This window comes from Scyliorhinus torazame, unplaced genomic scaffold (genome assembly GCF_047496885.1).
Source record: "Scyliorhinus torazame isolate Kashiwa2021f unplaced genomic scaffold, sScyTor2.1 scaffold_331, whole genome shotgun sequence".
Lineage (NCBI taxonomy): Eukaryota > Metazoa > Chordata > Chondrichthyes > Carcharhiniformes > Scyliorhinidae > Scyliorhinus > Scyliorhinus torazame.
The window spans coordinates 2,471-74,559 of NW_027308058.1; the positions used below are offsets into that span (position 1 = coordinate 2,471).

The 72,089-nt window shown below is 48.4% G+C and overlaps 1 protein-coding gene across 1 annotated transcript; it reads left to right on the top strand.

The window, feature by feature from the left end:
- Positions 1 to 3,109: 3,109 nt before the first annotated feature.
- LOC140406166 (bromo adjacent homology domain-containing 1 protein-like) lies at positions 3,110 to 6,493 on the top strand. Its single transcript, XM_072494303.1, has 3 exons — positions 3,110 to 3,231; positions 4,401 to 4,492; positions 5,520 to 6,493. Exons 1-3 carry the CDS (start codon positions 3,160 to 3,162, stop codon positions 5,704 to 5,706), a joined length of 351 nt encoding a protein of 116 aa, XP_072350404.1. The 5' UTR covers positions 3,110 to 3,159; the 3' UTR covers positions 5,707 to 6,493.
- Positions 6,494 to 72,089: the final 65,596 nt, after the last annotated feature.

The window sequence follows — 72,089 nt, forward strand, 5'->3', positions numbered from 1 at the left end:
CTCCAGAGGCTGGCTACACACCCCCAGTAGATGTGATACTAATTCCCCCCGGCCCCGGGGCCTTCCCCGACTTATCCCCCTTATGCTTTCCATTACCTCCCTCAGCCCTACAGACTCCTCTAGCGCCTGCTTCTTCTCTTCATCCAGCTATGAATACTCCAACCCGCATAAGAGCTGCCCCATATCCCCCTCTTCGTCGTGTTAGGGCAGCACGGTAGCACAGTGGCTAGCATGGTTGCTTCACAGCGCCAAGGGTCCTAGGCTCGATTCCCGGCTTGGGTCACTGTCTGTCCGGAGTTTGCACGTTCTCCCCGTGTCTCTTTGGGTTTCCTCCCAGTGCTCCAGTTTCCTCCCACAGTCCAAAGATGTGCAGGTTAGGTGAATTGGCCATGCTAAATTACTCTTAGTGTTCAAAAAGATTAGGTGGGGTTACTGGGTTACCGGGATAGGGTGGAGGTGTGGGGCGGAAGTGGGGTGCTCTTTCCAAGGGCCGGGGCAGACTCGATGGGCTGAATGGCCTTCTGAACTGTAAATTCTATGTCTGTGCCCCCACCCCCCACCCCCATTACCCTTCCCTCCTTCTGCACTGTAAATTCGATGTCTGTGTCCTCCTCTCCCCCCGGTCCACCCCGTTCAGTTCCCTAAACGCTTATTTTATCTTTTCCGGCTCCGCCACCACCGCCCCCGTCCCTGTCTGTCCCCTCAAAATTTCCCTGAACGCGGCATGCTTCTGTAACTGATGTGCCAACATACGGCTTGCCTTCTCTCCACACTCATACTGCACCCCCATCGACCGCCGCAGCTGCCCCACCGCCCTCCTTGTCGTCAACCTATCGAACTGTCCCTGTAGCATTTTCCTTTTTGCCAATCAATCTGCGGTGGGGGCCCTCGAATACTCCCTGCCTACCTCTACTATCTTGCCCAATAATCGTTCATACGCTTCTCTCCTTTTCCTATCCTCATGTGCCTTGAATGAGCGAATCACCCCCCCGAACCACCGTGTTCAATGCCTCCCAGAATGTGGCCACCGGCACCTCCCCATTTTGGTTCAACTGGGGCTCGGCCTGTACACCCTCAGCTCCAGCACACAGTTGAAGTCTCCTCCCATAATCAACTGCCTTGGCCTTGTTGAACCCAGCACGCTATTTTGACAGTTCTGTTTCAATGTCCTGGTATTTTCGGAACTTGGTTACCCCATTCACAGTTCTGTTTCTCCCTGGCCCATTGCAGGATCTTTTCCTTTTCCACAAACTTATGGTGTCTTACGATCACCGTCCATGGCGGCTCCCCTGTTGTTGGCTTCTGCCTCCAAGACCTGTGCGCACGATCGACCTCTGGGGCCTTGTCCAGCACCCCCCTCCGCCACCAGCCCTGTCAACACTCGAGACATACCTCATGGCATTCGTGCCTTCCACTTCTTCAGGCAGGCCGATGATGCGCAGGTTCTGCCTTTTCGACCTGTTCTCTTGCTCTTCCATCTTTGCTCTTAATGTCTTGCAAAGGTTTCCCAGGAGCCCAACCTCCACCTACAATGTCACCACCCCGATCACTGTGGTTCGACATCACCCTCTCCATCTCCCAGATCTGCGACCCCTGTGCCTCCAAACACTTCTCGACTCTCTCCGTCGAGCCCTTCAGGGGTGCTACAGCCCCTTCGATCAGTCCTCCTGCATCGGCTTTTTTTGTTGGTGGAACTCTTTCCTGATTTTAAAAAGCCATCAACTGTTCCACCTGTACTGGCCTTCCTCCTCCGCCATCTTTCCAATAACTGCTGCGCCACAAGTTTCTTCTAGCTCCTTGGCCAGGTCTTTCACCTTCTTCTGCCGGGTCTGGGTGTGTGTGTGTGTGGGGGGGGGGGGGGGGGGGGGGGGGGGGAGGAGGAGGGAGGAGGAGGAGGAGGAGGAGGAGGAGGAGGAGGAGGAGGAGGAGGAGGAGGAGGAGGAGGAGGAGAGAGCTTCTCCTCTGACCTTCAACTGCACTTTCAACAGGAGCTGCCCTGTGTGCGACCACTCACTCCATGGGTGCCACCGGAAGTCGACTACTGAGCTTTGTTATTAAAATTATATACTGAAATTTATATACTATAAATGAATGATAATAGCAGTGCAAGTTATTATCCCAAGTTAAAGCACTGGGAATGGGACATGATTCATTTAACCTAAATTAAATGGGAGGGAATGGATAATGATTGAGGCAAACCTCCCAGTGTTCAAAGCGAGGGAATGGGCAGTGATTCAGGCTATAACGTTCAACGGGGCGGAATGGATAATGATTTAAAGTTAAATGCATTACAGATTTTCCTTGTTTTTATGATTTTTGACAATTCAACTCCTTGATCTTTGTAAAGCTGCAGATGGCAGTCGGCAGTTGCTCCAGGAAATTTCACTTCCTTCCTGTCCTGAGATGTGGGTGTGAGACCTCTGTCAGCATCTGTGTGATACCACTGCCCCTCTCTATCAACACCTGGGTGACCACCCCCAACAAATGTCGCCTTGCCGTGTAAACCTCATACTATTGCTGGTTTCTCTGGCAGATGTGTGCTGTATGGAATAATGCACAAAGCATCTTCAAGATTATAAATATTCTGCTTCCGTGATTGTATGGATGCTTTTTGCCTTGATTAGTGTGGCTTCTAATTGAGATGGATTGCGTTTTGGCTCTTTTTATTCATGCTCTGTATGTTGGCTTCACTGGAAAGACCACAATTCATGGTGTGTCTCTAGTTGCCCTGAGAAGGTGATGGTGGGCTGTTGCCTTGAATTGCTGCAGAGTAGAGGTTCAATGCAACTGAATGGCTTGCCAGGCCAATTAGAAAGACCGTTAAGAGTCGTGCACCTTGCTCTGGATCTCCTCACCTAAAGGACATATTCGTGAACCATTTTGGCCTCTGACAGTCGGATAGCTTCATGGTCACTTCTGCTGATAGTTTTACTGGATTCAAATTTCCGTGGTGGAATCTAAACGCTCATTCTTTAGATCAACTAATGCAACGCAAACCAGTGCATCAGTACACCCAGCCAAGCTGGTCGTAGAGAAGCCCAGTGATTCTCTGGAGGCAGCTGAAGCTGCCAGGAGCATTGTGCAAATTTGAGTGGTTATTGGGGCCTTCGCCTGAGCGCCCACTCATTAAAGTATTGCTTTCTTCCTGTAGGGGAACTCATGATGAGCCTTTACTGGTACTACAGGCCTGAGCACATCCAGGGAGGCAGAAATCCAAGCATTCACTGTGAGGTGAGAATCAGCAACCTTCCCTACAGAGTCTGTAGGCATTCACTTCTAAATCCTCTGTCTCTGCCTCTTGCTCTGTGCCTCTGCTGCCCTGTATTGGCCTCTTGCCTTGCTCCCATCTCTTCCTGCCCTCTGCCTCTTGCTATATTAGACTCTCCCCAGTACCTGTTTCGTGTGTGTGTGTGTGTGTGTTGTAGATATACTCTGTTCAGCATTGTCTTGGCTTTCAGTCTTCATTGGTGCTGCTTACTTTCAAGCTATTGCGACTATATTTGATGTGTAATGAAACCTTGACGTAGAAGGCGAGAGGTTGTATCTTTAGCTTTTGGTGAGGTGATGGAAAAGGAAGACTTTGCACTCAAGTGCCTTTTATCACATCCTGAAGTACTTCACATCTAATGAATTATGCAACATTGTGGGCTAAGACAGCAACCATTTTTAAATATAGCAGGATCCCAGAAATGGCATGCAATGATAGATATGTTGGTCTAATCTCGATGCTAATATCCATGGGCGCTGAGAAAAAACCCAAGCATGGAGACAGAGCAGGTCAATGCCCAACCTGGAGGATGGCACCTAATAATACAGCACTCATGGAGTGGAACTTGGAACTTCTGATTTGGTGAAAACGGGAAATGAGTGCCACCCAACTGAGCAAGATGTTCCCTTTCCTGCAGCTTACAGTGTCAAGTGGCTCCTTTGGGCACATTACAACCTTGTTTCACCAATAGATTTTACGGTCTGGTGATCTGAAGAATAACATTATTGAAACTGGAGGCTGCCTATTGGGGAGAATTTCTCCGATCAATCATCGCAAGCAATTCAGGATGAAGCCAGGCACAGATACGATTTAAAGCAGGATAGCTACTTGTATCTGATGGCCATCCATAAAGAGTTCTGTATCTAAGAAGACCCTGACTTTACAGGGTCTTTCTAAGTACAGAATAACAACTGGTCTTTTTCCCCCTCCTACCTCCCTGCAGAATGTGGCATTTTAATCCATGGAACATGAGCAGCTTGTTTCGATCCAAGTGACCATGGTGAGCATACCGAAGGGTACCTTGGCATTATGGCGATGTGCTGCTGGAATGGACTGGAGCACAAGTGGCTGAATAGGCCAGTATAGTGCAGGTTTTTTTTTTTTAAAGCCTGTCTCTCGTCTTCTCCCACAGAATGAGATCTTTGCTTCTCGGCATCAGGATGAGAACAGTGTGGCCTGCATTGAGGAGAAATGCTATGTGCTGACCTTCTCTGAATACTGCCGGTGAGTGACTCCAGGTTTTCTAGTGCTTTGGCAGGGAGGGCGTGGTGGGAAAGAGCATAGCAATGGGACACTTTCATCGAAATGTTCTCTCTTGATGGGAAGTCTAAAACCAAAGGCCATAAATATAAAATCACCACTAATAAATCCAAAAGGAAATTCAGGAGAAAACTCAGTGGTTAGAGACATTCCCTAGCACATAGAATAGTTGAGATGAATGGCATAGATTTATTGAAGGGGATGTTAAATAAATACATGAGGAATAAGAGAAAAGACTGAATACGAAAGGCGGCAGGAAATCTATTGCAGGGAGTTGGTTAGTAATCTAGAGATGTGCAGAGGGGATCTAGGACTGATAGGAGATCAGGAGGACAGTTCCCTTTTTCTTTTCAATCAGTTTCCAGGTACAAGTTTACTTGAGAACTGAAGTAGGCTATTCTGCTCATTCTGCTTGCTCCAACATTCAGTTATATCATGGCTGAATTGTATCACAATTCCATATTACTGGGCAATCCTTACCGAACAAACTATCAATCTCAGTCTTAGAAGAAAAAGTGCTTCCTGATTAATATTGTCTCCTTGTTCTTGATTTCTTCAGAGGAGAAGGTTTCTCCACATCTACCCAATTATTATCGTAAGCACTTTGATCAGATCACCCCGTAATCTTCTAAAACCAAGTTTATGCAATCTATCCTCATAATATAACCCTCTAGGCAAGTCCGTGTACAATTTTGGTTAGTCTGCCCCCCCACCTACTCCAAAGTCTCTTACCTGTGTTTTGGTGTCCAAAACGGATGCAGTATTCAAGTTGGGTTGTGACCAAGGCCCTGGACTGCTGAAACTTAACTTCTTCCTCCTTTGTATTCCAACTCCAACATTGAATGGAAATGGTTTCCGTTTTTCTGATTGCAGTGCACAGTATTAGCCTGACAGTCGGGCAATGTGGGTGGGTTCTGGTGTATATAACCCTATCTGACAACCCACTTCTACCTCTGTTTTCATTCATGTTTCCTCCCATCCTCTTCTGCAGGTTCTGTGCCTTGGCAAAGTGGCGAGAGGAGGGGGCCCCTGACCACCGACCAGTGGTCCCTCCCTCTGAAGAATACTCCACTCCTCCCCATCGCAAGGTCCCGGAAAACACCGACCCGGATCTGGTCTTTATTTGCAGGCACGTGTATGACTTCCGCCATGGTCGAACTCTGAAAAATCCGCAATAGGTTATAGCACTTCCCGAATTCCAAGGGAACTCAGGCTTAGAAAACAAACCTCTGTAATAACAGGAAAATGCATATGATGGATTTCGATGGATTTTTGACTGGAGATATGATTCCACATAACCTTCCTGGTGGACAACAAACACTCTTCCCCTTTGCCTTATGTACATAAATTAGAGAAATTTTTAAGACCTGTTCAATCACGCTGACTGTATACCAAAGGACAGTGACCGACCCGAAAACCTGCTCCTGGAAAACAGCGCTGGTTTCTGCACTAATCAATTCGACGATGTCATCAGAACACTCGAGTCACTTTTCTCATGCTCGTCCTCCATCACCACTAACAACGGGAGCTGCTTCCCAAGCGATTGCCGACCCATTTTGTGATTTTAAAAAAATTATAAATTACAAAAAAAATTGCACTTGTATTCCAAACTGATTTATTTCTCAAATGACCCTTACCCAATTTCCATGTTGGCAGGCAATGAATGCCAGCACTTAAATGTTTACGTCTGAATTGGGATAACATTCCAAATTCTTTCTCTCTTCCCTCTTTTTAATTATTATTATTACAAAGAAAATTGTTGGAATTAAATTTCAGAAAAATTGTATTGAGTTTTGAGGAAGAAAAATTAATATATGATTTGTTTGATAGCTATGTTTGAAGAGACTTTAAAAAAAAAAAAAAAATGTTCACTGATGTCCTGATGTTTTCACTTGAAAGTTTCTAATAATGTTTGAAGTGTTAGGCCTTTTGGCCACATAGAATTAAAGATGTTTCTGCCATCACCATTGGGATTTACTTTTGCTGCCATTTCTCCCATCATTTAGCAAGCCCACTCCAGGATTCTGTTTGCAGCTTGCTAGAAAAGCCCAATATTGGTCATCCTTGAATCTAAAATGGAGATTGACAACTGTCAGCAGGTTCACACCAGCAAAGCATCAGCTCGGCATTGCTAATGAGTAATTGGATGTTAGAGACCCTGGAATCGACCTGCATTTCTATAGCACCTTTCACTGTTCCGAAACACATTGCAGCTAACAAAGTAATTTAAAATTTCAGAGGAAGCACGGCAACCAAATTGAGCACAGTGAGCTCCCACAAACTGCAGTCAGGTAATAACTAGATAATCTGCTCGCTCTTAATTACTAATTTCAGTTGAGGGATAAGTATGACGAGGACTTGCAGCCTCCTTGCATACTTTGATGCCCACTTGAGAGGGCAGCTGGCCTCTGTTTAATATCTCAGCTGAAATACAGCAGCCCCAGCAATGCAGCTCCCCCTCAACATTACTCTGGATTGTCAACCTGGATTGTGTCTGGAGTGAGGTTTGAACTTGACCTGGTGACCCTGATCCACAACCGCCATTTGGGCATTCTTGAAATAACATGGAAAATGCTGGAAGTATCCCAGCCTGTCTAAATTCAAAATGGAAGAAAGGAGGTTAATGTTTGTTGAACTTCAAGACCAGTAAATACCTTTTGTAAAAGTGAGCAAAATAAAGTGAATCCATCACTTTGGATAGGCAGAAAGTTTTGAAGACGATTATATTGATGTTTCACTGGAATTTTGCTGGCATCTGTGGAATTACAGAGTTCCTTCGTCCATGAGATTAAAAGTGACCATGATGAATGGAAAGGAAAAGGTTGAATAAACTGAATGGAAAGACGTGTAATGGAACTTTTCACGGGAATCTGACACTAACCTTCACCAAATTGATCTTCAGTCTGTTAATCAGCTCCCCCAGTAGACTTCCTGATTTATTTATTATTTATTTAAAAAATAAATTAGAGTACCCAATTATTTTTTTTCCAATTAAGGGGCTATTTAGCGTGACAAATTCACCTAACCTTCACATCTTTTTGGGGTGTGGGGATGAGACCTCCGCAGACACAGAATGTGGAAACTTAATCATAGAATTTACAGTGCAGAAGGCGGCCATTCGATCTATCGAGTCTGCACCAGCCCTTGGAAAGCGCACCCTACTTAAGCCCCCGCCTCCATCCTATCCCAGTAACCCCACCTAACCTTTGGACACTAAGGGGCAATTTAGCAAAGCCAATCCACCTAACCTGCACACCATTGGACTGTGGGAGGAAACTGGAGCACCAGGAGGAAACCCATGGAGACACTGGGAGAATGTCCAAACTCTACACAGTCACCCGAGGCCGGAATTCAACCAGGGACCCTGGAGCTGTGAGGCAGCACTGCTAACCACCATGCCGCCATTTAGTTGTGCCTTTAACAGATCAAGAAAAGCATTGCCAAGGTGGAAGTGACTACACAATCTTCCTCGGAAACAAAGAATGAAATGTGAAGCTTCATCTGTGTGCTCAGAACCTGATGTTAATGTGGAGTACATATCTCCAATTCTAAATGCTCTCAAAATGACAGCATTGCAGCTTGTTTTGGAATTAAAAACACACACACACTTAATGACTGGTGTGGAATTATTCTTTTAATGATTCAACAAACGTAGCCTGGGAAGAAGCTGCCTTAAAGGGTTTAAAACATTTATGAAAACAGTGGTGACTGGGGTTTGGTGAAAGTAGAATTTGGTGCAGAGGTGGAAGGAGGTGCTAAGTAATTTAAACATGGGCAAAAGGTAACTCGCGTATGACCAATCTAATTGATTAGATATAACAATATATAATACATGCACAGGAACCAAGAGTAGGCCATTCAGCCCGTCACACTAAATGTGTGTGTGGGGAGATGATGGGACAGCTGAGATCCATTGTCTGCAATTCCTGTGTCATGTGGGAACTTCAACTGTGTCCTGGATAGCCACTTGGGCAGAGAGTGCATCCAATTACTTAAACAGTGACTCTGGGTTTCTGGAAGACCAGGTCGAGCCCCGCAGAGCATGTAGGATGCTGAGAATTTCATTTCCTAGAGTGCAAGTTGCAGAAGATGGTAACCCCATAGTCACAGTTCTGAGGTATAGTAACTGAATGGCCATCCAATTGGTTGCAAGAACCTGGGAGTACAGGAATCTTCCAGGAGAGTGGCACACAAACAAGCTTCCAATGCTGAATAATTGAGGGTGATGACACTGGAGGTGTGCAGTTTAGAATATATCTACAACCTCTCTGACTGCATGTGGGGGGAGAGAGGAGAATGGGGTCATCACAAGTGTGTAAATACAGTTCATATGAGGGATTCAATAGTTAGGGATGGACAGGCGTTTCTGCATCTGACAATGTGAGTCCTGTATGCTCTGTTGGCTTCTCACTGACGAGGTAAAGAATGTCACTGAATGGGTGCAGAACACTTTTTTGAGGTGGAAGATTAAAGCCAGAAGTTGTCCATTTTCAAACTGATGTAGGAAGGAAAAAGGTGTAATCCTGCAATCTTAAACTGCAGGAGCTTGGTGGAAAATGAAAACGCAAGACCTCCAGTGCTATGTGTTAATTCCGAGTTGAGTAAATTGAGATAATGAAAGGCTGGAGAAATGATGCAGACTTTAGATTCCAGGGACATTGGAACCTGTTCTATGGCACAGGAATGATCTGTTCAAGGTGGATGGGTTACATCACAAAAGGTTTGGGCCAATGACATCATTGGAAAGTTAACCAGTGGCTATGTGGGGGACTGTATAAATTAACTTGGGATAGAAATCGGCACCCGGAAGAAGCATTTGAGAGAAGAAACAAGGTGCACAGAGGGCTATGAGAGACGATGTTAGAACAAAGAACAGTTCAAAAATAGGGGGAGTAGATGGCGCCGGGGGAGGGAGAGGATTGCAAGGCAGACCAAGATGGGTTTGAAGTGCATGCACAGAAATTCCTGGAGCATAGAAATAAGGTGCGTTCTGCAGGCAAAAAAATCATGTAGGATTATGATGAAGTAGCAAAATCCCATTCTAAGGGAAGGAATGGGTACTTTTGGCTGCAAGGTAGTCAAGAAAAGTAATGAAGGAAAAATAGTGACAGTATTGATCAAAGAAACTTGTGGCACAGTAGCTAGCACTGCTGCCTCACAGGGCTGAGGACCTGAGTTTGATCCCAGCCCTGGATCACTGTCCGTGTGGAGTTTGCACATTCTCCCCGTATCTGCGTGGGTCTCACCCCTACAACCCAAAAAGATGTGCAGGGTAGATGGATTGGCCATGCTAAATTGCCCCTTAATTAGGGTGAACAAAATTATTGGGTACGTAAATTTAAAATAAAAAGAAATTTGTAGCACGAGAGGGGATGACGTCTATGAATTAACAATAGAGGAACCATTACAATGTTGGGTGGGGACAACATTGCCACCGAATAGTGTTAAAGGAGCAAGGGAGAAGCAGATTTGTCAGGAAATTGCAGAAAAATGCACAAATACAGAATAATAATGTAAAACTTCAATTAGCCAACTGTGTTAAAGGGAAGGTGGGGGGGATAATTTTCTTGGTGATTGTGTTTTCTGCCATTGAGGAAGGTAGCAGAACTGGATCAAATTTTGGAGTATGAAGTGGAGCAAATAAAGCATTTTACTGTTGAGTCTTTTGGGAAATTGATCACAATCAGTAGATTTGAAGTAGTTATGGAAAAGGACGAAGACAAAATCAAATGTGAAAATACTCAACTGGAGTTGAAAGTGGATCTGGCCCAGGTGGATTTGGAAAGAAAGATTGCTTATTCACTATGCCATTTGCCAATGAGAATCCTTCGAAGAGCGTATAGATCGGATACAGCAGGCACAATCCAATAGGAGGAAGGATTACATAAAATCGGGACTAAAATGCAACACAAAAAGGAAGTTTATTATAAATGCCAATTTACTAATTCTGTAGAGAACCAAGCTGAACAGAGAAGTGAGGGACAAAGTGATGAGTCTAGATTAGCTGATGGCCGAAATAAGTGAACCCAAAGTTTTGTATAAACATAAATAGTAAAAGGGAATCTAAGGAAGGATGTAGCTGAATCGTGACCAAGAAAATCATTCAATGAAGGCAGAGATTATTTGAAAGACTACATTGCATCTTTCTTTACTATCTCTTCCTTTATTGTGGCAATGTCAAAATTCTCTTCTTCAGTGGAGATTTTTTTAAAAATGAGGTATCTCAAAAGTTGACTGCTTAAATCAGAAACTTCATCCACTCCAGCTGGGTGCATAGTAATTTACTGAAGGAAGTAAGGGTGGAAGTTGCAGAGGCTCTGCTCTTAATCTGTAAACTCTATATATGGGAGTGCTGCCAGAAGACTGGATAATTGCAAATTTACATCCCTTTCTCAAAAGGTGAGAGGGGCAGGTCAAGTCAGTTTAAGATTGATGAGGACATTTATAGATAATCTTTATTGTCACAAGTAGGCTTACAATAAACAGTGCAATGAAGTTACTGTGAAAAGCCCCAGTCGTCACACTCCGGCGCCTGTTTGGGTACACGGAGAATTCAGAATGTCCAATTCACCTAACAAGCACGTCTTGTGGGAGGAAACCCACCCAGACACGGGGAGAACGTGCAGACTCTGTACAGTGACCCAAGGTGGGAATCGAACCTGGGACCCTGGTGCTGTGAAGCAACAGTGCTAACCACTGTGCTACCGTGCTATCAATCCAGAACAAAATGAATTGGAAATTGAAAAAAATGGGTTAATAAAGAAGGCCAATTGTATCAGACTAGCTTGATTGAGTTCTTTGAAGTAATCAAGAGCGATTGACTACGTTGCTTATATGCGTTTTCAAAAGGGATTTGATCAGTTACCACATCACAAATGTGTTGGAAGAGTTGAAGACCATGGGATTAAAGGGGAAGTGGCTACTTGGACACAGAATTGACAAAGGGGACAGAAGGCAAGGAATAGGGTTAAAAATTAAAAAGCAGAACCTTCAGTCCCAGTTGAAGTGTCGACCTGTACACTCTGCAAAAAATGTTTGCATAACACGTTCAACAAAGTAAAATGTCAAGGTGCTTTACAGGAGCATTGGAAGTAAATTGACACTGAGCTACATGAGCTATCAGGACAGGTGCCAAATTCTTGGTCATGGAGGTTCGTTTTAAGGAGCATCTTGAAGAAGGAGTGAGGTGGAGAGGTTTAAGGAAGAAATTTGCGCTGAAGGCACATGAAGGCACAGCTACCAGTGTTGAGGTGAAAGGAGCGGTGATGCACAAGTGACCAAACTCATTAGTAAACTACAGACTGTATTTTTGATTTGACGTACACCGATTTTGAGATTTGTGCACTGAATTGTGCACCTAATTTCCCAGCATGCTGCTACTATTGCAGTAGTGAGTTCATGATCTGCACAGAAAGATTTCAGACCCAGAATCGGTGGTGGGGAGGAAGAGGATACGTTGGGTGAGGGGTAGACCTGATAGGAACATAGGAAAGAGGAGCAGGTTTAGGCCATTTGACCTCGAGCCTGTTCTGCTATTCAACTAGATCATAGTTGGTCTACGTCAACACAGTTTTCCCACACTAGCCCCATACCTCACAATGTCTTTAATATCTACAAATCTACCGATCTCTGTCTTGAATATACTCTATGACTGAGCCTCCACAACTCTCTGGGGTAGAGACTTCCAAAGATTCACCAACCTCTGAGTAAAGAAATTCCTCCTAAGCTCAGGCCTAACCCTGTTTCTAGACACACCAGCCAGAGGAAACATCATGCTGCACCTATCATGTTGAGCCCCGTCAAAATGTTGTATGTTTTAATGAGATCATCTCTCATTTTTAAACTAGCGAATACAGGCCCAGTTTCCTCAATCTCTTTGTAGGACATTACTGCCATTCCTGAAGTCAGTCTTTGTGACATTTGCTGTACGGCAAGTAATATCCTTTCTTGGGTAAGGAGACCAAGACTGTTCACAATACTCCAGGTGCAGTCTCACCAAAGCTCTATACAATTGCAGTAAGACATCTTTACTCTTGTACTCAAATCCTCTTGCAATAAAGACCAACAAACCATTTTCCTTCCCAATCGTTTGTTGCATCTGAATGTTTTCTTTTATTTACTCCGGAAGTAGGACACCAGGTCCCTCTTTGGCATCAATACTTGCCAATTTCTCTTTTTCCAATTGAGGGGCAATTTCGTGTGGCCAATCCACCTACCCTGCACATCTTTGGCTTGTGGTGGCTAAACACAGGGAGAATGTGCAAATTCCACACGGACGGTGACCCAGAGCCGGGATCGAACCTGGGACCTGGGCGCCATGAGGCAGCATTGCTCACCACTGCGCCACTGTGCTGCCTCTGAGAGAGTGGATGTTTAAGGTGGTGGATGAGTTGTTGAAAGAGCAAAAGGCTTTATCCTGGATGGTACTGAGTGTAGTGCAAGGATCTGGTATATTTACGGTTTCTGACTACAGTGATGTGAGATCACATGACCCACACCTGGCATTAGTCTAGCGTTGGACAGAGCTGTGTATAGAAGCAACCATAGAGATAGCTCCGAGCTTGAACTCTTTACAATATATATGTACATAGTTCTTGTAGTTGATAAATTCATTTAGACTACAAATACTTCATTAAGACCTACCAAATGATACCAACACCCTGCAACATCGAGCTTCTTGAATGTTGCATGGCTGCACCCACCAGATGTCGTAACAATTGCATCACATGTCTGACTTTGGGTCTTACATTCTTTCATATTCTCCAGCTACAAATTGGGATTGGTAGTCTTCCCTCCCTCTATTGAGGTTTGGTATAGGTTTTGAACCACCTACTCTTATTCAATTTTGCCACACCCTGCTGCTGCAGTTTGGAATTTAGTTCTGAAAGTATATTGGTAAATACATTCTATTCCATGTCGATCTTCTGGTTAAGCAGTGACTTGATGTTGATTTGTGACAAGCACAGTGGCAGGCACAGCTAATTGGCTTAGTGGCGGGCACAGCTAATTGGCACAGCTTGCAGACAGCCCTGTAATCATGCTAGGTTTTGATTTTGTTTTCTCCTTCGCTTGATTTCAACATCTACTGTGTCGCATTACTGAAACTCAGTTTAGCGTTGTCAACTCTGGACATAAACCTGGAGGTTTTGTCACATGACTTACTGCTTCTGGCAGCCTCACACTCCACATCCATTCTCCCACTGCCCTGCCTTCCCACACTGATTGGAAAGCAAACACTCTCCATTATCCAGTTGGATGATTCTTGACTGTCAATCAACCTTTTCCTCCCCACCCTCCAAATCCAATATTTTTATAACTATCAACAGAAATGTTTTGAAGAACTTACCTTTCCCCCTATGCTTTCCTGGATAGCATTCTGCAATTCCTGGAGACTCCAGGAAATTTCTATGTTACAGGAGCAAGCTCGGGATGAATACGAATCCTTGTTATGGCCGATAAATGTATGAAGCATTTAAAGATATCTAATGGATGTTTGGCACACCACAAGCTTGGTGGAATTATGTACGCAGTAATTTTTAAAAATGTTGATGAAGGTCAGAAACCAGAACTTGGGTTCCATTTTGAATAATGTAAAATGGCCACATTATTTTTTAAAAAAATTTTTGAGTACCCAATTCATTTTTTCCAATTAAGGGGCAATTTAGCATGGCCGATCCACCTACCCTGCACATCTTTGGCTTGTGGGGGCGAAACCCACGCAAACACGGGGAGAATGTGCAAACTCCACACGGACAGTGACCCAGAGCCGGGATCGAACCTGGGACCTCGGCGCTAACCATAATGACCATTTATTTAGGTCAGTGGCTAATGCTTGGGACAAGGACTGATGAATTCAGAAACAGATCCTGAGAGCGAAAATGGAGAGCAAATAAAATAGGTGTCCACCATAGCTCAGTTGGTAGTGCTGTGACCCCTCTGCATCAGAAGGTTGTGAGTTCATGTCTCCATAGAGAGACTTGAGCACATGATTTAGGCTGGCGCTTCCAGAGTGCTGCATTACTTGAGATGCAGTCTTTTGGATGATACATTAAACTGAAGCCTCATCTGCCCTGTCCGTTGGATGTAACACCTCAGAGCACTGATTACGAAAATAATGGGCGAATTCTTTGCAGTGTGCCTAGTCATCAACACATTGGCGTTTGAGGGACCTTGCTATACGCAAACTGGTTGTCACATTCCGAACACTACCTACGTCAGAAGTACTTTATCTACTGTAAAGCACTTTGGGACATCCTGAAATCATGCTATTTGTATAAACACAATTTCATTTCATGAAGATCGAGACACAGTGCTCTTTAAATAGTCATCACACATATTTAAGTGACGTCCCTCCCGGGCTTGAACATGAAAATCCAGGCTGACGCTCTCGCACAGAAGAGGGCATTTCGCTGTCGGAGGTGTCATCTTTCGGATGAGACTGGGAACCGAGACCCTGTCCGGCTGCTCAGATGGATGGAAAAAAAAAATCCCACGGCACTATTTCGTCGAAGAGAAGGAGCGCAACCCCCGTTGTCCTGGCCAATATATATTCCTCAATCAACATTGCAGATTTTGTCGACGTTATCACATTGTTGTTTGTGGGAGTTTGGTGAGAACAAATCGGTTGCCACAGTGCCTATATTACACCAGTGAATTCAATAACACTTCAGTAACTACTTCATTTGCATGTAAAGTGCTTTGAGATGTCTGGTGGTCTTGAACGCGATACAAATGCAAGTCTTCTGTCATGCATAAGACAAGTGGCAGAAGCAATGTGCTAGGCTCTGCTGCCACCTGCAGGGTAGTTTCTGAAGGAACCTCTGACAACAATCAACTGAAAGCTATCTCCACGGTAGAATTTGATTATTTCTGTATCTTCTTTCCTTCCCTGTAATTTAATGAAGTTACAGTGAAAAGGGTGCAGATCAGTATTAGGTGCTTTATTTGCAACTATTTCCTGCTGCGTATTTATTTTTTTAAATTTAGAATACCCAATTAATTTTTTCCAATTAAGGGGCAATTTAGCGTGGCCAATCCACATAGCCTGCACGTCTTAGGGTTGTAGGGGCGAAACCCACGCAAACACGGGGAGAATGTGAAAACTCCACACGGACAGTGACCCAGAGCCGGGATCGAACCTGGGACCTCGGCGCCGTGAGGCAGCAGGGCTAACCCACCGCGCCACCGTGCTGCCCTCACTGCCATCACTGACTGCAGATTTCCAATCTCTCTGGAAGGTGTATATTTGTTACTCCAGAGTAGGTTCCCTCACAAGGCCCTGGTTTCACAGGTTCTGGTCCTTCATTGGACATAGGATTCAAAGATTCTACCTGGTCCCTCACTAGACTCTGGATTCACAGGCTCTGGTCCACCAGTGGACTCTGGATTTAAAGGTTCTACCTGGTCCCACATTGATCTCTGGATTCACAGGTTACCCTGTTCCTCACAGGACTCTGGATTCACAGTTTCCTCTGGTCCCTCACTGGGCTCTGGATTCACAAGTTCTGGTCTCACAAAAGGCTCTGGATTCACAGGTTCTGGTCCTTCACTGTAATCAGGATTCACAGGTTGTTTTCTCTCATGGGTTCTGGATTCAAAGGCCCCTCTGGGCCCCAATTGGGCTCTGATTTCACAGGATTTTGACCGTCACTGGGCTCTGGAATCACAGGTTCCCTCTGGTCCCTCGGTGGGTGCTGGATTCACAGGTTCTGGTCCTTTACTGGAATTTGGATTCACAAGTTCCCTCTGTTCCCGCACAGGAATCTGGAATCATAAGGACATTCAGTTCCCTCACTGGACTCTGGATTCACAGGTTCCCACTGGACTCTCGCTGGACTCTGGATTCACAGGTTCCCTCTGGACCTTCACTGGACTCTGGATTTGCAAGTTGCCTTTGGTCCCGCAGTGGACTCTGGATTGATAAGGCTCTGGATTCACAGATTCAGGTTCTTCACTGGACCCTGGGTTCATAAGTTTCCTCTGCCCCCAATTCACAGGATCCCCCTGACCCCTCACGGGGTTCTGGATTCGCAGGTTCCTTCTGAGAAAATTCAAAGATTTTATAGCAGAGCACTTAGAAAACATTGAGAGGATCGGACAGAATCGGCATGGATTTATGAAGAGGAAATCATGCTTGCCAAATCTACTGGAATTCTTTGAGGATGTAACTAATAAACTTGATGAGGGGGAGCCAGGGATGTGGTGTATTTGGACTTTCAGAAGGCTTTTAACAGTCCCGCATAAAAGATTAGCATATAAAATGAAAGCACATGGGATTAGGGTGTATTGAGATAGAAAACTGGTCAGCAGACAGGAAACAAAGAGTAGGAATTAACGGGTCTTTTTCAAATTGGCAGGCAGTAACTAGAGAGTGCCACAGGGATCGGGGCTAGGACCCCAGCTATTCACAATATATATTAATGATTTAGATGAGGGAACAAAATGTCATCCCTCCAAATTTGCAGATGACACCAAATTGGGTGGGGAAGGTGAGCTGTGAGGAGGATGCAGAGATCCTTCAGTGTGATTTGGACAAGTTGAGTGAGTGGGCAAATGAATGGCAGATGCAGTATAATTTGGAGAAATGCGAGGTTATCCACTTTGGTAGCAAAAACAAGAAGACAGAATATTATCTGAACGGCCATAAATTAGGAGAGGAGAATGTGCAACAAGTCCTCCGTGTCCTCACACACCAGTCACTGCTGTCACTTGCTGCAATTATACAGGCCTTGGTGAGGCCACACCTGGAATATTGTGTTCGGTTTTGGTCTCCTTATCTGAAGGAGGATGTTCTAGCAATAGAGGGAGTGCAGCAAAGGTTTACCAGACTGATTCCTGGGATGGGAGTACTGATGTACAAGGAGAGATTGAATCGGTTAGGATTGTATTTGCTGGAGTTCAGAAGAATGAGGGGCGGATCTCATAGAAACCGATAAAATTCTGACAGGGCTGGACAGGGTAGATGCAGGAAGGATGTTCCCAATGGTGGGTGAGTCCAGAATCAGGGGTCACAGTCTGAGGATACAGGGTAGACCATTTAGGACAGAGATGAGGAGAAGTTTCTTCACCTAGAGAGTGGTGAGCCTGTGGAAATTGTTTCCACAGGAAGTAGTTGAGTCCAAAACACTGTACAGTTTCAAGAAACAGTTAGATATCGCACTTAGGGTGAAGGGGATCAAAGGATATGGGGGAAAGCGGGATTAGGCTATTGAGTTGGATGATCAGCCATGATCTTAATGAATGGCGGACTGGGCTTGAAGGCCTCTGGATTCAGTTTCCCTTGGGTCCCTCTCTGGAAAATGGATTCACAGGTTCAGGTTACTCTCTGAGCTCTGGATTCACAGGTTCAGGTTACTCTCTGAGCTCTGGATTCACAGGTTCAGGTTACTCTCTGAGCTCTGGATTCACAGGTTCAGGTTACTCTCTGAGCTCTGGATTCACAGGTTCAGGTTACTCTCTGAGCTCTGGATTCACAGGTTCAGGTGACTCACTGGGCTCTGGATTCACAGGTTCAGGTTACTCACTGGACTCTTGATTCACAGGTTCAGGTTGCTCTCTGGGCTCTGGATTCACAGGTTCAGGTTACTCTCTGGGCTCTGGATTCACAGGTTCAGGTTACTCTCTGGTCTCTGGATTCACGGGTTCAGGTTACTCTCTGGGTTCTGGATTCACAGGTTCAGGTTACTCACTGGGTTCTGGATTCACAGGTTCAGGTTACTCTCTGGAATCTGGATCACGGGTTCAGGTTACTCACTGGGCTCTGGATTCAGAGGTTCAGGTTACTCACTGGGTTCTGGATTCACAGGTTCAGGTCATTCTCTGGACTCTGGATTCACGGGTTCAGGTGACGCACTGGGCTCTGGATTCACAGGTTCAGGTTACTTTCTGGACTCTGGATTCACAGGTTCAGGTTACTCATTGGGCTCTGGATTCAAAGGTTCAGGTTAATCTCTGGGCTCTGGATTCACAGGTTCCGGGTACTCACTGGGTTCAGGATTCACAGGTTCAGGTTACTCTCTGGACACTGGATTCACAGGTTCAGGTTACTCTCTGGACTCTGGATTCACAGGTTCAGGTTACTCTCTGGAATCTGGATTCACGGGTTCGGGTTACTCACTGGGCTCTGGATTCACAGGTTCAGGTTACTCACTGGGCTCTAGATTCACAGGTTCAGGTGACTCACTGGACTCTGGATTCACAGGTCCAGGTAACTCACTGGACTCTGGATTCACAGGTTCAGGTTACTCACTGGGTTCTGGGTTCACAGGTTCAGGTTATTCTCTGGACTCTGGATTCACAGGTTCAGGTTACTCTCTGGACTCTGGATTCACAGGTTCAGGTTACTCATTGTGCTCTGGATTCACAGGTTCAGGTTACTCTCTGGACTCTGGATTCACAGATTCAGGTTACTCACTGGAATCTGGATTCACAGGTTCGGGTTACTCACTGGGCTCTAGATTCACAGGTTCAGGTTACTCATTGTGCTCTGGATTCACAGGTTCAGGTTACTCACTGGACTCTGGATTCACAGGTTCAGGTTACTCTCTGGAATCTGGATTCACGGGTTCGGGTTACTCACTGGGCTCTAGATTCACAGGCTCAGGTTACTCACTGGGCTCTAGATTCACAGGTTCAGGTTACTCACTGGGCTCGTAATTCACAGGTTCAGGTTACTCACTGGGCTCTGGATTCACAGGTTCAGGTTACTCTCTGGGCTCTGGATTCTCAGGTTCAGGTTACTCACTGGGCTCTGGAGTCACAGGTTCAGGTTACTCACTGGTCTCTGGATTTACAGGTTCAAGTTACTCACTGGGCTCTGGATTCTCAGGTTGAGGTTACTCACTGGGCTCTGGAGTCACAGGTTCAGTTTACTCACTGGGCTCTGGATTCCCAGATTCATGTTACTCATTGGTCTCTGGATTCACAGGTTCAGGTTACTCACTGGGCTCTGGATTCACAGGTTCAAGTTACTCTCTGGGCTCTGGGTTCACAGGTTCATTTTCCTTTCTGGGCTCTGGATTCACAGGTTCAGGTTACTTACTGGAATCTGGAATCACAGGTTCAGTTAACTCTCTGGATTGACAGGTTCAGGTTACTCACTGGGCTCTGGATTCACAGGTTCAGGTTACTCACTGGTCTATGGATTCACAGGTTCAGGTTACTCTCTGGACTCTGGATTCACGGGTTCAGGTTACTCACTGGGCTCTGGATTCACAGATTCAGGCTGCTCACTGGGCTGTAGATTCACAGGTACAGGTTACTCACTGGACTCTGGATTCACAGGTTCAGGTTACTCACTGGGCTCTGGATTCACAGGTTCAGGTTACTCACTGGACTCTTGATTCACAGGTTCAGGTTACTCTATGGACTCTGGATTCACAGGTTCAGGTTACCCTCGGGGCTCTGGAGTCACAGGTTCAGGTTACTCACTGGGCTTTGGAGTCACAGTTTCAGGTTACTCACTGGGCTCTGAATTCACAGGTTCAGGTTACTCACTGGGCTCTGGATTCACAGGTTCAGGTTACTCACTGGGCTCTGGATTCACAGGTTCAGGTTACTCACTGGGCTCTGTATTCACAGGTTCAGGTTACTCACTGGGCTCTGTATTCACAGGTTCAGGTTACTCTCTGGGCTCTGGATTCGCAGGTTCAGGTTATTCTCTGGGCTCTGGATTCACAGGTTCAGGATACTCTCTGGGCTCTGGGTTCACAGGTTCAGGTTCCTTTCTGGGCTCTGGATTCACACTTTCACGTTACTCTCTGGGCTCTCGATTCACAGGTTCAGGTTACTCTCTAGGCTCTGGATTCACAGGTTCAGGTTACTCACTGGGCTCTGGATTCACAGGTTCAGGTTACTCACTGGGATCTGGATTCACAGGTTCAGGTTACTCTCTGGGCTCTGGATTCACAGGTTCAGGTTACTCTCTGGACTCTGGATTCACAGGTTCAGGTTTCTCTCGGGGTTCTGGATTCACAGGTTCAGGTTACTCTCTGGACTCTGGATTCACAGGTTCAGGTTACTCACTGAACTCTGGATTCACAGTTACAGGTTACTCTCTGGACTCTGGATTCAAAGGTTCAGGTTACTCACTGGACTCTGGATTCACAGGTTCAGGTTACTCACTGGACTCTTGATTCGCAGGTTCAGGTTACTCTCTGGACTCTGGATTCACAGGTTCAGGTTACTCTCTGGACTCTGGATTCACAGGTTCAGGTTCCTCACTGGGTTCTGGATTCACAGGTTCAGGTTACTCTCTGTACTCTCGATTCACAGGTTCAGGTTACTCTCGGGGCTCTGGATTCACAGGTTCAGGTTACTCACTGGGCTTTGGAGTCACAGTTTCAGGTTACTCACTGGGCTCTGGATTAACAGGTTCAGGTTACTCACTGGGCTCTGGATTCACAGGTTCAGGTTACTCACTGGGATCTAGATTCACAGGTACATGTTACTCACTGGGATCTGGATTCACAGGTTCAGGTTACTCACTGGGCTCAGGATTCACAGGTTCAGGTTACTCACTGGACTCTTGGTTCGCAGGTTCAGGTTACTCTCTGGACTCTGGTTTCACAGGTTCAGGTTACTCGTTGAGCTCTGGATTCACAGCTTCAGGTTACTCACTGGGCTCTGGATTCACAGGTTCAGGTTACTCACTGGGCTCTCGATTCACAGGTTCAGGTTACTCAATGGGCTCTGGAGTCACAGCTTCAGGTTACTCACTGGGCTCTGGATTCACAGGTTCAAGTTACTCACTGGGCTCTGGATTCACAGGTTCAGGTTACTCACTGGGCTCTGGATTCACAGGTTCAGGTTACTCACTGGCCTCTGAATTCACAGATTCAGGATACGCTCTGGGCTCTGGATTCACAGGTTCAGGTTACTCACTGGGCTCTGAATTCACAGATTCAGGTTACTCACTGGGCTCTGAATTCACAGGTTCAGGTTACTCTCTGGACTCTGGATTCACAGGTTCAGGTTACTCATTGAGCTCTGGATTCACAGCTTCAGGTTACTCTCTGGGCTCTGGATTCACAGGTTCAGTTTACTCAGTGGGCTCTTGAGTCACCGGTTCAGGTTACTCACTGGGTTCAGGATTCACAGGTTCAGTTGACTCACTGGGCTCTGGATTCACAGGTTCAGGTTTCTTTCTGGGCTCTGGGTTCACAGGTTCAGGTTACTCACTGGAATCTGGATTCACAGGTTCAGTTTACTCACTGGGCTCTGGAGTCACAGGTTCAGATTACTCACTGGGTTCAGGATTCACAGGTTCAAATTACTCACTGGGCTCTGGATTCACGGGTTCAGGTTACTCACTGGACTCTGGATTCACAGCTTCAGGTTACTCTCTGGGCTCTGGATTCACGGGTTCAGGTTACTCACTGGACTCTGGATTCACAGCTTCAGGTTACTCTCTGGGCTCTGGATTCACAGGTTCAGGTTACGCACTGGATTCTGGATTCACAGGTTCAGGTTACTCACTGGACTCTGGATTCACGGGGCCAGGTTACTCACTGGGTTCTGGATTCACGGGTTCAGGTTGCTCTCTGGACTCTGGATTCACAGGTTCAGGTTACTCTCTGGGCTCTGGATTCACAGTTTCAGGTTACTCTCTGGACTCTGGATTCACAGTTTCAGGTTACTCTCTGGGCTACGGATTCACAGGTTCAGGTTACTCTCTGGGCTCTGGATTCACAGGTTCAGGTTACTCAATGGACTCTGGATTCACAGGTTCAGGTTACTCACTGGGTTCTGGATTCACAGGTTCAGGTTACTCACTGGTTTCTGGATTCACAGGTTCAGGTTACTCATTGGGCTCTGGATTCATGGGTTCAGGTTACTCTCTGGGCTCTGGATTCACAGGTTCAGGTTACTCTCTGAGCTCTGGATTCACAGGTTCCGGTTACTCTCGGGGCTCTGGATTCACAGTTTAAGGTTACTCACTGGGTTCTGGATTCTCAGGTTCAGATTACTCACTGGTCTTTGGAATCACAGGTTCAGGTTACTCACTGGGCTCTGGATTCACAGGTTCAGGTTACTCACTGGGCTCTAGATTCACAGGTACAGGTTACTCACTGGGATCTGGATTCACAGGTTCAGGTTACTCACTGGGCTCTGGATTCACAGGTTCAGGTTACTCACTGGACTCTTGATTCGCAGGTTCAGGTTACTCTCTGGACGCTGGATTCACAGGTTCAGGTTACTCTCTGGACTCTGGATTCACAGGTTCAGGTTACTCACTGGGTTCTGGATTCACAGGCTCAGGTTACTCTCTGGACTCTGGATTCACAGGTTCAGGTTACTCTCGGGGCTCTGGATTCACAGGTTCAGGTTACTCACTGGGCTTTGGAGTCACAGTTTCAGGTTACTCACTGGGCTCTGGATTCACAGGTTCAGGTGACTCACTGGGCTCTGGATTCACAGGTTCAGGTTACTCACTGGACTCTTGATTCACAGGTTCAGGTTGCTCTCTGGGCTCTGGATTCACAGGTTCAGGTTACTCTCTGGGCTCTGGATTCACAGGTTCAGGTTACTCTCTGGTCTCTGGATTCACGGGTTCAGGTTACTCTCTGGGTTCTGGATTCACAGGTTCAGGTTACTCACTGGGTTCTGGATTCACAGGTTCAGGTTACTCTCTGGAATCTGGATCACGGGTTCAGGTTACTCACTGGGCTCTGGATTCAGAGGTTCAGGTTACTCACTGGGTTCTGGATTCACAGGTTCAGGTCATTCTCTGGACTCTGGATTCACGGGTTCAGGTGACGCACTGGGCTCTGGATTCACAGGTTCAGGTTACTTTCTGGACTCTGGATTCACAGGTTCAGGTTACTCATTGGGCTCTGGATTCAAAGGTTCAGGTTAATCTCTGGGCTCTGGATTCACAGGTTCCGGGTACTCACTGGGTTCAGGATTCACAGGTTCAGGTTACTCTCTGGACACTGGATTCACAGGTTCAGGTTACTCTCTGGACTCTGGATTCACAGGTTCAGGTTACTCTCTGGAATCTGGATTCACGGGTTCGGGTTACTCACTGGGCTCTGGATTCACAGGTTCAGGTTACTCACTGGGCTCTAGATTCACAGGTTCAGGTGACTCACTGGACTCTGGATTCACAGGTCCAGGTAACTCACTGGACTCTGGATTCACAGGTTCAGGTTACTCACTGGGTTCTGGGTTCACAGGTTCAGGTTATTCTCTGGACTCTGGATTCACAGGTTCAGGTTACTCTCTGGACTCTGGATTCACAGGTTCAGGTTACTCATTGTGCTCTGGATTCACAGGTTCAGGTTACTCTCTGGACTCTGGATTCACAGATTCAGGTTACTCACTGGAATCTGGATTCACAGGTTCGGGTTACTCACTGGGCTCTAGATTCACAGGTTCAGGTTACTCATTGTGCTCTGGATTCACAGGTTCAGGTTACTCACTGGACTCTGGATTCACAGGTTCAGGTTACTCTCTGGAATCTGGATTCACGGGTTCGGGTTACTCACTGGGCTCTAGATTCACAGGCTCAGGTTACTCACTGGGCTCTAGATTCACAGGTTCAGGTTACTCACTGGGCTCGTAATTCACAGGTTCAGGTTACTCACTGGGCTCTGGATTCACAGGTTCAGGTTACTCTCTGGGCTCTGGATTCTCAGGTTCAGGTTACTCACTGGGCTCTGGAGTCACAGGTTCAGGTTACTCACTGGTCTCTGGATTTACAGGTTCAAGTTACTCACTGGGCTCTGGATTCTCAGGTTGAGGTTACTCACTGGGCTCTGGAGTCACAGGTTCAGTTTACTCACTGGGCTCTGGATTCCCAGATTCATGTTACTCATTGGTCTCTGGATTCACAGGTTCAGGTTACTCACTGGGCTCTGGATTCACAGGTTCAAGTTACTCTCTGGGCTCTGGGTTCACAGGTTCATTTTCCTTTCTGGGCTCTGGATTCACAGGTTCAGGTTACTTACTGGAATCTGGAATCACAGGTTCAGTTAACTCTCTGGATTGACAGGTTCAGGTTACTCACTGGGCTCTGGATTCACAGGTTCAGGTTACTCACTGGTCTATGGATTCACAGGTTCAGGTTACTCTCTGGACTCTGGATTCACGGGTTCAGGTTACTCACTGGGCTCTGGATTCACAGATTCAGGCTGCTCACTGGGCTGTAGATTCACAGGTACAGGTTACTCACTGGACTCTGGATTCACAGGTTCAGGTTACTCACTGGGCTCTGGATTCACAGGTTCAGGTTACTCACTGGACTCTTGATTCACAGGTTCAGGTTACTCTATGGACTCTGGATTCACAGGTTCAGGTTACCCTCGGGGCTCTGGAGTCACAGGTTCAGGTTACTCACTGGGCTTTGGAGTCACAGTTTCAGGTTACTCACTGGGCTCTGAATTCACAGGTTCAGGTTACTCACTGGGCTCTGGATTCACAGGTTCAGGTTACTCACTGGGCTCTGGATTCACAGGTTCAGGTTACTCACTGGGCTCTGTATTCACAGGTTCAGGTTACTCACTGGGCTCTGTATTCACAGGTTCAGGTTACTCTCTGGGCTCTGGATTCGCAGGTTCAGGTTATTCTCTGGGCTCTGGATTCACAGGTTCAGGATACTCTCTGGGCTCTGGGTTCACAGGTTCAGGTTCCTTTCTGGGCTCTGGATTCACACTTTCACGTTACTCTCTGGGCTCTCGATTCACAGGTTCAGGTTACTCTCTAGGCTCTGGATTCACAGGTTCAGGTTACTCACTGGGATCTGGATTCACAGGTTCAGGTTACTCTCTGGGCTCTGGATTCACAGGTTCAGGTTACTCTCTGGACTCTGGATTCACAGGTTCAGGTTTCTCTCGGGGTTCTGGATTCACAGGTTCAGGTTACTCTCTGGACTCTGGATTCACAGGTTCAGGTTACTCACTGAACTCTGGATTCACAGTTACAGGTTACTCTCTGGACTCTGGATTCAAAGGTTCAGGTTACTCACTGGACTCTGGATTCACAGGTTCAGGTTACTCACTGGACTCTTGATTCGCAGGTTCAGGTTACTCTCTGGACTCTGGATTCACAGGTTCAGGTTACTCTCTGGACTCTGGATTCACAGGTTCAGGTTCCTCACTGGGTTCTGGATTCACAGGTTCAGGTTACTCTCTGTACTCTCGATTCACAGGTTCAGGTTACTCTCGGGGCTCTGGATTCACAGGTTCAGGTTACTCACTGGGCTTTGGAGTCACAGTTTCAGGTTACTCACTGGGCTCTGGATTAACAGGTTCAGGTTACTCACTGGGCTCTGGATTCACAGGTTCAGGTTACTCACTGGGATCTAGATTCACAGGTACATGTTACTCACTGGGATCTGGATTCACAGGTTCAGGTTACTCACTGGGCTCAGGATTCACAGGTTCAGGTTACTCACTGGACTCTTGGTTCGCAGGTTCAGGTTACTCTCTGGACTCTGGTTTCACAGGTTCAGGTTACTCGTTGAGCTCTGGATTCACAGCTTCAGGTTACTCACTGGGCTCTGGATTCACAGGTTCAGGTTACTCACTGGGCTCTCGATTCACAGGTTCAGGTTACTCAATGGGCTCTGGAGTCACAGCTTCAGGTTACTCACTGGGCTCTGGATTCACAGGTTCAAGTTACTCACTGGGCTCTGGATTCACAGGTTCAGGTTACTCACTGGGCTCTGGATTCACAGGTTCAGGTTACTCACTGGCCTCTGAATTCACAGATTCAGGATACGCTCTGGGCTCTGGATTCACAGGTTCAGGTTACTCACTGGGCTCTGAATTCACAGATTCAGGTTACTCACTGGGCTCTGAATTCACAGGTTCAGGTTACTCTCTGGACTCTGGATTCACAGGTTCAGGTTACTCATTGAGCTCTGGATTCACAGCTTCAGGTTACTCTCTGGGCTCTGGATTCACAGGTTCAGTTTACTCAGTGGGCTCTTGAGTCACCGGTTCAGGTTACTCACTGGGTTCAGGATTCACAGGTTCAGTTGACTCACTGGGCTCTGGATTCACAGGTTCAGGTTTCTTTCTGGGCTCTGGGTTCACAGGTTCAGGTTACTCACTGGAATCTGGATTCACAGGTTCAGTTTACTCACTGGGCTCTGGAGTCACAGGTTCAGATTACTCACTGGGTTCAGGATTCACAGGTTCAAATTACTCACTGGGCTCTGGATTCACGGGTTCAGGTTACTCACTGGACTCTGGATTCACAGCTTCAGGTTACTCTCTGGGCTCTGGATTCACGGGTTCAGGTTACTCACTGGACTCTGGATTCACAGCTTCAGGTTACTCTCTGGGCTCTGGATTCACAGGTTCAGGTTACGCACTGGATTCTGGATTCACAGGTTCAGGTTACTCACTGGACTCTGGATTCACGGGGCCAGGTTACTCACTGGGTTCTGGATTCACGGGTTCAGGTTGCTCTCTGGACTCTGGATTCACAGGTTCAGGTTACTCTCTGGGCTCTGGATTCACAGTTTCAGGTTACTCTCTGGACTCTGGATTCACAGTTTCAGGTTACTCTCTGGGCTACGGATTCACAGGTTCAGGTTACTCTCTGGGCTCTGGATTCACAGGTTCAGGTTACTCAATGGACTCTGGATTCACAGGTTCAGGTTACTCACTGGGTTCTGGATTCACAGGTTCAGGTTACTCACTGGTTTCTGGATTCACAGGTTCAGGTTACTCATTGGGCTCTGGATTCATGGGTTCAGGTTACTCTCTGGGCTCTGGATTCACAGGTTCAGGTTACTCTCTGAGCTCTGGATTCACAGGTTCCGGTTACTCTCGGGGCTCTGGATTCACAGTTTAAGGTTACTCACTGGGTTCTGGATTCTCAGGTTCAGATTACTCACTGGTCTTTGGAATCACAGGTTCAGGTTACTCACTGGGCTCTGGATTCACAGGTTCAGGTTACTCACTGGGCTCTAGATTCACAGGTACAGGTTACTCACTGGGATCTGGATTCACAGGTTCAGGTTACTCACTGGGCTCTGGATTCACAGGTTCAGGTTACTCACTGGACTCTTGATTCGCAGGTTCAGGTTACTCTCTGGACGCTGGATTCACAGGTTCAGGTTACTCTCTGGACTCTGGATTCACAGGTTCAGGTTACTCACTGGGTTCTGGATTCACAGGCTCAGGTTACTCTCTGGACTCTGGATTCACAGGTTCAGGTTACTCTCGGGGCTCTGGATTCACAGGTTCAGGTTACTCACTGGGCTTTGGAGTCACAGTTTCAGGTTACTCACTGGGCTCTGGATTCACAGGTTCAGGTTACTCACTCGGTTCTGGATTCACAGGTTCAGGTTACTCTCTGGACTCTGGATTCACAGGTTCAGGTTACTCTCTGGACTCTGGATTCACAGGTTCAGGTTACTCATTGAGCTCTAGATTCACAGCTTCAGGTTACTCACTGGCTCTGGATTCACAGCTTCAGGTTACTCACTGGGCTCTTGATTCACAGGTTCAGGTTACTCACTGGGCTCTGGAGTCACAGGTTCAGGTTACTCACTGGGCTCTGGATTCACAGGTTCAAGTTACTCACTGGGCTCTGGATTCACAGTTTTAGGTTACTCACTGGGCTCTGGATTCACAGGTTCAGGTTACACACTGGGCTCTGAATTCACAGGTTCAGGTTACTCACTGGGCTCTGGATTCACAGGTTCAGGTTACTCACTGGGCTCTGAATTCACAGGTTCAGGTTACTCACTGGGCTCTGAATTCACAGGTTCAGGTTACTCACTGGGCTCTGGATTCACAGGTTCAGGTTACTCTCTGGACTCTGGATTCACAGGTTCAGGTTACTCATTGAGCTCTGGATTGACAGCTTCAGATTACTCACTGGGCTCTGGATTCACAGTTTCAGGTTACTCACTGGGCTCTGGATTCTCATGTTCAGGTTACTCACTGGGCTCTGGAGTCACAGGTTCAGGTTACTCACTGGTCTCTGGATTTACAGGTTCAAGTTACTCACTGGGCTCTGGATTCTCAGGTTCAGGTTAATCACTGGGCTCTGGAGTCACAGGTACAGTTTACTCACTGGGCTCTGGATTCCCAGGTTCATGTTACTCACTGGGCTCTGGATTCACATGTTCAGGTTACTCTCTGGACTCTGAATTCACAGATTCAGGTTACTCATTGAGCTCTGGATTCACAGCTTCAGGTTACTCACTGGGCTCTGGATTCACAGTTTCAGCTTACTCACTGGGCTCTGGAGTCACAGGTTCAGGTTACTCACTGGTCTCTGGATTTACAGGTTCAAGTTACTCACTGGGCTCTGGATTCACAGGTTCAGGTTACTCACTGGGCTCTGGATTCTCAGGTTCAGGTTACTCATTGGGCTCTGGAGTCACAGGTTCAGGTTACTCACTGGTCTCTGGATTTACAGGTTCAAGTTACTCACTGGGCTCTGGATCCTCAGGTTCAGGTTACTCACTGGGCTCTGGAGTCACAGGTACAGTTTACTCACTCGGCTCTGGATTCCCAGGTTCATGTTACTCATTGGTCTCTGGATTCACACGTTCAGGTTACTCTCTGGGCTCTGGGTTCACAGGTTTAGGTCACTCTCGGGGCTCTGGATTCACAGGTTCAGGTTACTCTCTGGACTCTGGATTCACAGGTTCACGTTACTCAATGGACTCTGGATTCACAGGTTCAGGTTACTCACTGAGTTCTGGATTCACAGGTTCAGGTTACTCACTGGGCTCTGGATTCTCAGGTTCAGGTTACTCACTGGGCTCTGGAGTCACAGGTTCAGGTTACTCACTGGTCTCTGGATTTACAGGTTCAAGTTACTCACTGGGCTCTGGATTCTCAGGTTCAGGTTACTCACTGGGCTCTGGAGTCACAGGTACAGTTTACTCACTGGGCTCTGGATTCCCAGGTTCATGTTACTCACTGGGCTCTGGATTCACAGGTTCAGGTTACTCTCTGGACTCTGGATTCACAGGTTCAGGTTACTCATTGAGCTCTGGATTCACTGCTTCAGGTTACTCACTGGGCTCTGGATTCACAGTTTCAGGTTACTCACTGGGCTCTGGAGTCACAGGTTCAGGTTACTCACTGGTCTCTGGATTTACAGGTTCAAGTTACTCACTGGGCTCTGGATTCACAGGTTCAGGTTACTCACTGGGCTCTGGAGTCACAGGTTCAGGTTACTCACTGGGCTCTGGATTTACAGGTTCAGGTTACTCACTGGAATCTGGATTCACAGGTTCAGGTTACTCACTGGGCTCTGGATTCTCAGGTTCAGGTTACTCACTGGGCTCTGGAGCCACAGGTTCAAGTTACTCACTGGTCTCTGGATTTACAGGTTCAAGTTACTCACTGGGCTCTGCATTCTCAGGTTCAGGTTACTCACTGGGCTCTGGAGTCACAGGTACTGTTTACTCACTCGGCTCTGGATTCCCAGGTTCATGTTACTCATTGGTCTCTGGATTCACACGTTCAGGTTACTCACTGGGCTCTGGGTTCACAGGTTCAGGTTACTCTCTGGGCTCTGGGTTCACAGGTTCATTTTCCTTTCTGGGCTCTGGATTCACAGGTTCAGGTTACTCACTGGAATCTGGATTCACAGGTTCAGGTTACTCTCTGGGCTCTGGATTCACAGGTTCAGGTTACTCTCTGGGCTCTGGATTCACAGGTTCAGGTTACTCACTGGGCTCTGGATTCACAGGTTCAGGTTACTCTCTGGGCTCTAGATTCACAGGTACAGGTTACTCACTGGGATCTGGATTCACAGGTGCAGGTTACTCACTGGGCTCTGGATTCACAGGTTCAGGTTACTCACTGGACTCTTGATTCGCAGGTTCAGGTTACTCTCTGGACGCTGGATTCACAGGTTCAGGTTACTCTCTGGACTCAGGATTCACAGGTTCAGGTTACTCTCTGGGTTCTGGATTCACAGGCTCAGGTTACTCTCTGGACTCTGGATTCACAGGTTCAGGTTACTCTCGGGGCTCTGTATTCACAGGTTCAGGTTACTCACTGGGCTTTGGAGTCACAGTTTCAGCTTACTCACTGGGCTCTGGATTCACAGGTTCAGGTTACTCACTCGGTTCTGGATTCACAGGTTCAGGTTACTCTCTGGACTCTGGATTCACAGGTTCAGGTTACTCTCTAGACTCTGGATTCACAGGTTCAGGTTACTCATTGTGCTCTGGATTCACAGGTTCAAGTTACTCACTGGGCTCTGGATTGACAGTTTCAGGTTACTCACTGGGCTCTGGATTCACAGGTTCAGGTGACTCACTGGGCTCTGAACTCACAGGCTCAGGTTACTCACTGGGCTCTGGATTCACAGGTTCAAGTTACTCACTGGGCTCTGAATTCACAGGTTCAGGTTACTCACTGGGCTCTGGATTCACAGGTTCAGGTTACTCTCTGGACTCTGGATTCACAGGTTCAGGTTACTCATTGAGCTCTGGATTCACAGCTTCAGGTTACTCTCTGGGCTCTGGATTCACAGGTTCAGTTTACTCACTGGGCTCTTGAGTCACCGGTTCAGGTTACTCACTGGGTTCAGGATTCACAGGTTCAGTTTACTCACTGAGCTCTGGATTCACAAGTTCAGGTTTCTTTCTGGGCTCTGTGTTCACAGGTTCAGGTTACTCACTGGAATCTGGATTCACAGGTTCAGGTTACTCTCTGGGCTCTGGATTCACAGGTTCAGTTTACTCACTGGGCTCTGGAGTCACAGGTTCAGGTTACTCACTGGGTTCAGGATTCACAGGTTCAAATTACTCACTGGGCTCTGGATTCACGGGTTCAGGTTACTCACTGGACTCTGGATTCACAGCTTCAGGTTACTCTCTGGGCTCTGGATTCACAGGTTCCGGGTACTCACTGGGTTCTGGATTCACAGGTTCAGGTTACTCTCTGGACACTGGATTCACAGGTTCAGGTTACTCTCTGGACTCTGGATTCACAGGTTCAGGTTACTCTCTGGAATCTGGATTCACGGGTTCGGGTTACTCACTGGGCTCTGGATTCACAGGTTCAGGTTACTCACTGGGCTCTAGATTCACAGGTTCAGGTGACTCACTGGACTCTGGATTCACAGGTTCAGGTTACTCACTGGGTTCTGGGTTCACAGGTTCAGGTTATTCTCTGGACTCTGGATTCACAGGTTCAGGTTACTCATTGTGCTCTGGATTCACAGGTTCAGGTTACTCTCTGGACTCTGGATTCACAGATTCAGGTTACTCACTGGAATCTGGATTCACAGGTTCGGGTTACTCACTGGGCTCTAGATTCACAGGTTCAGGTTACTCATTGTGCTCTGGATTCACAGGTTCAGGTTACTCTCTGGACTCTGGATTCACAGGTTCAGGTTACTCTCTGGAATCTGGATTCACGGGTTCGGGTTACTCACTGGGCTCTAGATTCACAGGTTCAGGTTACTCACTGGGCTCTAGATTCACAGGTTCAGGTTACTCACTGGGCTCGTAATTCACAGGTTCAGGTTACTCACTGGGCTCTGGATTCACAGGTTCAGGTTACTCTCTGGGCTCTGGATTCTCAGGTTCAGGTTACTCACTGGGCTCTGGAGTCACAGGTTCAGGTTACTCACTGGTCTCTGGATTTACAGGTTCAAGTTACTCACTGGGCTCTGGATTCTCAGGTTGAGGTTACTCACTGGGCTCTGGAGTCACAGGTTCAGTTTACTCACTGGGCTCTGGATTCCCAGGTTCATGTTACTCATTGGTCTCTGGATTCACAGGTTCAGGTTACTCACTGGGCTCTGGATTCACAGGTTCAAGTTACTCTCTGGGCTCTGGGTTCACAGGTTCATTTTCCTTTCTGGGCTCTGGATTCACAGGTTCAGGTTACTTACTGGAATCTGGAATCACAGGTTCAGTTAACTCTCTGGGCTCTGGATTGACAGGTTCAGGTTACTCACTGGGCTCTGGATTCACAGGTTCAGGTTACTCACTGGTCTATGGATTCACAGGTTCAGGTTACTCTCTGGACTCTGGATTCACGGGTTCAGGTTACTCACTGGGCTCTGGATTCACAGATTCAGGCTGCTCACTGGGCTGTAGATTCACAGGTACAGGTTACTCACTGGACTCTGGATTCACAGGTTCAGGTTACTCACTGGGCTCTGGATTCACAGGTTCAGGTTACTCACTGGACTCTTGATTCACAGGTTCAGGTTACTCTATGGACTCTGGATTCACAGGTTCAGGTTACCCTCGGGGCTCTGGAGTCACAGGTTCAGGTTACTCACTGGGCTTTGGAGTCACAGTTTCAGGTTACTCACTGGGCTCTGAATTCACAGGTTCAGGTTACTCACTGGGCTCTGGATTCACAGGTTCAGGTTACTCACTGGGCTCTGGATTCACAGGTTCAGGTTACTCACTGGGCTCTGTATTCACAGGTTCAGGTTACTCACTGGGCTCTGTATTCACAGGTTCAGGTTACTCTCTGGGCTCTGGATTCGCAGGTTCAGGTTATTCTCTGGGCTCTGGATTCACAGGTTCAGGATACTTTCTGGGCTCTGGGTTCACAGGTTCAGGTTCCTTTCTGGGCTCTGGATTCACACTTTCACGTTACTCTCTGGGCTCTCGATTCACAGGTTCAGGTTACTCTCTAGGCTCTGGATTCACAGGTTCAGGTTACTCACTGGGATCTGGATTCACAGGTTCAGGTTACTCTCTGGGCTCTGGATTCACAGGTTCAGGTTACTCTCTGGACTCTGGATTCACAGGTTCAGGTTTCTCTCGGGGTTCTGGATTCACAGGTTCAGGTTACTCTCTGGACTCTGGATTCACAGGTTCAGGTTACTCACTGAACTCTGGATTCACAGTTACAGGTTACTCTCTGGACTCTGGATTCACAGGTTCAGGTTACTCACTGGACTCTGGATTCACAGGTTCAGGTTACTCACTGGACTCTTGATTCGCAGGTTCAGGTTACTCTCTGGACTCTGGATTCACAGGTTCAGGTTACTCTCTGGACTCTGGATTCACAGGTTCAGGTTCCTCACTGGGTTCTGGATTCACAGGTTCAGGTTACTCTCTGTACTCTCGATTCACAGGTTCAGGTTACTCTCGGGGCTCTGGATTCACAGGTTCAGGTTACTCACTGGGCTTTGGAGTCACAGTTTCAGGTTACTCACTGGGCTCTGGATTAACAGGTTCAGGTTACTCACTGGGCTCTGGATTCACAGGTTCAGGTTACTCACTGGGCTCTAGATTCACAGGTACATGTTACTCACTGGGATCTGGATTCACAGGTTCAGGTTACTCACTGGGCTCAGGATTCACAGGTTCAGGTTACTCACTGGACTCTTGGTTCGCAGGTTCAGGTTACTCTCCGGACTCTGGTTTCACAGGTTCAGGTTACTCGTTGAGCTCTGGATTCACAGCTTCAGGTTACTCACTGGGCTCTGGATTCACAGGTTCAGGTTACTCACTGGGCTCTCGATTCACAGGTTCAGGTTACTCAATGGGCTCTGGAGTCACAGCTTCAGGTTACTCACTGGGCTCTGGATTCACAGGTTCAAGTTACTCACTGGGCTCTGGATTCACAGGTTCAGGTTACTCACTGGGCTCTGGATTCACAGGTTCAGGTTACTCACTGGCCTCTGAATTCACAGATTCAGGATACGCTCTGGGCTCTGGATTCACAGGTTCAGGTTACTCACTGGGCTCTGAATTCACAGGTTCAGGTTACTCACTGGGCTCTGAATTCACAGGTTCAGGTTACTCTCTGGACTCTGGATTCACAGGTTCAGGTTACTCATTGAGCTCTGGATTCACAGCTTCAGGTTACTCTCTGGGCTCTGGATTCACAGGTTCAGTTTACTCACTGGGCTCTTGAGTCACCGGTTCAGGTTACTCACTGGGTTCAGGATTCACAGGTTCAGTTGACTCACTGGGCTCTGGATTCACAGGTTCAGGTTTCTTTCTGGGCTCTGGGTTCACAGGTTCAGGTTACTCACTGGAATCTGGATTCACAGGTTCAGTTTACTCACTGGGCTCTGGAGTCACAGGTTCAGATTACTCACTGGGTTCAGGATTCACAGGTTCAAATTACTCACTGGGCTCTGGATTCACGGGTTCAGGTTACTCACTGGACTCTGGATTCACAGCTTCAGGTTACTCTCTGGGCTCTGGATTCACGGGTTCAGGTTACTCACTGGACTCTGGATTCACAGCTTCAGGTTACTCTCTGGGCTCTGGATTCACAGGTTCAGGTTACGCACTGGATTCTGGATTCACAGGTTCAGGTTACTCACTGGACTCTGGATTCACGGGGCCAGGTTACTCACTGGGTTCTGGATTCACGGGTTCAGGTTGCTCTCTGGACTCTGGATTCACAGGTTCAGGTTACTCTCTGGGCTCTGGATTCACAGTTTCAGGTTACTCTCTGGACTCTGGATTCACAGTTTCAGGTTACTCTCTGGGCTACGGATTCACAGGTTCAGGTTACTCTCTGGGCTCTGGATTCACAGGTTCAGGTTACTCAATGGACTCTGGATTCACAGGTTCAGGTTACTCACTGGGTTCTGGATTCACAGGTTCAAGTTACTCACTGGTTTCTGGATTCACAGGTTCAGGTTACTCATTGGGCTCTGGATTCATGGGTTCAGGTTACTCTCTGGGCTCTGGATTCACAGGTTCAGGTTACTCTCTGAGCTCTGGATTCACAGGTTCCGGTTACTCTCGGGGCTCTGGATTCACAGTTTAAGGTTACTCACTGGGTTCTGGATTCTCAGGTTCAGATTACTCACTGGTCTTTGGAATCACAGGTTCAGGTTACTCACTGGGCTCTGGATTCACAGGTTCAGGTTACTCACTGGGCTCTAGATTCACAGGTACAGGTTACTCACTGGGATCTGGATTCACAGGTTCAGGTTACTCACTGGGCTCTGGATTCACAGGTTCAGGTTACTCACTGGACTCTTGATTCGCAGGTTCAGGTTACTCTCTGGACGCTGGATTCACAGGTTCAGGTTACTCTCTGGACTCTGGATTCACAGGTTCAGGTTACTCACTGGGTTCTGGATTCACAGGCTCAGGTTACTCTCTGGACTCTGGATTCACAGGTTCAGGTTACTCTCGGGGCTCTGGATTCACAGGTTCAGGTTACTCACTGGGCTTTGGAGTCACAGTTTCAGGTTACTCACTGGGCTCTGGATTCACAGATTCAGGTTACTCACTCGGTTCTGGATTCACAGGTTCAGGTTACTCTCTGGACTCTGGATTCACAGGTTCAGGTTACTCACTGGACTCTGGATTCACAGGTTCAGGTTACTCATTGAGCTCTGGATTCACAGCTTCAGGTTACTCACTGGCTCTGGATTCACAGCTTCAGGTTACTCACTGGGCTCTTGATTCACAGGTTCAGGTTACTCACTGGGCTCTGGAGTCACAGGTTCAGGTTACTCACTGGGCTCTGGATTCACAGGTTCAAGTTACTCACTGGGCTCTGGATTCACAGTTTTAGGTTACTCACTGGGCTCTGGATTCACAGGTTCAGGTTACACACTGGGCTCTGAATTCACAGGTTCAGGTTACTCACTGGGCTCTGGATTCACAGGTTCAGGTTACTCACTGGGCTCTGAATTCACAGGTTCAGGTTACTCACTGGGCTCTGAATTCACAGGTTCAGGTTACTCACTGGGCTCTGGATTCACAGGTTCAGGTTACTCTCTGGACTCTGGATTCACAGGTTCAGGTTACTCATTGAGCTCTGGATTGACAGCTTCAGTTTACTCACTGGGCTCTGGATTCACAGTTTCAGGTTACTCACTGGGCTCTGGATTCTCATGTTCAGGTTACTCACTGGGCTCTGGAGTCACAGGTTCAGGTTACTCACTGGTCTCTGGATTTACAGGTTCAAGTTACTCACTGGGCTCTGGATTCTCAGGTTCAGGTTAATCACTGGGCTCTGGAGTCACAGGTACAGTTTACTCACTGGGCTCTGGATTCCCAGGTTCATGTTACTCACTGGGCTCTGGATTCACATGTTCAGGTTACTCTCTGGACTCTGAATTCACAGATTCAGGTTACTCATTGAGCTCTGGATTCACAGCTTCAGGTTACTCACTGGGCTCTGGATTCACAGTTTCAGCTTACTCACTGGGCTCTGGAGTCACAGGTTCAGGTTACTCACTGGTCTCTGGATTTACAGGTTCAAGTTACTCACTGGGCTCTGGATTCTCAGGTTCAGGTTACTCACTGGGCTCTGGAGTCACAGGTACAGTTTACTCACTCGGCTCTGGATTCCCAGGTTCATGTTACTCATTGGTCTCTGGATTCACACGTTCAGGTTACTCTCTGGGCTCTGGGTTCACAGGTTTAGGTCACTCTCGGGGCTCTGGATTCACAGGTTCAGGTTACTCTCTGGACTCTGGATTCACAGGTTCACGTTACTCAATGGACTCTGGATTCACAGGTTCAGGTTACTCACTGAGTTCTGGATTCACAGGTTCAGGTTACTCACTGGGCTCTGGATTCTCAGGTTCAGGTTACTCACTGGGCTCTGGAGTCACAGGTTCAGGTTACTCACTGGTCTCTGGATTTACAGGTTCAAGTTACTCACTGGGCTCTGGATTCTCAGGTTCAGGTTACTCGCTGGGCTCTGGAGTCACAGGTACAGTTTACTCACTGGGCTCTGGATTCCCAGGTTCATGTTACTCACTGGGCTCTGGATTCACAGGTTCAGGTTACTCTCTGGACTCTGGATTCACAGGTTCAGGTTACTCATTGAGCTCTGGATTCACTGCTTCAGGTTACTCACTGGGCTCTGGATTCACAGTTTCAGGTTACTCACTGGGCTCTGGAGTCACAGGTTCAGGTTACTCACTGGTCTCTGGATTTACAGGTTCAAGTTACTCACTGGGCTCTGGATTCACATGTTCAGGTTACTCACTGGGCTCTGGAGTCACAGGTTCAGGTTACTCACTGGGCTCTGGATTTACAGGTTCAGGTTACTCACTGGAATCTGGATTCACAGGTTCAGGTTACTCACTGGGCTCTGGATTCTCAGGTTCAGGTTACTCACTGGGCTCTGGAGCCACAGGTTCAAGTTACTCACTGGTCTCTGGATTTACAGGTTCAAGTTACTCACTGGGCTCTGCATTCTCAGGTTCAGGTTACTCACTGGGCTCTGGAGTCACAGGTACTGTTTACTCACTCGGCTCTGGATTCCCAGGTTCATGTTACTCATTGGTCTCTGGATTCACACGTTCAGGTTACTCACTGGGTTCTGGGTTCACAGGTTCAGGTTACTCTCTGGGCTCTGGGTTCACAGGTTCATTTTCCTTTCTGGGCTCTGGATTCACAGGTTCAGGTAACTCACTGGAATCTGGATTCACAGGTTCAGGTTACTCTCTGGGCTCTGGATTCACAGGTTCAGGTTACTCTCTGGGCTCTGGATTCACAGGTTCAGGTTACTCACTGGGCACTGGATTCACAGGTTCAGGTTACTCTCTGGGCTCTAGATTCACAGGTACAGGTTACTCACTGGGATCTGGATTCACAGGTGCAGGTTACTCACTGGGCTCTGGATTCACAGGTTCAGGTTACTCACTGGACTCTTGATTCGCAGGTTCAGGTTACTCTCTGGACGCTGGATTCACAGGTTCAGGTTACTCTCTGGACTCAGGATTCACAGGTTCAGGTTACTCTCTGGGTTCTGGATTCACAGGCTCAGGTTACTCTCTGGACTCTGGATTCACAGGTTCAGGTTACTCTCGGGGCTCTGTATTCACAGGTTCAGGTTACTCACTCGGTTCTGGATTCACAGGTTCAGGTTACTCACTGGGCTCTGGATTCACAGGTTCAGGTTACTCACTCGGTTCTGGATTCACAGGTTCAGGTTACTCTCTGGACTCTGGATTCACAGGTTCAGGTTACTCTCTAGACTCTGGATTCACAGGTTCAGGTTACTCATTGTGCTCTGGATTCACAGGTTCAAGTTACTCACTGGGCTCTGGATTGACAGTTTCAGGTTACTCACTGGGCTCTGGATTCACAGGTTCAGGTGACTCACTGGGCTCTGAACTCACAGGCTCAGGTTACTCACTGGGCTCTGGATTCACAGGTTCAAGATACTCACTGGGCTCTGAATTCACAGGTTCAGGTTACTCACTGGGCTCTGGATTCACAGGTTCAGGTTACTCTCTGGACTCTGGATTCACAGGTTCAGGTTACTCATTGAGCTCTGGATTCACAGCTTCAGGTTACTCTCTGGGCTCTGGATTCACAGGTTCAGTTTACTCACTGGGCTATTGAGTCACCGGTTCAGGTTACTCACTGGGTTCAGGATTCACAGGTTCAGTTTACTCACTGAGCTCTGGATTCACAAGTTCAGGTTTCTTTCTGGGCTCTGGGTTCACAGGTTCAGGTTACTCACTGGAATCTGGATTCACAGGTTCAGGTTACTCTCTGGGCTCTGGATTCACAGGTTCAGTTTACTCACTGGGCTCTGGAGTCACAGGTTCAGGTTACTCACTGGGTTCAGGATTCACAGGTTCAAATTACTCACTGGGCTCTGGATTCACAGGTTCAGGTTACTCACTGGACTCTGGATTCACACGGCCAGGTTACTCACTGGGTTCTGGATTCACGGGTTCAGGTTGCTCTCTGGACTCTGGATTCACAGGTTCAGGTTACTCTATGGGCTCTGTATTCACAGGTTCAGGTTACTCTCTGAGCTCAGGATTCACAGGTTCAGGTTACTCTCTGGGCTCTGGATTCACAGGTTCAGGTTACTCTCTGGACTCTGGATTCACAGTTTCAGGTTACTCTCTGGGCTCTGGATTCACAGGTTCAGGTTACTCTCTGGGCTCTGGATTCACAGGTTCAGGTTACTCAATGGACTCTGGATTCACAGGTTCAGGTTACTCACTGGGCTCTGGAGTCACAGGTACAGTTTACTCACTGGGCTCTGGATTCCCAGGTTCATGTTACTCACTGGGCTCTGGATTCACAGGTTCAGGTTACTCTCTGGACTCTGGATTCACAGGTTCAGGTTACTCATTGAGCTCTGGATTCACAGCTTCAGGTTACTCACTGGGCTCTGGATTCACAGTTTCAGGTTACTCACTGGGCTCTGGAGTCACAGGTTCAGGTTACTCACTGGTCTCTGGATTTATAGGTTCAAGTTACTCACTGGGCTCTGGATGCACAGGTTCAGATTACTCACTGGGCTCTGGAGTCACAGGTTCAGGTTACTCACTGGTCTCTGGATTTACAGGTTTAAGTTACTCACTGGGCTCTGGATTCTCAGGTTCAGGTTACTCACTGGGCTCTGGAGTCACAGGTACAGTTTACTCACTCGGCTCTGGATTCCCAGGTTCATGTTACACATTGGTCTCTGGATTCACACGTTCAGGTTACTCACTGGGCTCTGGGTTCACAGGTTCAGGTTACTCTCTGGGCTCTGGGTTCACAGGTTCATTTTCCTTTCTGGGCTCTGGATTCACAGGTTCAGGTTACTCACTGGAATCTGGATTCACAGATTCAGGTTACTCTCTGGGCTCTGGATTCACAGGTTCAGGTTACTCTCTGGGCTCTGGATTCTCAGGTTCAGGTTACTCACTGGGCTCTGGAGTCACAGGTACAGTTTACTCACTGGGCTCTGGATTCCCAGGTTAATGTTACTCACTGGGCTCTGGATTCACAGGTTCAGGTTACTCTCTGGACTCTGGATTCACAGGTTCAGGTTGCTCATTGAGCTCTGGATTCACAGCTTCAGGTTACTCACTGGGCTCTGGGTTCACAGTTTCAGGTTACTCACTGGGCTCTGGAGTCACAGGTTCAGGTTACTCACTGGTCTCTGGATTTACAGGTTCGAGTTACTCACTGGGCACTGGATTCACAGGTTCAGGTTACTCACTGGGCTCTGGATTCTCAGGTTCAGGTTACTCACTGGGCTCTGGAGTCACAGGTTCAGGTTACTCACTGGTCTCTTGATTCACAGGTTCAGTTTACTCACTGTGCTCTTGAGTCACTGGTTCAGGTTACTCACTGGGTTCAGGATTCACAGGTTCAGTTTACTCACTGGGCTCTGGATTCACAGGTTCAGGTTTCTTTCTGGGCTCTGGGTTCACAGGTTCAGGTTACTCACTGGAATCTGGATTCACAGGTTCAGGTTACTCTCTGGGCTCTGGATTCACAGGTTCAGTTTACTCACTGGGCTCTGGAGTCACAGGTTCAGGTTACTCACTGGGTTCAGGATTCACAGTTTCAAATTACTCACTGGGCTCTGGATTTACGGGTTCAGGTTACTCACTGGACTCTGGATTCACAGCTTCAGGTTACTCTCTGGGCTCTGGATTCACAGGTTCAGGTTACTCACTGGGTTCTGGATTCACAGGTTCAGGTTACTCACTGGACTCTGGATTCACAGGCCCAGGTTACTCACTGCGTTCTGGATTCACGGGTTCAGGTTGCTCTCTGGACTCTGGATTCACAGGTTCCGGTTACTCTATGGGCTCTGGATTCATAGGTTCAGGTTACTCTCTGAGCTCAGGATTAACAGGTGCAGGTTACTCTCTGGGCTCTGGATTCACCGGTTCAGGTTACTCACTGGGCTCTGGATTCACAGGTTCAGGTTACTCACTGGGCTCTGGATTCACAGGTTCAGGTTACTCTCTGGGCTCTGGATTCACAGGTTCAGGTTACTCTCTGGGCTCTGGATTCACAGGTTCAGGTTACTCACTGGGCTCTGGATTCACAGGTTCAGGTTACTCTCTGGGCTCTAGATTCACAGGTACAGGTTACTCACTGGGATCTGGATTCACAGGTGCAGGTTACTCACTGGGCTCTGGATTCACACGTTCAGGTTACTCACTGGACTCTTGATTCGCAGGTTCAGGTTACTCTCTGGACGCTGGATTCACAGGTTCAGGTTACTCTCTGGACTCTGGATTCACAGGTTCAGGTTACTCTCTGGGTTCTGGATTCACAGGCTCAGGTTACTCTCTGGACTCTGGATTCACAGGTTCAGGTTACTCTCGGGGCTCTGTATTCACAGGTTCAGGTTACTCACTGGGCTTTGGAGTCACAGTTTCAGGTTACTCACTGGGCTCTGGATTCACAGGTTCAGGTTACTCACTCGGTTCTGGATTCACAGGTTCAGGTTACTCTCTGGACTCTGGATTCACAGGTTCAGGTTACTCTCTAGACTCTGGATTCACAGGGTCAGGTTACTCACCGGGCTCTAGATTCACAGGTTCAGGTTACTCACTGGGCTCTGGAGTCACAGGTTCAGGTTACTCACTGGGCTCTGGATTCACAGGTTCAAGTTACTCACTGGGCTCTGGATTCACAGTTTCAGGTTACTCACTGGGCTCTGGATTCACAGGTTCAGGTGACTCACTGGGCTCTGAATTCACAGGCTCAGGTTACTCACTGGGCTCTGGATTCACAGGTTCAGGTTACTCACTGGGCTCTGGATTCACAGGTTCAGGTTACTCATTGAGCTCTGGATTCACAGCTTCAGGTTACTCTCTGGGCTCTGGATTCACAGGTTCAGTTTACTCACTGGGCTCTTGAGTCACCGGTTCAGGTTACTCACTGGGTTCAGGATTCACAGGTTCAGTTTACTCACTGGGCTCTGGATTCACAAGTTCGGGTTTCTTTCTGGGCTCTGGGTTCACAGGTTCAGGTTACTCACTGGAATCTGGATTCACAGGTTCAGGTTACTCTCTGGGCTCTGGATTCACAGGTTCAGTTTACTCACTGGGCTCTTGAGTCACAGGTTCAGGTTACTCACTGGGTTCAGGATTCACAGGTTCAAATTACTCACTGGGCTCTGGATTCACGGGTTCAGGTTACTCACTGGACTCTGGATTCACAGCTTCAGGTTACTCTCTGGGCTCTGGATTCACAGGTTCAGGTTACTCACTGGGTTCTGGATTCACAGGTTCAGGTTACTCACTGGACTCTGGATTCACACGGCCAGGTTACTCACTGGGTTCTCGATTCACGGGTTCAGGTTGCTCTCTGGACTCTGGATTCACAGGTTCAGGTTACTCTATGGGCTCTGTATTCACAGATTCAGGTTACTCACTGGGCTTTGGAGTCACAGTTTCAGGTTACTCACTGGGCTCTGGATTCACAGGTTCAGGTTACTCACTCGGTTCTGGATTCACAGGTTCAGGTTACTCTCTGGACTCTGGATTCACAGGCTCAGGTTACTCTCTAGACTCTGGATTCACAGGTTCAGGTTACTCATTGAGCTCTGGATTCACAGCTTCAGGTTACTCACTGGGCTCTGGATTCACAGGTTCAGGTTACTCACTGGGCTCTCGATTCACAGGTTCAGGTTACTCACTGGGCTCTGGAGTCACAGGTTCAGGTTACTCACTGAGCTCTGGATTCACAGGTTCAAGTTACTCACTGGGCTCTGGATTCACAGTTTCAGGTTACTCACTGGGCTCTGGATTCACAGGTTCAGGTGACTCACTGGGCTCTGAATTCACAGGCTCAGGTTACTCACTGGGCTCTGGATTCACAGGTTCAGGTTACTCACTGGGCTCTGAATTCACAAGTTCAGGTTACTCACTGGGCTCTGAATTCACAGGTTCAGGTTACTCACTGGGCTCTGGATTCACAGGTTCAGGTTACTCTCTGGACTCTGGATTCACAGGTTCAGGTTACTCATTAAGCTCTGGATTCACAGCTTCAGGTTACTCTCTGGGCTCTGGATTCACAGGTTCAGTTTACTCACTGGGCTCTTGAGTCACCGGTTCAGGTTACTCACTGGGTTCAGGATTCACAGGTTCAGTTTACTCACTGAGCTCTGGATTCACAACTTCAGGTTTCTTTCTGGGCTCTGGATTCACAGGTTCAGGTTACTCACTGGAATCTGGATTCACAGGTTCAGGTTACTCTCTGGGCTCTGGATTCACAGGTTCAGTTTACTCACTGGGCTCTGGAGTCACAGGTTCAGGTTACTCACTGGGTTCAGGATTCACAGGTTCAAATTACTCACTGGGCTCTGGATTCATGCGTTCAGGTTACTCACTGGACTCTGGATTCACAGCTTCAGGTTACTCTCTGGGCTCTGGATTCACAGGTTCAGGTTACTCACTGGGTTCTGGATTCACAGGTTCAGGTTACTCACTGGGTTCTGGATTCACGGGTTCAGGTTGCTCACTGGACTCTGGATTCACAGGTTCAGGTTACTCTATGGCTCTGGATTCACAGGTTCAGGTTACTCTCTGAGCTCAGGATTCACAGGTTCAGGTTACTCTCTGGGCTCTGGATTCACAGGTTCAGGTTACTCTCTGGACTCTGGATTCACAGTTTCAGGTTACTCTCTGGGCTCTGGATTCACAGGTTCAGGTTACTCTCTGGGCTCTGGATTCACAGGTTCAGGTTACTCAATGGACTCTGGATTCACAGGTTCAGGTTACTCACTGGGTTCTGGATTCACAGGTTCAGGTTACTCACTGGGCTCAGGAGTCACAGGTTCAGGTTATTCACTGGTCTCTGGATTTACAGGTTCAAGTTACTCACTGGGCTCTGGATTCTCAGGTTCAGGTTACTCACTGGGCTCTGGAGTCACAGGTACAGTTTACTCACTGGGCTCTGGATTCCCAGGTTCATGTTACTCACTGGGCTCTGGATTCACAGGTTCAGGTTACTCTCTGGACTCTGGATTCACAGGTTCAGTTTACTCATTGAGCTCTGGATTCACAGCTTCAGGTTACTCACTGGGCTCTGGATTCACAGTTTCAGGTTACTCACTGGGCTCTGGAGTCACAGGTTCAGGTTACTCACTGGTCTCTGGATTTACAGGTTCAAGTTACTCACTGGGCTCTGGATTCACAGGTTCAGGTTACTCACTGGGCTCTGGATTCTCAGGTTCAGGTTACTCACTGGGCTCTGGAGTCACAGGTTCAGGTTACTCACTGGTCTCTGGATTTACAGGTTTAAGTTACTCACTGGGCTCTGGATTCTCAGGTTCAGGTTACTCACTGGGCTCTGGAGTCACAGGTACAGTTTACTCACTCGGCTCTGGATTCCCAGGTTCATGTTACTCATTGGTCTCTGGATTCACACGTTCAGGTTACTCACTGGGCTCTGGGTTCACAGGTTCAGGTTACTCTCTGGGCTCTGGGTTCACAGGTTCATTTTCCTTTCTGGTCTCTGGATTCACAGGTTCAGGTTACTCACTGGAATCTGGATTCACAGATTCAGGTTACTCTCTGGGCTCTGGATTCACAGGTTCAGGTTACTCTCTGGGCTCTGGATTCTCAGGTTCAGGTTACTCACTGGGCTCTGGAGTCACAGGTACAGTTTACTCACTGGGCTCTGGATTCCCAGGTTAATGTTACTCACTGGGCTCTGGATTCACAGGTTCAGGTTACTCTCTGGACTCTGGATTCACAGGTTCAGGTTGCTCATTGAGCTCTGAATTCACAGCTTCAGGTTACTCACTGGGCTCTGGGTTCACAGTTTCAGGTTACTCACTGGGCTCTGGAGTCACAGGTTCAGGCTACTCACTGGTCTCTGGATTTACAGGTTCAAGTTACTCACAGGGCACTGGATTCACAGGTTCAGGTTACTCACTGGGCTCTGGATTCTCAGGTTCAGGTTACTCACTGGGCTCTGGAGTCACAGGTTCAGGTTACTCTCTGGGCTCTGGATTCTCAGGTTCAGGTTACTCACTGGGCTCAGGAGTCACAGGTTCAGGTTACTCACTGGTCTCTGGATTTACAGGTTCAAGTTACTCACTGGGCTCTGGATTCTCAGGTTCAGGTTACTCACTGGGCTCAGGAGTCACAGGTACAGTTTACTCACTGGGCTCTGGATTCCCAGGTTCATGTTACTCACTGGGCTCTGGATTCACAGGTTCAGGTTACTCTCTGGACTCTGGATTCACAGGTTCAGGTTACTCATTGACCTCTGGATTCACAGCTTCAGGTTACTCACTGGGCTCTGGATTCACAGTTTCAGGTTACTCACTGGGCTCTGGTCACAGTTTCAGGTTACTCACTGGTCTCTGGATTTACAGGTTCAAGTTACTCACTGGTCTCTGGATTTACAGGTTCAGGTTACTCACTGGGCTCTGGATTCTCAGGTTCAGGTTACTCACTGGGCTCTGGAGTCACAGGTTCAGGTTACTCACTGGTGTCTGGATTTACAGGTTCAAGTTACTCACTGGGCTCTTGATTCTCAGGTTCAGGTTACTCACTGGGCTCTGGAGTCACAGGTACAGTTTACTCACTCGGCTCTGGATTCCCAGGTTCATGTTACTCATTGGTCTCTGGATTCACACGTTCAGGTTACTCACAGGGCTCTGGGTTCACAGGTTCAGGATACTCTCTGGGCTCTGGGTTCACAGGTTCATTTTCCTTTCTGGGCTCTGGATTCACAGGTTCAGGTTACTCACTGGAATCTGGATTCAGAGGTTCAGGTTACTCTCTGGGCTCTGGATTCACAGGTTCAGGTTACTCTCTGGGCTCTGGATTCTCAGGTTCAGGTTACTCACTGGGCTCTGGAGTCACAGGTACAGTTTACTCACTGGGCTCTGGATTCCCAGGTTAATGTTACTCACTGGGCTCTGGATTCACAGGTTCAGGTTACTCTCTGGACTCTGGATTCACAGGTTCAGGTTGCTCATTGAGCTCTGGATTCACAGCTTCAGGTTACTCACTGGACTCTGGATTCACAGTTTCAGGTTACTCACTGGGCTCTGGAGTCATAGGTTCAGGTTACTCACTGGTCTCTGGATTTACAGGTTCAAGTTACTCACTGGGCTCTGGATTCACAGGTTCAGGTTACTCACTGGGCTCTGGATTCTCAGGTTCAGGTTAGTCACTGGGATCTGGAGTCACAGGTTCAGGTTACTCACTGGTCTCTGGATTTACAGGTTCAAGTTACTCACTGGGCTCTGGATTCTCAGGTTCAGGTTACTCACTGGGCTCTGGAGTCACAGGTACAGTTTACTCACTCGGCTCTGGATTCCCAGGTTCATGTTACTCATTGGTCTCTGGATTCACACGTTCAGGTTACTCACTGGGCTCTGGGTTCACAGGTTCAGGTTACTCTCTGGGCTCTGGGTTCACAGGTTCATTTTCCTTTCCGGGCTCTGGATTCACAGGTTCAGGTTACTCACTGGAATCTGGATTCACAGGTTCTGGTTACTCTCTGGGCTCTGGATTCACAGGTTCAGGTTACTCTCTGGGCTCTGGATTCACAGGTTCAGGTTACTCACTGGGCTCTGGATTCACAGGTTCTGTTACTCACTGGGCTCTAGATTCACAGGTACAGGTTACTCACTGGGATCTGGATTCACAGGTTCAGGTTACTCACTGGGCTCTGGATTCACAGGTTCAGGTTACTCACTGGACTCTTGATTCGCAGGTTCAGGTTACTCTCTGGACGCTGGATTCACAGGTTCAGGTTACTCTCTGGACTCTGGATTCACAGGTTCAGGTTACTCACTGGGCTCTGGGTTCACAGGTTCAGGTTACTCTCTGGGCTCTGGGTTCACAGGTTCATTTTCCTTTCTGGGCTCAGGATTCACAGGTTCAGGTTACTCACTGGAATCTGGATTCACAGGTTCAGGTTACTCTCTGGGCTCTGGATTCACAGGTTCAGGTTACTCTCTGGGCTCTGGATTCTCAGGTTCAGGTTACCCACTGGGCTCTGGAGTCACAGGTACAGTTTACTCACTGGGCTCTGGATTCCCAGATTAATGTTACTCACTGGGCTCTGGATTCACAGGTTCAGGTTACTCTCTGGACTCTGGATTCACAGGTTCAGGTTGCTCATTGAGCTCTGGATTCACAGCTTCAGGTTACTCACTGGGCTCTGGATTCTCAGGTTCAGGTTACTCACTGGGCTCTGGAGTCACAGGTTCAGGTTACTCACTGGTCTCTGGATTTACAGGTTCAAGTTACTCACTGGGCTCTGGATTCTCAGGTTCAGGTTACTCACTGGGCTCTGGAGTCACAGGTACAGTTTACTCACTCGGCTCTGGATTCCCAGGTTCATGTTACTCATTGGTCTCTGGATTCACACGTTCACGTTACTCACTGGGCTCTGGGTTCACAGGTTCAGGTTACTCTCTGGGCTCTGGGTTCACAGGTTCATTTTCCTTTCTGGTCTCTGGATTCACAGGTTCAGGTCACTCACTGGAATCTGGATTCACAGGTTCAGGTTACTCTCTGGGCTCTGGATTCACAGGTTCAGGTTACTCTCTGGGCTCTGGATTCTCAGGTTCAGGTTACTCACTGGGCTCTGGAGTCACAGGTACAGTTTACTCACTGGGCTCTGGATTCCCAGGTTAATGTTACTCACTGGGCTCTGGATTCACAGGTTCAGGTTACTCTCTGGACTCTGGATTCACAGGTTCAGGTTGCTCATTGAGCTCTGGATTCACAGCTTCAGGTTACTCACTGGGCTCTGGATTCGCAGTTTCAGGTTACTCACTGGGCTCTGGAGTCACAGGTTCAGGTTACTCACTGGGCTCTGGATTCACAGTTTCAGGTTACTCACTGGGCTCTGGAGTCACAGTTTCAGGTTACTCACTGGTCTCTGGATTTATAGGTTCAAGTTACTCACTGGGCTCTGGATTCACAGGTTCAGGTTACTCACTGGGCTCTGGATTCTCAGGTTCAGGTTAGTCACTGGGATCTGGAGTCACAGGTTCAGGTTACTCACTGGTCTCTGGATTTACAGGTTCAAGTTACTCACTGGGCTCTGGATTCTCAGGTTCAGGTTACTCACTGGGCTCTGGAGTCACAGGTACAGTTTACTCACTCGGCTCTGGATTCCCAGGTTCATGTTACTCATTGGTCTCTGGATTCACACGTTCAGGTTACTCACTGGGCTCTGGGTTCACAGGTTCAGGTTACTCTCTGGGCTCTGGGTTCACAGGTTCATTTTCCTTTCCGGGCTCTGGATTCACAGGTTCAGGTTACTCACTGGAATCTGGATTCACAGGTTCTGGTTACTCTCTGGGCTCTGGATTCACAGGTTCAGGTTACTCTCTGGGCTCTGGATTCACAGGTTCAGGTTACTCACTGGGCTCTGGATTCACAGGTTCAGTTACTCACTGGGCTCTAGATTCACAGGTACAGGTTACTCACTGGGATCTGGATTCACAGGTTCAGGTTACTCACTGGGCTCTAGATTCACAGGTTCAGGTTACTCACTGGACTCTTGATTCGCAGGTTCAGGTTACTCTCTGGACGCTGGATTCACAGGTTCAGGTTACTCTCTGGACTCTGGATTCACAGGTTCAGGTTACTCACTGGGCTCTGGGTTCACAGGTTCAGGTTACTCTCTGGGCTCTGGGTTCACAGGTTCATTTTCCTTTCTGGGCTCTGGATTCACAGGTTCAGGTTACTCACTGGAATCTGGATTCACAGGTTCAGGTTACTCTCTGGGCTCTGGATTCACAGGTTCAGGTTACTCTCTGGGCTCTGGATTCTCAGGTTCAGGTTACTCACTGGGCTCTGGAGTCACAGGTACAGTTTACTCACTGAGCTGTGGATTCCCAGATTAATGTTACTCACTGGGCTCTGGATTCACAGGTTCAGGTTACTCTCTGGACTCTGGATTCACAGGTTCAGGTTGCTCATTGAGCTCTGGATTCACAGCTTCAGGTTACTCACTGGGCTCTGGATTCTCAGGTTCAGGTTACTCACTGGGCTCTGGAGTCACAGGTTCAGGTTACTCACTGGTCTCTGGATTTACAGGTTCAAGTTACTCACTGGGCTCTGGATTCTCAGGTTCAGGTTACTCACTGGGCTCTGGATTCACACGTTCAGGTTACTCACTGGGCTCTGGGTTCACAGGTTCAGGTTACTCTCTGGGCTCTGGGTTCACAGGTTCATTTTCCTTTCTGGTCTCTGGATTCACAGGTTCAGGTCACTCACTGGAATCTGGATTCACAGGTTCAGGTTACTCTCTGGGCTCTGGATTCACAGGTTCAGGTTACTCTCTGGGCTCTGGATTCTCAGGTTCAGGTTACTCACTGGGCTCTGGAGTCACAGGTACAGTTTACTCACTGGGCTCTGGATTCCCAGGTTAATGTTACTCACTGGGCTCTGGATTCACAGGTTCAGGTTACTCTCTGGACTCTGGATTCACAGGTTCAGGTTGCTCATTGAGCTCTGGATTCACAGCTTCAGGTTACTCACTGGGCTCTGGATTCACAGTTTCAGGTTACTCACTGGGCTCTGGAGTCACAGGTTCAGGTTACTCACTGGGCTCTGGATTTACAGGTTCAAGTTACTCACTGGGCTCTGGATTCACAGGTTCAGGTTACTCACTGGGCTCTGGATTTACAGGTTCAAGTTACTCACTGGGCTCTGGATTCTCAGGTTCAGGTTACTCACTGGGCTCTGGAGTCACAGGTACAGTTTACTCACTCGGCTCTGGATTCCCAGGTTCATGTTACTCATTGGTCTCTGGATTCACACGTTCAGGTTACTCACTGGGCTCTGGGTTCACAGGTTCAGGTTACTCTCTGGGTTCACAGGTTCATTTTCCTTTCCGGGCTCAGGATTCACAGGTTCAGGTTACTCACTGGAATCTGGATTCACAGGTTCAGGTTACTCTCTGGGCTCTGGATTCACAGGTTCAGGTTACTCTCTGGGCTCTGGATTCACAGGTTCAGGTTACTCACTGGGCTCTGGATTCACAGGTTCAGGTTACTCACTGGGCTCTAGATTCACAGGTACAGGTTACTCACTGGGATCTGGATTCACAGGTTCAGGTTACTCACTGGGCTCTGGATTCACAGGTTCAGGTTACTCACTGGACTCTTGATTCGCAGGTTCAGGTTACTCTCTGGACGCTGGATTCACAGGTTCAGGTCACTCTCTGGACTCTGGATTCACAGGTTCAGGTTACTCACTGGGTTTTGGATTCACAGGCTCAGGTTACTCTCTGGACTCTGGATTCACAGGTTCAGGTTACTCTCGGGGCTCTGTATTCACAGGTTCAGGTTACTCACTGGGCTTTGGAGTCACAGTTTCAGGTTACTCACTGGGCTCTGGATTCACAGGTTCAGGTAACTCACTCGGTTCTGGATTCACAGGTTCAGGTTACTCTCTGGACTCTGGATTCACAGGTTCAGGTTACTCTCTGGACTCTGGATTCACAGGTTCAGGTTACTCATTGAGCTCTGGATTCACAGCTTCAGGTTACTCACTGGGCTCTGGATTCACAGGTTCAGGTTACTCACTGGGCTCTCGATTCACAGGTTCAGGTTACTCACTGGGCTCTGGAGTCACAGGTTCAGGTTACTCACTGGGCTCTGGATTCACAGGTTCAAGTTACTCACTGGGCTCTGGATTCACAGTTTCAGGTTACTCACTGGGCTCTGGATTCACAGGTTCAGGTTACTCACTGGGCTCTGAATTCACAGGTTCTGGTTACTCACTGGGCTCTGGATTCACAGGTTCAGGTTACTCACTGGGCTCTGAATTCACAGGTTCAGGTTACTCACTGGGCTCTGAATTCACAGGTTCAGGTTACTCACTGGTCTCTGGATTCACAGGTTCAGGTTACTCTCTGGACTCTGGATTCACAGGTTCAGGTTACTCATTGAGCTCTGGATTGACAGCTTCAGGTTACTCACTGGGCTCTGGATTCACAGTTTCAGGTTACTCACTGGGCTCTGGATTCTCAGGTTCAGGTTACTCACTGGGCTCTGGAGTCACAGGTTCAGGTTACTCACTGGTCTCTGGATTTACAGGTTCACGTTACTCACTGGGCTCTGGATTCTCAGGTTTAGGTTACTCACTGGGCTCTGGAGTCACAGGTACAGTTTACTCACTGGGCTCTGGATTCCCAGGTTCATGTTACTCACTGGGCTCTGGATTCACAGGTTCAGGTTACTCACTGGACTCTGGATTCACAGGTTCAGGTTACTCACTGGGCTCTGGAGTCACAGGTACAGTTTACTCACTGGAATCTGGATTCACAGCTTCAGGTTACTCACTGGGCTCTGGATTCACAGTTTCAGGTTACTCACTGGGCTCTGGAGTCACAGGTTCAGGTTACTCACTGGTCTCTGGATTTACAGGTTCAAGTTACTCACTGGGCTCTGGATTCACAGGTTCAGGTTACTCACTGGGCTCTGGATTCTCAGGTTCAGGTTACTCACTGGGATCTGGAGTCACAGGTTCAGGTTACTCACTGGTCTCTGGATTTACAGGTTCAAGTTACTCACTGGGCTCTGGATTCTCAGGTTCAGGTTACTCACTGGGCTCTGGAGTCACAGGTACAGTTTACTCACTCGGCTCTGTATTCCCAGGTTCATGTTACTCATTGGTCTCTGGATTCACACGTTCAGGTTACTCACTGGGCTCTGGGTTCACAGGTTCAGGTTACTCTCTGGGCTCTGGGTTCACAGGTTCATTTTCCTTTCCGGGCTCTGGATTCACAGGTTCAGGTTACTCAATGGTATCTGGATTCACAGGTTCTGGTTACCCTCTGGGCTCTGGATTCACAGGTTCAGGTTACTCTCTGGGCTCTGGATTCACAGGTTCAGGTTACTCACTGGGCTCTGGATTCACAGGTTCAGGTTACTCACTGGGCTCTAGATTCACAGGTACAGGTTACTCACTGGGATCTGGATTCACAGGTTCAGGTTACTCACTGGGCTCTGGATTCACAGGTTCAGGTTACTCACTGGACTCTTAATTCGCAGGTTCAGGTTACTCTCTGGACGCTGGATTCACAGGTTCAGGTTACTCTCTGGACTCTGGATTCACAGGTTCAGGTTACTCACTGGGCTCTGGGTTCACAGGTTCAGGTTACTCTCTGGGCTCTGGGTTCACAGGTTCATTTTCCTTTCTGGGCTCTGGATTCACAGGTTCAGGTTACTCACTGGAATCTGGATTCACAGGTTCAGGTAACTCACTGGGCTCTGGATTCTCAGGTTCAGGTTACTCACTGGGATCTGGAGTCACAGGTTCAGGTTACTCACTGGTCTCTGGATTTACAGGTTCAAGTTACTCACTGGGCTCTGGATTCTCAGGTTCAGGTTACTCACTGGGCTCTGGAGTCACAGGTACAGTTTACTCACTCGGCTCTGGATTCCCAGGTTCATGTTACTCATTGGTCTCTGGATTCACACGTTCAGGTTACTCACTGGGCTCTGGGTTCACAGGTTCAGGTTACTCTCTGGGCTCTGGGTTCACAGGTTCATTTTCCTTTCCGTGCTCTGGATTCACAGGTTCAGGTTACTCACTGGAATCTGGATTCACAGGTTCTGGTTACTCTCTGGGCTCTGGATTCACAGGTTCAGGTTACTCTCTGGGCTCTGGATTCACAGGTTCAGGTTACTCACTGGGCTCTGGATTCACAGGTTCAGGTTACTCACTGGGCTCTAGATTCACAGGTACAGGTTACTCACTGGGATCTGGATTCACAGGTTCAGGATACTCACTGGGCTCTGGATTCACAGGTTCAGGTTACTCACTGGACTCTTGATTCGCAGGTTCAGGTTACTCTCTGGACGCTGGATTCACAGGTTCAGGTTACTCTCTGGACTCTGGATTCACAGGTTCAGGTTACTCACTGGGCTCTGGGTTCACAGGTTCAGGTTACTCTCTGGGCTCTGGGTTCACAGGTTCATTTTCCTTTCTGGGCTCTGGATTCACAGGTTCAGGTTACTCACTGGAATCTGGATTCACAGGTTCAGGTTACTCTCTGGGCTCTGGATTCACAGGTTCAGGTTACTCTCTGGGCTCTGGATTCTCAGGTTCAGGTTACTCACTGGGCTCTGGAGTCACAGGTACAGTTTACTCACTGGGCTCTGGATTCCCAGGTTAATGTTACTCACTGAGCTCTGGATTCACAGGTTCAGGTTACTCTCTGGACTCTGGATTCACAGGTTCAGGTTGCTCATTGAGCTCTGGATTCACAGCTTCAGGTTACTCACTGGGCTCTGGATTCTCAGGTTCAGGTTACTCACTGGGCTCTGGAGTCACAGGTTCAGGTTACTCACTGGGCTCTGGATTTACAGGTTCAAGTTACTCACTGGGCTCTGGATTCTCAGGTTCAGGTTACTCACTGGGCTCTGGAGTCACAGGTACAGTTTACTCACTCGGCTCTGGATTCCCAGGTTCATGTTACTCATTGGTCTCTGGATTCACACGTTCAGGTTACTCACTGGGCTCTGGGTTCACAGGTTCAGGTTACTCTCTGGGCTCTGGGTTCACAGGTTCATTATCCTTTCTGGGCTCTGGATTCACAGGTTCAGGTCACTCACTGGAATCTGGATTCACAGGTTCAGGTTACTCTCTGGGCTCTGGATTCACAGGTTCAGGTTACTCTCTGGGCTCTGGATTCTCAGGTTCAGGTTACTCACTGGGCTCTGGAGTCACAGGTACAGTTTACTCACTGGGCTCTGGATTCCCAGGTTAATGTTACTCACTGGGCTCTGGATTCACAGGTTCAGGTTACTCTCTGGACTCTGGATTCACAGGTTCAGGTTGCTCATTGAGCTCTGGATTCACAGCTTCAGGTTACTCACTGGGCTCTGGATTCACAGTTTCAGGTTACTCACTGGGCTCTGGAGTCACAGGTTCAGGTTACTCACTGGTCTCTGGATTTACAGGTTCAAGTTACTCACTGGGCTCTGGATTCACAGGTTCAGGTTACTCACTGGGCTCTGGATTTACAGGTTCAAGTTACTCACTGGGCTCTGGATTCTCAGGTTCAGGTTACTCACTGGGCTCTGGAGTCACAGGTACAGTTTACTCACTCGGCTCTGGATTCCCAGGTTCATGTTACTCATTGGTCTCTGGATTCACACGTTCAGGTTACTCTCTGGACTCTGGATTCACAGGTTCAGGTTACTCACAGGGTTCTGGATTCACAGGCTCAGGTTACTCTCTGGACTCTGGATTCACAGGTTCAGGTTACTCTCGGGGCTCTGTATTCACAGGTTCAGGTTACTCACTGGGCTTTGGAGTCACAGTTTCAGGTTACTCACTGGGCTCTGGATTCACAGGTTCAGGTTACTCACTCGGTTCTGGATTCACAGGTTCAGGTTACTCTCTGGACGCTGGATTCACAGGTTCAGGTTACTCTCTGGACTCTGGATTCACAGGTTCAGGTTACTCACTGGGCTCTGGGTTCACAGGTTCAGGTTACTCTCTGGGCTCTGGGTTCACAGGTTCATTTTCCTTTCTGGGCTCTGGATTCACAGGTTCAGGTTACTCACTGGAATCTAGATTCACAGGTTCAGGTTACTCTCTGGGCTCTGGATTCACAGGTTCAGGTTACTCTCTGGGCTCTGGATTCTCAGGTTCAGGTTACTCACTGGGCTCTGGAGTCACAGGTACAGTTTACTCACTGGGCTCTGGATTCCCAGGTTAATGTTACTCACTGAGCTCTGGATTCACAGGTTCAGGTTACTCTCTGGACTCTGGATTCACAGGTTCAGGTTGCTCATTGAGCTCTGGATTCACAGCTTCAGGTTACTCACTGGGCTCTGGATTCTCAGGTTCAGGTTACTCACTGGGCTCTGGAGTCACAGGTTCAGGTTACTCACTGGGCTCTGGATTTACAGGTTCAAGTTACTCACTGGGCTCTGGATTCTCAGGTTCAGGTTACTCACTGGGCTCTGGAGTCACAGGTACAGTTTACTCACTCGGCTCTGGATTCCCAGGTTCATGTTACTCATTGGTCTCTGGATTCACACGTTCAGGTTACTCACTGGGCTCTGGGTTCACAGGTTCAGGTTACTCTCTGGGCTCTGGGTTCACAGGTTCATTATCCTTTCTGGGCTCTGGATTCACAGGTTCAGGTCACTCACTGGAATCTGGATTCACAGGTTCAGGTTACTCTCTGGGCTCTGGATTCACAGGTTCAGGTTACTCTCTGGGCTCTGGATTCTCAGGTTCAGGTTACTCACTGGGCTCTGGAGTCACAGGTACAGTTTACTCACTGGGCTCTGGATTCCCAGGTTAATGTTACTCACTGGGCTCTGGATTCACAGGTTCAGGTTACTCTCTGGACTCTGGATTCACAGGTTCAGGTTGCTCATTGAGCTCTGGATTCACAGCTTCAGGTTACTCACTGGGCTCTGGATTCACAGTTTCAGGTTACTCACTGGGCTCTGGAGTCACAGGTTCAGGTTACTCACTGGTCTCTGGATTTACAGGTTCAAGTTACTCACTGGGCTCTGGATTCACAGGTTCAGGTTACTCACTGGGCTCTGGATTTACAGGTTCAAGTTACTCACTGGGCTCTGGATTCTCAGGTTCAGGTTACTCACTGGGCTCTGGAGTCACAGGTACAGTTTACTCACTCGGCTCTGGATTCCCAGGTTCATGTTACTCATTGGTCTCTGGATTCACACGTTCAGGTTACTCTCTGGACTCTGGATTCACAGGTTCAGGTTACTCACAGGGTTCTGGATTCACAGGCTCAGGTTACTCTCTGGACTCTGGATTCACAGGTTCAGGTTACTCTCGGGGCTCTGTATTCACAGGTTCAGGTTACTCACTGGGCTTTGGAGTCACAGTTTCAGGTTACTCACTGGGCTCTGGATTCACAGGTTCAGGTTACTCACTCGGTTCTGGATTCACAGGTTCAGGTTACTCTCTGGACTCTGGATTCACAGGTTCAGGTTACTCTCTGGACTCTGGATTCACAGGTTCAGGTTACTCATTGAGCTCTGGATTCACAGCTTCAGGTTACTCACTGGGCTCTGGATTCACAGGTTCAGGTTACTCACTGGGCTCTCGATTCACAGGTTCAGGTTACTCACTGGGCTCTCGATTCACAGGTTCAGGTTACTCACTGGGCTCTGGATTCACAGTTTCAGGTTACTCACTGGGCTCTGGATTCACAGGTTCAGGTTACTCACTGGGCTCTGAATTCACAGGTTCTGGTTACTCACTGGGCTCTGGATTCACAGGTTCAGGTTACTCACTGGGCTCTGAATTCACAGGTTCAGGTTACTCACTGGGCTCTGAATTCACAGGTTCAGGTTACTCACAGGGTTCTGGATTCACAGGCTCAGGTTACTCTCTGGACTCTGGATTCACAGGTTCAGGTTACTCTCGGGGCTCTGTATTCACAGGTTCAGGTTACTCACTGGGCTTTGGAGTCACAGTTTCAGGTTACTCACTGGGCTCTGGATTCACAGGTTCAGGTTACTCACTCGGTTCTGGATTCACAGGTTCAGGTTACTCTCTGGACTCTGGATTCACAGGTTCAGGTTACTCTCTGGACTCTGGATTCACAGGTTCAGGTTACTCATTGAGCTCTGGATTCACAGCTTCAGGTTACTCACTGGGCTCTGGATTCACAGCTTCATGGTTACTCACTGGGCTCTGGATTCACAGGTTCAGGTTACTCACTGGGCTCTCGATTCACAGGTTCAGGTTACTCACTGGGCTCTGGAGTCACAGGTTCAGGTTACTCACTGGGCTCTGGATTCACAGGTTCAAGTTACTCACTGGGCTCTGGATTCACAGTTTCAGGTTACTCACTGGGCTCTGGATTCACAGGTTCAGGTTACTCACTGGGCTCTGAATTCACAGGTTCTGGTTACTCACTGGGCTCTGGATTCACAGGTTCAGGTTACTCACTGGGCTCTGAATTCACAGGTTCAGGTTACTCACTGGGCTCTGAATTCACAGGTTCAGGTTACTCACTGGTCTCTGGATTCACAGGTTCAGGTTACTCTCTGGACTCTGGATTCACAGGTTCAGGTTACTCATTGAGCTCTGGATTGACAGCTTCAGGTTACTCACTGGGCTCTGGATTCACAGTTTCAGGTTACTCACTGGGCTCTGGATTCTCAGGTTCAGGTTACTCACTGGGCTCTGGAGTCACAGGTTCAGGTTACTCACTGGTCTCTGGATTTACAGGTTCACGTTACTCACTGGGCTCTGGATTCTCAGGTTCAGGTTACTCACTGGGCTCTGGAGTCACAGGTACAGTTTACTCACTGGGCTCTGGATTCCCAAGTTCATGTTACTCACTGGGCTCTGGATTCACAGGTTCAGGTTACTCTCTGGACTCTGGATTCACAGGTTCAGGTTACTCACTGGGCTCTGGAGTCACAGGTACAGTTTACTCACTGGAATCTGGATTCACAGCTTCAGGTTACTCACTGGGCTCTGGATTCACAGTTTCAGGTTACTCACTGGGCTCTGGAGTCACAGGTTCAGGTTACTCACTGGTCTCTGGATTTACAGGTTCAAGTTACTCACTGGGCTCTGGATTCACAGGTTCAGGTTACTCACTGGGCTCTGGATTCTCAGGTTCAGGTTACTCACTGGGATCTGGAGTCACAGGTTCAGGTTACTCACTGGTCTCTGGATTTACAGGTTCAAGTTACTCACTGGGCTCTGGATTCTCAGGTTCAGGTTACTCACTGGGCTCTGGAGTCACAGGTACAGTTTACTCACTCGGCTCTGGATTCCCAGGTTCATGTTACTCATTGGTCTCTGGATTCACACGTTCAGGTTACTCACTGGGCTCTGGGTTCACAGGTTCAGGTTACTCTCTGGGCTCTGGGTTCACAGGTTCATTTTCCTTTCCGGGCTCTGGATTCACAGGTTCAGGTTACTCACTGGAATCTGGATTCACAGGTTCTGGTTACTCTCTGGGCTCTGGATTCACAGGTTCAGGTTACTCTCTGGGCTCTGGATTCACAGGTTCAGGTTACTCACTGGGCTCTGGATTCACAGGTTCAGGTTACTCACTGGGCTCTAGATTCACAGGTACAGGTTACTCACTGGGATCTGGATTCACAGGTTCAGGATACTCACTGGGCTCTGGATTCACAGGTTCAGGTTACTCACTGGACTCTTGATTCGCAGGTTCAGGTTACTCTCTGGACGCTGGATTCACAGGTTCAGGTTACTCTCTGGACTCTGGATTCACAGGTTCAGGTTACTCACTGGGCTCTGGGTTCACAGGTTCAGGTTACTCTCTGGGCTCTGGGTTCACAGGTTCATTTTCCTTTCTGGGCTCTGGATTCACAGGTTCAGGTTACTCACTGGAATCTGGATTCACAGGTTCAGGTTACTCTCTGGGCTCTGGATTCACAGGTTCAGGTTACTCTCTGGGCTCTGGATTCTCAGGTTCAGGTTACTCACTGGGCTCTGGAGTCACAGGTACAGTTTACTCACTGGGCTCTGGATTCCCAGGTTAATGTTACTCACTGAGCTCTGGATTCACAGGTTCAGGTTACTCTCTGGACTCTGGATTCACAGGTTCAGGTTGCTCATTGAGCTCTGGATTCACAGCTTCAGGTTACTCACTGGGCTCTGGATTCTCAGGTTCAGGTTACTCACTGGGCTCTGGAGTCACAGGTTCAGGTTACTCACTGGGCTCTGGATTTACAGGTTCAAGTTACTCACTGGGCTCTGGATTCTCAGGTTCAGGTTACTCACTGGGCTCTGGAGTCACAGGTACAGTTTACTCACTCGGCTCTGGATTCCCAGGTTCATGTTACTCATTGGTCTCTGGATTCACACGTTCAGGTTACTCACTGGGCTCTGGGTTCACAGGTTCAGGTTACTCTCTGGGCTCTTGGTTCACAGGTTCATTTTCATTTCTGGGCTCTGGATTCACAGGTTCAGGTCACTCACTGGAATCTGGATTCACAGGTTCAGGTTACTCTCTGGGCTCTGGATTCACAGGTTCAGGTTACTCTCTGGGCTCTGGATTCTCAGGTTCAGGTTACTCACTGGGCTCTGGAGTCACAGGTACAGTTTACTCACTGGGCTCTGGATTCCCAGGTTAATGTAACTCACTGGGCTCTGGATTCACAGGTTCAGGTTACTCTCTGGACTCTGGATTCACAGGTTCAGGTTGCTCATTGAGCTCTGGATTCACAGCTTCAGGTTACTCACTAGGCTCTGGATTCACAGTTTCAGGTTACTCACTGGGCTCTGGAGTCACAGGTTCAGGTTACTCACTGGTCTCTGGATTTACAGGTTCAAGTTACTCACTGGGCTCTGGATTCACAGGTTCAGGTTACTCACTGGGCTCTGGATTTACAGGTTCAAGTTACTCAATGGGCTCTGGATTCTCAGGTTCAGGTTACTCACTGGGCTCTGGAGTCACAGGTACAGTTTACTCACTCGGCTCTGGATTCCCAGGTTCATGTTACTCATTGGTCTCTGGATTCACACGTTCAGGTTACTCACTGGGCTCTGGGTTCACAGGTTCAGGTTACTCTCTGGGCTCTGGGTTCACAGGTTCATTTTCCTTTCCGGGCTCAGGATTCACAGGTTCAGGTTACTCACTGGAATCTGGATTCACAGGTTCAGGTTACTCTCTGGGCTCTGGATTCACAGGTTCAGGTTACTCTCTGGGCTCTGGATTCACAGGTTCAGGTTACTCACTGGGCTCTGGATTCACAGGTTCAGGTTACTCACTGGGCTCTAGATTCACAGGTACAGGTTACTCACTGGGATCTGGATTCACAGGTTCAGGTTACTCACTGGGCTCTGGATTCACAGGTTCAGGTTACTCACTGGACTCTTGATTCGCAGGTTCAGGTTACTCTCTGGACGCTGGATTCACAGGTTCAGGTTACTCTCTGGACTCTGGATTCACAGGTTCAGGTTACTCACAGGGTTCTGGATTCACAGGCTCAGGTTACTCTCTGGACTCTGGATTCACAGGTTCAGGTTACTCTCGGGGCTCTGTATTCACAGGTTCAGGTTACTCACTGGGCTTTGGAGTCACAGTTTCAGGTTACTCACTGGGATCTGGATTCACAGGTTCAGGTTACTCACAGGGTTCTGGATTCACAGGCTCAGGTTACTCTCTGGACTCTGGATTCACAGGTTCAGGTTACTCACTGGGCTCTGGGTTCACAGGTTCAGGTTACTCTCTGGGCTCTTGGTTCACAGGTTCATTTTCCTTTCTGGGCTCTGGATTCACAGGTTCAGGTCACTCACTGGAATCTGGATTCACAGGTTCAGGTTACTCTCTGGGCTCTGGATTCACAGGTTCAGGTTACTCTCTGGGCTCTGGATTCTCAGGTTCAGGTTACTCACTGGGCTCTGGAGTCACAGGTACAGTTTACTCACTGGGCTCTGGATTCCCAGGTTAATGTTACTCACTGGGCTCTGGATTCACAGGTTCAGGTTACTCTCTGGACTCTGGATTCACAGGTTCAGGTTGCTCATTGAGCTCTGGATTCACAGCTTCAGGTTACTCACTAGGCTCTGGATTCACAGTTTCAGGTTACTCACTGGGCTCTGGAGTCACAGGTTCAGGTTACTCACTGGTCTCTGGATTTACAGGTTCAAGTTACTCACTGGGCTCTGGATTCACAGGTTCAGGTTACTCACTGGGCTCTGGATTTACAGGTTCAAGTTACTCAATGGGCTCTGGATTCTCAGGTTCAGGTTACTCACTGGGCTCTGGAGTCACAGGTACAGTTTACTCACTCGGCTCTGGATTCCCAGGTTCATGTTACTCATTGGTCTCTGGATTCACACGTTCAGGTTACTCACTGGGCTCTGGGTTCACAGGTTCAGGTTACTCTCTGGGCTCTGGGTTCACAGGTTCATTTTCCTTTCCGGGCTCAGGATTCACAGGTTCAGGTTACTCACTGGAATCTGGATTCACAGGTTCAGGTTACTCTCTGGGCTCTGGATTCACAGGTTCAGGTTACTCTCTGGGCTCTGGATTCACAGGTTCAGGTTACTCACTGGGCTCTGGATTCACAGGTTCAGGTTACTCACTGGGCTCTAGATTCACAGGTACAGGTTACTCACTGGGATCTGGATTCACAGGTTCAGGTTACTCACTGGGCTCTGGATTCACAGGTTCAGGTTACTCACTGGACTCTTGATTCGCAGGTTCAGGTTACTCTCTGGACGCTGGATTCACAGGTTCAGGTTACTCTCTGGACTCTGGATTCACAGGTTCAGGTTACTCACAGGGTTCTGGATTCACAGGCTCAGGTTACTCTCTGGACTCTGGATTCACAGGTTCAGGTTACTCTCGGGGCTCGGTATTCACAGGTTCAGGTTACTCACTGGGCTTTGGAGTCACAGTTTCAGGTTACTCACTGGGCTCTGGATTCACAGGTTCAGGTTACTCACTCGGTTCTGGATTCACAGGTTCAGGTTACTCTCTGGACTCTGGATTCACAGGTTCAGGTTACTCTCTGGACTCTGGATTCACAGGTTCAGGTTACTCATTGAGCTCTGGATTCACAGCTTCAGGTTACTCACTGGGCTCTGGATTCACAGGTTCAGGTTACTCACTGGGCTCTCGATTCACAGGTTCAGGTTACTCACTGGGCTCTGGATTCACAGCTTCTGGTTACTCACTGGGCTCTGGATTCACAGGTTCAGGTTACTCACTGGGCTCTCGATTCACAGGTTCAGGTTACTCACTGGGCTCTGGAGTCACAGGTTCAGGTTACTCACTGGGCTCTGGATTCACAGGTTCAAGTTACTCACTGGGCTCTGGATTCACAGTTTCAGGTTACTCACTGGGCTCTGGATTCACAGGTTCAGGTTACTCACTGGGCTCTGAATTCACAGGTTCTGGTTACTCACTGGGCTCTGGATTCACAGGTTCAGGTTACTCACTGGGCTCTGAATTCACAGGTTCAGGTTACTCACTGGGCTCTGAATTCACAGGTTCATGTTACTCACTGGTCTCTGGATTCACAGGTTCAGGTTACTCTCTGGACTCTGGATTCACAGGTTCAGGTTACTCATTGAGCTCTGGATTGACAGCTTCAGGTTACTCACTGGGCTCTGGATTCACAGTTTCAGGTTACTCACTGGGCTCTGGATTCTCAGGTTCAGGTTACTCACTGGGCTCTGGAGTCACAGGTTCAGGTTACTCACTGGTCTCTGGATTTACAGGTTCACGTTACTCACTGGGCTCTGGATTCTCAGGTTCAGGTTACTCACTGTGCTCTGGAGTCACAGGTACAGTTTACTCACTGGGCTCTGGATTCCCAGGTTCATGTTACTCACTGGGCTCTGGATTCACAGGTTCAGGTTACTCTCTGGACTCTGGATTCACAGGTTCAGGTTACTCACTGGGCTCTGGAGTCACAGGTACAGTTTACTCACTGGAATCTGGATTCACAGCTTCAGGTTACTCACTGGGCTCTGGATTCACAGTTTCAGGTTACTCACTGGGCTCTGGAGTCACAGGTTCAGGTTACTCACTGGTCTCTGGATTTACAGGTTCAAGTTACTCACTGGGCTCTGGATTCACAGGTTCAGGTTACTCACTGGGCTTTGGATTCTCAGGTTCAGGTTACTCACTGGGATCTGGAGTCACAGGTTCCGGTTACTCACTGGTCTCTGGATTTACAGGTTCAAGTTACTCACTGGGCTCTGGATTCTCAGGTTCAGGTTACTCACTGGGCTCTGGAGTCACAGGTACAGTTTACTCACTCGGCTCTGGATTCCCAGGTTCATGTTACTCATTGGTCTCTGGATTCACACGTTCAGGTTACTCACTGGGCTCTGGGTTCACAGGTTCAGGTTACTCTCTGGGCTCTGGGTTCACAGGTTCATTTTCCTTTCCGGGCTCTGGATTCACAGATTCAGGTTACTCACTGGAATCTGGATTCACAGGTTCTGGTTACTCTCTGGGCTCTGGATTCACAGGTTCAGGTTACTCTCTGGGCTCTGGATTCACAGGTTCAGGTTACTCACTGGGCTCTGGATTCACAGGTTCAGGTTACTCACTGGGCTCTAGATTCACAGGTACAGGTTACTCACTGGGATCTGGATTCACAGGTTCAGGATACTCACTGGGCTCTGGATTCACAGGTTCAGGTTACTCACTGGACTCTTGATTCGCAGGTTCAGGTTACTCTCTGGACGCTGGATTCACAGGTTCAGGTTACTCTCTGGACTCTGGATTCACAGGTTCAGGTTACTCACTGGGCTCTGGGTTCACAGGTTCAGGTTACTCTCTGGGCTCTGGGTTCACAGGTTCATTTTCCTTTCTGGGCTCTGGATTCACAGGTTCAGGTTACTCACTGGAATCTGGATTCACAGGTTCAGGTTACTCTCTGGGCTCTGGATTCACAGGTTCAGGTTACTCTCTGGGCTCTGGATTCTCAGGTTCAGGTTACTCACTGGGCTCTGGAGTCACAGGTACAGTTTACTCACTGGGCTCAGGATTCCCAGGTTAATGTTACTCACTGAGCTCTGGATTCACAGGTTCAGGTTACTCTCTGGACTCTGGATTCACAGGTTCAGGTTGCTCATTGAGCTCTGGATTCACAGCTTCAGGTTACTCACTGGGCTCTGGATTCTCAGGTTCAGGTTACTCACTGGGCTCTGGAGTCACAGGTTCAGGTTACTCACTGGGCTCTGGATTTACAGGTTCAAGTTACTCACTGGGCTCTGGATTCTCAGGTTCAGGTTACTCACTGGGCTCTGGAGTCACAGGTACAGTTTACTCACTCGGCTCTGGATTCCCAGGTTCATGTTACTCATTGGTTTCTGGATTCACACGTTCAGGTTACTCACTGGGCTCTGGGTTCACAGGTTCAGGTTACTCTCTGGGCTCTTGGTTCACAGGTTCATTTTCATTTCTGGGCTCTGGATTCACAGGTTCAGGTCACTCACTGGAATCTGGATTCACAGGTTCAGGTTACTCTCTGGGCTCTGGATTCACAGGTTCAGGTTACTCTCTGGGCTCTGGATTCTCAGGTTCAGGTTACTCACTGGGCTCTGGAGTCACAGGTACAGTTTACTCACTGGGCTCTGGATTCCCAGGTTAATGTTACTCACTGGGCTCTGGATTCACAGGTTCAGGTTACTCTCTGGACTCTGGATTCACAGGTTCAGGTTGCTCATTGAGCTCTGGATTCACAGCTTCAGGTTACTCACTAGGCTCTGGATTCACAGTTTCAGGTTACTCACTGGGCTCTGGAGTCACAGGTTCAGGTTACTCACTGGTCTCTGGATTTACAGGTTCAAGTTACTCACTGGGCTCTGGATTCACAGGTTCAGGTTACTCACTGGGCTCTGGATTTACAGGTTCAAGTTACTCAATGGGCTCTGGATTCTCAGGTTCAGGTTACTCACTGGGCTCTGGAGTCACAGGTACAGTTTACTCACTCGGCTCTGGATTCCCAGGTTCATGTTACTCATTGGTCTCTGGATTCACACGTTCAGGTTACTCACTGGGCTCTGGGTTCACAGGTTCAGGTTACTCTCTGGGCTCTGGGTTCACAGGTTCATTTTCCTTTCCGGGCTCAGGATTCACAGGTTCAGGTTACTCACTGGAATCTGGATTCACAGGTTCAGGTTACTCTCTGGGCTCTGGATTCACAGGTTCAGGTTACTCTCTGGGCTCTGGATTCACAGGTTCAGGTTACTCACTGGGCTCTGGATTCACAGGTTCAGGTTACTCACTGGGCTCTAGATTCACAGGTACAGGTTACTCACTGGGATCTGGATTCACAGGTTCAGGTTACTCACTGGGCTCTGTATTCACAGGTTCAGGTGACTCACTGGGCTTTGGAGTCACAGTTTCAGGTTACTCACTGGGATCTGGATTCACAGGTTCAGGTTACTCACAGGGTTCTGGATTCACAGGCTCAGGTTACTCTCTGGACTCTGGATTCACAGGTTCAGGTTACTCACTGGGCTCTGGGTTCACAGGTTCAGGTTACTCTCTGGGCTCTTGGTTCACAGGTTCATTTTCCTTTCTGGGCTCTGGATTCACAGGTTCAGGTCACTCACTGGAATCTGGATTCACAGGTTCAGGTTACTCTCTGGGCTCTGGATTCACAGGTTCAGGTTACTCTCTGGGCTCTGGATTCTCAGGTTCAGGTTACTCACTGGGCTCTGGAGTCACAGGTACAGATTACTCACTGGGCTCTGGATTCCCAGGTTAATGTTACTCACTGGGCTCTGGATTCACAGGTTCAGGTTACTCTCTGGACTCTGGATTCACAGGTTCAGGTTGCTCATTGAGCTCTGGATTCACAGCTTCAGGTTACTCACTAGGCTCTGGATTCACAGTTTCAGGTTACTCACTGGGCTCTGGAGTCACAGGTTCAGGTTACTCACTGGTCTCTGGATTTACAGGTTCAAGTTACTCACTGGGCTCTGGATTCACAGGTTCAGGTTACTCACTGGGCTCTGGATTTACAGGTTCAAGTTACTCAATGGGCTCTGGATTCTCAGGTTCAGGTTACTCACTGGGCTCTGGAGTCACAGGTACAGTTTACTCACTCGGCTCTGGATTCCCAGGTTCATGTTACTCATTGGTCTCTGGATTCACACGTTCAGGTTACTCACTGGGCTCTGGGTTCACAGGTTCAGGTTACTCTCTGGGCTCTGGGTTCACAGGTTCATTTTCCTTTCCGGGCTCAGGATTCACAGGTTCAGGTTACTCACTGGAATCTGGATTCACAGGTTCAGGTTACTCTCTGGGCTCTGGATTCACAGGTTCAGGTTACTCTCTGGGCTCTGGATTCACAGGTTCAGGTTACTCACTGGGCTCTGGATTCACAGGTTCAGGTTACTCACTGGGCTCTAGATTCACAGGTACAGGTTACTCACTGGGATCTGGATTCACAGGTTCAGGTTACTCTCGGGGCTCTGTATTCACAGGTTCAGGTTACTCACTGGGCTTTGGAGTCACAGTTTCAGGTTACTCACTGGGCTCTGGATTCACAGGTTCAGGTTACTCACTCGGTTCTGGATTCACAGGTTCAGGTTACTCTCTGGACTCTGGATTCACAGGTTCAGGTTACTCTCTGGACTCTGGATTCACAGGTTCAGGTTACTCATTGAGCTCTGGATTCACAGCTTCAGGTTACTCACTGGGCTCTGGATTCACAGGTTCAGGTTACTCACTGGGCTCTCGATTCACAGGTTCAGGTTACTCACTGGGCTCTGGAGTCACAGGTTCAGGTTACTCACTGGGCTCTGGATTCACAGGTTCAAGTTACTCACTGGGCTCTGGATTCACAGTTTCAGCTTACTCACTGGGCTCTGGATTCACAGGTTCAGGTTACTCACTGGGCTCTGAATTCACAGGTTCAGGTTACTCACTGGGCTCTGGATTCACAGGTTCAGCTTACTCACTGGGCTCTGAATTCACAGGTTCAGGTTACTCACTGGGCTCTGAATTCACAGGTTCAGGTTACTCACTGGGCTCTGGATTCACAGGTTCAGGTTACTCTCTGGACTCTGGATTCACAGATTCAGGTTACTCATTGAGCTCTGGATTGACAGCTTCAGGTTACTCACTGGGCTCTGGATTCACAGTTTCAGGTTACTCACTGGGCTCTGGATTCTCAGGTTCAGGTTACTCACTGGGCTCTGGAGTCACAGGTTCAGGTTACTCACTGGTCTCTGGATTTACAGGTTCACGTTACTCACTGGGCTCTGGATTCTCAGGTTCAGGTTACTCACTGGGCTCTGGAGTCACAGGTACAGTTTACTCACTGGGCTCTGGATTCCCAGGTTCATGTTACTCACTGGGCTCTGGATTCACAGGTTCAGGTTACTCTCTGGACTCTGGATTCACAGGTTCAGGTTACTCACTGGGCTCTGGAGTCACAGGTACAGTTTACTCACTGGAATCTGAATTCACAGCTTCAGGTTACTCACTGGACTCTGGATTCACAGTTTCAGGTTACTCACTGGGCTCTGGAGTCACAGGTTCAGGTTACTCACTGGTCTCTGGATTTACAGGTTCAAGTTACTCACTGGGCTCTGGATTCACAGGTTGAGGTTACTCACTGGGCTCTGGATTCTCAGGTTCAGGTTACTCACTGGGCTCTGGAGTCACAGGTTCAGGTTACTCACTGGTCTCTGGATTTACAGGTTCAAGTTACTCACTGGGCTCTGGATTCTCAGGTTCAGATTACTCACTGGGCTCTGGAGTCACAGGTACAGTTTACTCACTCGGCTCTGGATTCCCAGGTTCATGTTACTCATTGGTCTCTGGATTCACACGTTCAGGTTACTCACTGGGCTCTGAGTTCACAGGTTCAGGTTACTCTCTGGGCTCTGGGTTCACAGGTTCATTTTCCTTTCTGGGCTCTGGATTCACAGGTTCAGGTTACTCACTGGAATCTGGATTCACAGGTTCAGGTTACTCTCTGGGCTCTGGATTCACAGGTTCAGGTTACTCTCTGGGCTCTGGATTCAAAGGTTCAGGTTACTCTCTGGGCTCTGGATTCACAGGTTCAGGTTACTCTCTGGGCTCTGGCTTCACAGGTTCAGGTTACTAACTGGGTTCTGGATTCACAGGTTCAGGTTACTCTCTGGACTCTGGATTCACAGGTTTAGGTTACTCCCGGGGCTCTGGATTCACAGGTTCATGTTACTCTCTGGACTTTGGATTCACAGGTTCAAGTTACTCTCGGGGCTCTGTATTCACAGGTTCAGGTTACTCACTGGGCTTTGGAGTCATAGTTTCAGGTTACTCACTGGGCTCTGGATTCACAGGTTTAGGTTACTCCCGGGGCTCTGGATTCACAGGCTCAGGTTACTCTCTGGACTCTGGATTCACAGGTTCAGGTTACTCTCTGGACTCTGGATTCACAGGTTCAGGTTACTCATTGAGCTCTGGCTTCACAGCTTCAGGTTCTCACTGGGCTCTGGATTCACAGGTTCAGGTTACTCACTGGGCTCTCGATTCACAGGTTCAGGTTACTCACTGGGCTCTGGAGTCACAGGTTCAGGTTACTCACTGGGCTCTGGATTCACAGGTTCAAGTTACTCACTGGGCTCTGGATTCACAGTTTCAGGTTACTCACTGGGCTCTGGATTCACAGGTTCAGGTTACTCACTGGGCTCTGAATTCACAGGTTCAGGTTACTCACTGGGCTCTGGATTCACAGGTTCAGGTTACTCACTGGGCTCTGAATTCACAGGTTCAGGTTACTCACTGGGCTCTGAATTCACAGGTTCAGGTTACTCACTGGGCTCTGGATTCATAGGTTCACGTTACTCTCTGGACTCTGGATTCACAGGTTCAGGTTACTCATTGAGCTCTGGATTGACAGCTTCAGGTTACTCACTGGGCTCTGGATTCACAGTTTCAGGTTACTCACTGGGCTCTGGATTCTCAGGTTCAGGTTACTCACTGGGCTCTGGAGTCACAGGTTCAGGTTACTCACTGGTCTCTGGATTTACAGGTTCACGTTACTCACTGGGCTCTGGATTCTCAGGTTCAGGTTACTCACTGGGCTCTGGAGTCACAGGTACAGTTTACTCACTGGGCTCTGGATTCCCAGGTTCATGTTACTCACTGGGCTCTGGATTCACAGGTTCAGGTTACTCTCTGGACTCTGGATTCACAGGTTCAGGTTACTCACTGGGCTCTGGAGTCACAGGTACAGTTTACTCACTGGAATCTGGATTCACAGCTTCAGGTTACTCACTGGGCTCTGGATTCACAGTTTCAGGTTACTCACTGGGCTCTGGAGTCACAGGTTCAGGTTACTCACTGGTCTCTGGATTTACAGATTCAAGTTACTCACTGGGCTCTGGATTCACAGGTTGAGGTTACTCACTGGGCTCTGGATTCTCAGGTTCAGGTTACTCACTGGGCTCTGGAGTCACAGGTTCAGGTTACTCACTGGTCTCTGGATTTACAGGTTCAAGTTACTCACTGGGCTCTGGATTCTCAGGTTCAGGTTACTCACTGGGCTCTGGAGTCACAGGTACAGTTTACTCACTCGGCTCTGGATTCCCAGGTTCATGTTACTCATTGGTCTCTGGATTCACACGTTCAGGTTACTCACTGGGCTCTGGGTTCACAGGTTCAGGTTACTCTCTGGGCTCTGGGTTCACAGGTTCATTTTCCTTTCTGGGCTCTGGATTCACAGGTTCAGGTTACTCACTGGAATCTGGATTCACAGGTTCAGGTTACTCTCTGGGCTCTGGATTCACAGGTTCAGGTTACTCTCTGGGCTCTGGATTCAAAGGTTCAGGTTACTCTCTGGGCTCTGGATTCACAGGTTCAGGTTACTCTCTGGGCTCTGGCTTCACAGGTTCAGGTTACTAACTGGGTTCTGGATTCACAGGTTCAGGTTACTCTCTGGACTCTGGATTCACAGGTTTAGGTTACTCCCGGGGCTCTGGATTCACAGGTTCAGGTTACTCTCTGGACTCTGGATTCACAGGTTCAGGTTACTCACTGGGCTCTGAATTCACAGGTTCAGGTTACTCACTGGGCTCTGGATTCACAGGTTCAGGTTACTCTCAGGACTCTGGATTCACAGGTTCAGGTTACTCATTGAGCTCTGGATTCACAGCTTCAGGTTACTCTCTGGGCTCTGGATTCACAGGTTCAGTTTACTCACAGGGCTCTTGAGTCACCGGTTCAGGTTACTCACTGGGTTCAGGATTCACAGGTTCAGTTTACTCACTGGGCTCTGGATTCACACGTTCAGGTTTCTTTCTGGGCTCTGGGTTCACAGGTTCAGGTTTCTTTCTGGGCTCTGGGTTCACAGGTTCAGGTTACTCACTGGAATCTGGATTCACAGGTTCAGGTTACTCTCTGGGCTCTGGATTCACAGGTTCAGTTTACTCACTGGGCTCTGGAGTCACAGGTTCAGGTAACTCACTGGGTTCAGGATTCACAGGTTCAAATTACTCACTGGGCTCTGGATTCACGGGTTCAGGTTACTCACTGGACTCTGGATTCACAGCTTCAGGTTACTCTCTGGGCTCTGGATTCACAGGTTCAGGTTACTCACTGGGTTCTGGATTCACAGGTTCAGGTTACTCACTGGACTCTGGATTCACAGGGCCAGGTTACTCACTGGGTTCTGGATTCACGGGTTCAGGTTGCTCTCTGGACTCTGGATTCACAGGTTCAGGTTACTCTATGGGCTCTGGATTCACAGGTTCAGGTTACTCTCTGAGCTCAGGATTCACAGGTTCAGGTTACTCTCTGGGCTCTGGATTCACAGGTTCAGGTTACTCTCTGGACTCTGGATTCACAGTTTCAGGTTACTCTCTGGGCTCTGGATTCATAGGTTCAGGTTACTCTCTGGGCTCTGGATTCACAGGTTCAGGTTACTCAATGGACTCTGGATTCACAGGTTCAGGTTACTCACTGGGTTCTGGATTCACAGGTTCAGGTTACTCACTGCGCTCTGGATTCTCAGGTTCAGGTTACTCACTGGGCTCTGGAGTCACAGGTTCAGGTTACTCACTGGTCTCTGGATTCCCAGGTTCATGTTACTCACTGGGCTCTGGATTCACAGGTTCAGGTTACTCTCTGTACTCTGGATTCACAGATTCAGGTTACTCATTGAGCTCTGGATTCACAGCTTCAGGTTACACACTGGGCTCTGGATTCACAGTTTCAGGTTACTCACTGGGCTCTGGAGTCACAGGTTCAGGTTACTCACTGGTCTCTGGATTTACAGGTTCAAGTTACTCACTGGGCTCTGGATTCACAGGTTCAGGTTACTCACTGGGCTCTGGATTCTCAGGTTCAGGTTACTCACTGGGCTCTGGAGTCACAGGTTCAGGTTACTCACTGGTCTCTGGATTTACAGGTGCAAGTTACTCACTGGTCTCTGGATTCTCAGGTTCAGGTTACTCACTGGGCTCTGGAGTCACAGGTACAGTTTACTCACTCGGCTCTGGATTCCCAGGTTCATGTTACTCATTGGTCTCTGGATTCACACGTTCAGGTTACTCACTGGGCTCTGGGTTCACAGGTTCAGGTTACTCTCTGGGCTCTGGGTTCACAGGTTCATTTTCCTTTCTGGGCTCTGGATTCACACGTTCAGGTTACTCACTGGAATCTGGATTCACAGGTTCAGGTTACTCTCTGGGCTCTGGATTCACAGGTTCAGGTTACTCTCTGGGCTCTGGATTCACAGGTTCAGGTTACTCTCTGGGTTCTGGATTCACAGGTTCAGGTTACTCTCTGGGCTCTGGCTTCACAGATTCAGGTTACTAACTGGGTTCTGGATTCACAGGTTCAGGTTACTCTCTGGACTCTGGATTCACAGGTTTAGGTTACTCTCGGGGCTCTGGATTCACAGGTTCAGGTTACTCTCTGGACTCTGGATTCACAGGTTCAGGTTACTCACTGGGCTCTGAATTCAAAGATTCAGGTTACTCACTGGGCTCTGGATTCACAGGTTCAGGTTACTCTCTGGACTCTGGATTCACAGGTTCAGGTTACTCATTGAGCTCTGGATTCACAGCTTCAGGTTACTCTCTGGGCTCTGGATTCACAGGTTCAGTTTACTCACAGGGCTCTTGAGTCACCGGTTCAGGTTACTCACTGGGTTCAGGATTCACAGGTTCAGTTTACTCACTGGGCTCTGGATTCACAGGTTCAGGTTTCTTTCTGGGCTCTGGGTTCACAGGTTCAGGTTACTCACTGGAATCTGGATTCACAGGTTCAGGTTACTCTCTGGGCTCTGGATTCACAGGTTCAATTTACTCACTGGGCTCTGGAGTCACAGGTTCAGGTTACTCACTGGGTTCAGGATTCACAGGTTCAAATTACTCACTGGGCTCTGGATTCACGGGTTCAGGTTACTCACTGGACTCTGGATTCACAGCTTCAGGTTACTCTCTGGGCTCTGGATTCACAGGTTCAGGTTACTCACTGGGTTCTGGATTCACAGGTTCAGGTTACTCACTGGACTCTGGATTC

Excerpts from the sequence above, each read along its gene's own strand:
- LOC140406166 (XM_072494303.1), top strand. The coding sequence starts at position 3,160 with ATGATGAGCCTTTACTGGTACTACAGGCCTGAGCACATCCAGGGAGGC. Across the intron at positions 3,232-4,400 it reads ATCCAAGCATTCACTGTGAG|AATGAGATCTTTGCTTCTCG; the intron begins GTGAGAATCAGC and ends CTTCTCCCACAG. Across the intron at positions 4,493-5,519 it reads ACCTTCTCTGAATACTGCCG|GTTCTGTGCCTTGGCAAAGT; the intron begins GTGAGTGACTCC and ends CCTCTTCTGCAG.